This window comes from Hylobates moloch, unplaced genomic scaffold (genome assembly GCF_009828535.3).
Source record: "Hylobates moloch isolate HMO894 unplaced genomic scaffold, HMol_V3 SCAFFOLD_12, whole genome shotgun sequence".
NCBI lineage: Eukaryota > Metazoa > Chordata > Mammalia > Primates > Hylobatidae > Hylobates > Hylobates moloch.
Window position 1 is genome coordinate 39,787,198 of NW_026652287.1, and position 67,186 is coordinate 39,854,383.

Sequence of the window (67,186 nt, forward strand, 5' to 3'; positions counted from 1 at the left end):
AGACCTGGGTCTTCTCTACCTCACGCTGGCAGGGCATCACCTCATCTGCATCACCCTCAGACAGGGGCCTCCTCTCCCAACTGACAGGGGCCTCGGCCCACCCCTTAGACAGGGGCATCCTCCCTCCTCAGACAGAGGCCTCCTCCCCCCCCCGACAGAGGTTTCCTCCCTCCTCAGACAGGGACCTCCTCCCCCCTCAGACAGAGGTTTCCCCTCCTCAGACAGGGACCTCCTCCCCCCTCAGATAGAGGCCTCCTCCAGCCCCACCCGGCCAGACAGGGCATCCTCCCTCCTCAGACAGGAATCTCCTCCCCCATCAGATGCCCACCCCCCCCCCCCCCCGGTGGGACCTACTCCTGGCCAGGCCCAGGTGGCTGGCCCGCGCGTGCTGCCGCCGCAGCTCTGTGATGTAGTTGCAGCAGTCCAGGAAGACCTTCTTGCACGCCTCGCCCAGGGAGATGAAACGGGTCCGGCGCTGGCATGAGAATCTCATGGGGTTCTCCCGCATGCCGTCCTCGCAGCACTTGCGCAGCTCCTTGGGGTACTTGCCGACTGCGGGAGCACATTCCCCCAGGCCACACCCTCAGCCGGGGGCCGGCAGCAGGAGGGACGAGGGACAGACCCCAGGGAGGACTTCCCCGCCGCCAGGGCCTCCCCTCCTCCCTCCCTGGCTCCTACACGGCCAGGCTGGGGTCTCCTAGGGTGGGGCTCAGCGGCAGGAGTGGGTAGGAAAGGCTCCCACCTTTGTCCATTCTCTTCTCCGTGAGCTGCACGGAACGGCGTCGGCGGGCGGCTGGCTGCGGGCACTGAAGTTCTGCAGGGCAGGAGGACCGAGGAGAAGATGGATGAGGCACCTACTAGGTGTCCTCGGTTCACCCCTCACGATCGTGTGAGGTGGGGGTGTTCCTGCTCCCATTTGATGGAAGAGCAAACTGAGGCTCAGAGGGGAGGGATTTACTAGGTGGTGGTGGAGGCAGGGCTTGAACCCAGGACCCCGGATTCCAGAGCTCTGCTCCCAGCATCTGGGAGGTGGAGGTGCTGTCTGTCCCCATACCGGCCCCTGGTGGCGACCTCACCTGCCCTCTGGGCGGTCTGCTGGCCACTGCTGCTCGTGAAGGTCAGCCCTGCATCCGAGAAGACACCGGCGTAATCCTTCCCACTGCCTGGGGTGCAGCCGATGTCTGCCTTCTCCACCACGTCCCAGATCTGCGGGGGGCATAGGGGTGGCAGGACGCAGGGAGGCCAGGCTGACAATTGGGATCCCCCACATATGCACCTGTGTATCTCTTCCCAAATGACCCCACCCCGTCCCGCTCTCATCTCCCTCATTCCTGCTTCTGACCTTCCTCTCTCCCTTCCTTCCTTCCTTCCTTCCTTCCTTCCTTCCTTCCTTCCTTCCTCTCTCTCCTTCCTTCTCTCTCTTTCTCTCTCTCTCTTTTTTTCTTTCTTTCGAGATGGAGTCTTGCTCTGTCACCCAGGCTGGAGTGCAGTGGTGTGATCTCTGCTCACTGTAACCTCCAACTCCCAGGTTCAGGCGATTCTCCTGCCTCAGCCTCCCGAGTATCTGGGACTACAGGTGCAGGCCACCATGCCCGGCTAATTTTTGTATATTTAGTAGAGACGGGGTTTCACCATGTTGGCCAGGCTGGTCTCGAATTCCTGACCTGAAATGATTCGCCTGTCTTGGCCTCCCAAAGTGCTGGGATTATAGGAGTGAGCCACCATGCCTGGCCTTCTTTTTCTTTTCTTTCTTTCTGTCTTCTTTCTTTCCCTTCCTTCCTCTCCCTCCCTTCCTCCCTCCATTCCTCCTTTCCTCCTTCCTTTGCTCCCCCTTTCCTTCCCTCCTTCCTTCCTTCTTTCCTTCCTTCCTTCCTTCATTCTTCACTCCCTCCCTCCCTTCCTCTTTATCTCTTTTCATTTTCTTTCTCTGTTTCTCTCTCTCTTCTTTTTTTTTCTCCTTTCTTTCCATTCTTTTTTTTTTTTTTTTAAGTTGGGATTTTCCCGTCTCCCAGGCTGGAGTGCAGTGGTGCAAGCATAGCTCACTGCAGCCTCAAATTCCTGGGCTCAAGCAATCCTCGCACCTCTGCCTCCTAAGCAGATGGGACTACAGGCATGCGCCATCATGCCCAGCTATTTTAAAATTTTTCTGTAGAGACGGGGTCTTGCCATGTTGCCCAAGCTGATCTGGAACTCCTGGCCTCAAGTGATCCTCCCACCTTGACCTCCCAAAGTGCTGGGATTCCAGACGTGAGCCACCGCACCCGGCCTCCATTCCAAATCTTATCTCCATTCCCCCTCTGATTCCATCTGCATTCCCATCCTCACTCCTGATCCCAAGCCAACCCCACCTCCGTCTTCGTCCCTACTCCGGAAACCTTCCCCACTGGATGACCCTGGGTGTGCTGCCACCAGCCTCTCAAAGCCCCAGTTGAAAGTGTGCAATTCTCAGCCAGGTGCAGTGGCTCACGTATGTAATCCCAACACTTTGGGAGGTCGAGGCGGGTGGATCACAAGGTCAAGAGATCGAGACCATCCTGGCCAACATGGTGAAACCCCGTCTTCACTAAAAATACAAAAATTAGCCTGGCGTGGTGATGGGCGCCTGTAGTCCCGGCTACTAGGGAAGCTGAGGCAGGAGAATCGCTTGAACCTGGGAGGCAGAGGTTGCAGTGAGCCGAGATTGTGCCACTGCACTCCAGCCTGGTGACAGAGAGAGACTCTGTCTCAAAAACAAACAAACAAACAAACAGAAAAAAAGTCCAATTCTCATGACCATCCCCAATTGGAACCCATGTCCAACCTCATTCCCATCTTCGGCTTCAACCATCCCTGTGTCTGGTCTGCTCCGATCTCTGCTTTCAGCCACGCCCCCACTGCACTGCCCTCTCCAGTCCCACCCACCTCCCCCAGCCCCGCTCTCTGCCTCCGCCTCTTCTCAGCGGCCTTGGGACACTGGCCTTTACCTTACTCTGTGTCAGTTTGTTCTTCTTATTCAGCACGAACACGCCCTTGTCCACGGCCACCAGACCCACCCGGGCCCCGTGGTCACCCTCTATCTTCAGGGTCATCTGCTGCCCAGGTAAAGGCTGCCGGTCTTCTGACTGGCCGCTTTTTACCACCAGCTGTGGGGAGGGGCGGAGACGCAGAAAGAAGTCAGCCCTGGGAGAGAGGAGTGCCTGGGATGGAGGGGGTTCTGGACTACAGTGGAAAGACAGAAAGGTTGGGGGGAGCCTTGGGGGTGGGGAGGGGGAGACAGAGAGAAAGGGAGAGAGGGAGGGAGAGAGAGAGAAAGGGAGAGACAGGGAGAGAGAGAGAGAGAAAGGGAGAGACGGAGAGGGAGAGTGAGGGGGGAGACAGGGAGAGGGAAAGAGAGAGGGAGAGAAAGAGAGAGAGAAGGGGAGAGGGAGAGAGAGGGAAAGAGAGAGGGAGAGAGAGAGGGAAAGAGAGAAGGAGAGAGAAAGAGGGAGAGAGAAGGAGAGAGGGAGGGAGAGAAAGGGAGAGAGAGGGAGAAAGAGGGAAAGAGAGGGAAAGAGGGGGGAGAGAGAGGGAAAGGGAAAGAGACAGAGAGAGAGAAAAGGAGAGAGATAAAGAGAGAAAGAGAGAGCGAGTGAGGGAGAGAGAGGAAGAGAGAGGGAAAGAGAGAAGGAAAGAGAAATAAAGAGAGAGGGGAAGAGAGATAAAAAGAGAGACAGAGAGGAAGCAGAGAAAGGGAGAGGAAAGGAGAGAGAGAAAGGAGAGAGAAAAGGAGAAAGGGAGACAGAGAGAAAGAGGAGAGAGGGAGAGAGGGGGCGAGCGAGCCCAGGACACACCGAGCCCACGCAGGAGTCCTTGACGTCCACCCACACGGAGTCGGCCACCACCTCCCTCTGGCCGCTGGCGCCGATCAGCGTGTAGTACGCCACCAGGCGGAAGGAAGGGATGAAGTCGGTGGTGATGGACAGGGGCAGCACCACCAGCTCCTGGCCGGGCTCTCGCGCCTGGCGTCCCGCCTTCAACAGCTTGCCCTTGTTCATGATCTGGGGGGACAGGCTGGCATCAGGCTAGGGAGGGTGAGTGGGAGGGAACGCAGGGAGGGACCCGGGACGGGGGAAGGGGTCCCGGGGCTGCAGAAGAAGCAAGGAGGAGGCGGGGGCTGAGGTTTCCAGGTGGCCACGGACCAGGTAGGTGTAGTAGCGGATCTTGGCCTCATGGGCGCGGTCTATTCGCAGGAGGAAGTTGACATTGAGGGTCTCCCCGGGTCTGAGCTCTGTACGTGGCACTGAGAGATGCAGGTAATTGTTGGAGTTGCCCACGGTGCTGTAGGGCTGAGCCTGCATGGTCCTGGTAGCCTGCTCTGCCTCGGAGAGCTCCTGCTTCTTCGTGCGCACCTGGGTGGGGAAAGAGGGATGCATGCTGGTCGCCGCCCAAGAATACCCGCACTCGAATCCCTGAGACCTGGGAATTGGTGGCCTTTCTTGACAAAAGGGGCTTTGCAGATGGGATTAAGTTAGGGATCTGGAGATGGAATCATTATCCTGGATTATGTAGGTGGAGCTAATGTAATCATAAGGGTCTTTATTAAGCGGGGGCAGGGGAGAAAGGAGAGACAGAAACAGAGAGAAAAAGAGAGACACTGGAAGATGCTATGCTGCTGCCTTTAAAGGTGGAGGAAGGGGCCATGAACCAGGCCTTTAGGGCGCCCTCATGACACTGGAAAAAGCAAAGGAGCGAACTTTCCCCCAGAGCCAGGACTTCTGACCTCTCAAACTATAGACCCATAAATGTGTGTTGCTTTAGATCAGTAGGCTGTGGCCATTTTCATGGCAGCCACCGGAAATTCATGCATAGGCTGAGCACAGCAAGGGGTAAGTGGGGTACCCAGCCTGGGAGCTGCAGAGGGACTGCGAGGCCATCTGTAACCTCTGCAGCTGTCGTGAGACTTGCTTCCCTCCCAGTGAGGGGCAACAGAGCCACGTGCACAGAAGCCAGGAGAACTGAGAGCACCTCATAACAATGGGCCTGTCCCAAACACTACACAACCCTCCTTGTGAGATTCAGGCTCCTTCCCCCGTGGGAGTGGAAAGACCGTGCGTGGATGGAGCGCCTCTCCGTGTAAGTGGAAGGAGCAGGGCATGCAAGAGGAAGATTCCTGGTTCCTCAAACTGTGGACCCCTCTATGCAGACAGCAGGACCCCACTGTGCAGGACAGAACCTCCCTAGGCAAATGAGAATGTCCATGCAAATGGCAGGACCCCACTGTGCAGGAGAGAACCCCTCTATGCAGATGAGAATATCTCTATGCAAATGGAAAGATCCCACTGTGCAGGAGAGAACCCCTCTATGCAGATGAGAATATCTCTACACAAATGGAAAGATCCCACTGTGCAGGAGAGAACCCCTCTATGCAAATGAGAATATCTCTGTGCAAATGGCAGGATCCCACTGCGCAGGAGAGAACCTCTATACAGATGAGAATATCTCTATGCAAATGACAGGACCCCACTGCGCAGGAGAGAACCCCTCTATGCAGATGAGAATATCTCTATGCAAATGGCAGGACCCCACTGTGCCAACACCAGGACCCCTGTAGCGTCTTCCCAGTGATGCGATTCTGAGGCTGGGCCCAGACGCACCGTGATGCTCAAGGGCTTCTGGCTGGGGTGTGTGTTGATGCTGAGTTTGGCCACGCCGTCTCCCTGGGTTAGAGACTGCACAGCGTCCTCGCCCTGGACTGCCACAGGGACTCGGTAGGCTGGAGAGCCATCGGGGTTCGTCACGAACACCTGTGATGTGGGGTGCAGGTGGGGGAAGTTTAGGGGTGTGGCTGGTGATCTCGGAGGGAGGAGTGGGACCCCTTCCCACCCTGGGTCTCACCATGAGGTCAAAGGGCATTCCTGGTTTGAAGTACTTGGGTGTCTTGGTGAAGTGGATCTGGTAGGGAGAGGTCACGATAGGGATCCCACTGCGCTCCGCCTGCACCATGTCACTGCCTGAGGGGACCAGCTGTGAGTGTAGGCTCCTGGGCCACCCCTCAGGATTAGACCTCCTCCCTCAGAATGGACCCCACCATCAGACTAGGCCTTGTCCCTCAGAGTAGAGTCCACTTTCATACTGGCCCTGTGCCCCCCATCAGACTGGACTCCACCTTTATACTGGCCTTGCCTACTCCATCAGACTGGGCACAGGCTTCATACTGGGCCTGTGCCCCCCATCAGCCTGGAACCCACCTTTATACTGGCCCTGCCTCCCCCATCAGACTGGACCCATCTTTATACTGGCCCTGCCTCCCTCATCAGACTGGACACAGACTTCATACTGGGCCTGTGCCCCCATCAGCCCAGACCCCACCTTTATACTGGCCGGGCCTCCCCTATCAGACTGGACTCCACCTTCACACTCAGCCTGCCCTCTCAGACTGGGCCTACCCCATCAGACTGGACCCCACTTTCACTCTGAGCCTCCCTCCTTAGACTAGGCTTTCTCTTCTGACCTGGTCTCCCCTCTCAGACGGGCCCACCTGGTGGTCCTGAGCCTGACCTTCAGACTGGGCCTCACCTGAGTGCAAGATGACGGTGACAGACACGTACAAAGACTTCCCCACCAGGTCTTCCGCTCGGGGGTTCTGCACCCCGTCCAGCAGTACCTTCCGGCTCAGCACGGTGTCCCCCGAGCCATCCTCAATCTGGGAAGGGAGAGGAGGCCTCAGAGAGGGGAGCAGGCTCAGAGGAGGCGGGAACTGGGGCAGGGATCAAAGCGGCTTCTGTCTGTGGTACCGGAATGCGCTTGAGGGATTCAGGCAGGGAAATCCTCTGTTCGCCATCCTGGATCCCGAAGATGACAAAGGCAGTTCCCTCCACTTTCTTCCCGTAGAGGAACCTACGGGGCAGAGAGGGAGGGCTTCAGGTCCGTCCCTCCTGGAGAACGGGATCTCCCGCAGCTTCTCCTGCCTGTGCTGAAGACTGGAGCCCCCAACCCACTGCTGGCCTCTCACCTGGCCCCACCCCCGGCCCCCCACCTGACTCCACCCCCAGCCCCTCACCTTGCCCCACCCCCAGTCCCTCACCTGAGTCCACCCCCAGCCCCTCACCTGACTCCACCCCCAGCCCCTCACCTTACCCCACCTGCAGCCTCCCACCTGGTCCCACCCCCCAGTCCCCCACTTGGTCTTCACCTGGTCCCTCACCTGGCCCTTACCTGGCCCCACCCCCAGTCCCTCACCTGGCGGTGATGGTGACCTCCAGGCCCTTCTCGTTATAGATGTAGTAGAATTTCTCTGTAGGCTCCACTATGACCTCGAAACTGGGCAGCACTGGGGGAGAGACAGCGTTGCTGGGGCCGGCGCTGGGCCAGGCGTTCCGGGTGCTGCCTCCCCCCAGCCCCTCCTCCTCTTACCGTACTCCTTCACCTCAAACTCAGCGGAGAAGACCTGCTGTGGTGAATTTTCATAGTAGGCTCGGATCTTCCACTGGCCCATGCTGTGAGGAGGGCGGATGAGTGGTCTGCTCAGGCCTCGGAGCCCCCCGCTCCCTCTCCTGGGATAGGGGAGCCCTGAGCCCCCTCCTCAAGAACCCGACATACTTGACGAGTTCCGGAATGTCCCAAGACAAGGGCAAGATGCCAAACTGGTTCTGAGAAGACAAGGAGTCCTGCTTGACGGGGATGCCTTCCGGGTTCTGTGGGAGGCAGGACGGAAGGATACAGGATAAAGTGGCTCTTCAGAGGCTGGGCTTAGCCTCTCAGCTCTCCCTGACCTCTCTGTGTCTGGACATTCTTTGTGCACAGTGTCTACTGTGGTTAAGAACAGGGACCTGGGTGGGCACGGCGGCTCACGCCTGTCATCCCAGCACTCTGGGAGGCTGAGGCAGGCGGATCACCTGAGGTCAGGAGTTCAAGACCAGCCTGGCCAACATGGTGAAACTCTGTCTCTACTAAAAATACAAAAAGTAGCCAGGCATGGTGGTAGGCACCTGTAATCCCAGCTACTCAGGAGGCTGAGGCAGGAGAATCGCTTGAACCCAGGAGGTGGAGATTGCAGTGAGCCAAGATCACTTCACTGCACTCCAGCCTGGGAGACAGAGTGAGACTCTGTCTCAAAAAACAAACAAACAAACAAACAAAAAAAAACAAGGACCGGAGTCAGTCAACCTTAGGTTTGAATCCCTGCTGTGCCACTTACAAGCTGTGTGACCCTGGGCAAGTTACCTAACCTCTCTGTGCTCAATGTGCAAATCTAGAAACAGGAGATAATAATGGCACCTACTGTATTGGCTTGGGACATAGTTCGTATGAGTAGGGGCTCATTTTTTCAGTGTCTCTCTGAATACTAATAACTAGTAGTGTCATTTCATCTGCTGCCAACATTTAAACATCATGAGACATCACTGCACCACAGCACTCCAGCCTGGGTGAAAGAGCGAGACCCCATCTCAAAAAGTAATTTATTAGGGCGAGCGCAATGGCTCAAGCCTGTAATCCCAGCACTTTCAGAGGCAGAGGTGGGAAGGCTGCTCAAGGTCAAGGGTTCAAGACCAGCCTGGGAAACATAGGGAGACTCCATCTCCACAAAATATTTTTAAAATTAGCTGGACGTGGTGGTGCACGTCTGTGGTCCCAGCTACCCTGGAGGCTGAGACAGGAGGATCACATGGGCCCAGGAGGTCAATGCTGCAGTGAGCTGTGATTGTGCCACTGCACTCCAGCCTGGGCAACAGAAGAGATCCTGTCTCAAAAATAATAATAATGAATGAATGAATAAATAGTTTAAAAGAAATTGTAGAGAGGTAACAGGGATCAGGCAAGTGGCATGTCTGAAGTCCATGAGCTGGCTTTAGGAATTAAAACACATAAAAATCTGTTTTTCTTTTTTTCTTTTTTTTTGAGACAGAGTCTTGCTCTGTCACCCAAGCTGGAGTGCAGTGGCGAGATCTTGGCTCACTGCAGGCTCCGCCTCCCAGGTTCACACCATTCTCCTGCCTCAGCTTCCCGAGTAGCTGGGATTACAGGCGCCCGCCACCACGCCCAGCTAATTTTTTTTGTACTTTTAGTAGAGACGGGGTTTCACCGTGTTAGCCAGAATGGTCTCGATCTCCTAACCTCGTGATCTGCCTGCCTCGGCCTCCCAAAGTGCTGGGATTACAGGAGTGAGCCACCGCACCTGGCCAAAAGTCTGTTTTTCTAGCTTCTGTTGGAAACAAGGACATTTCTGTGGATAGTGTACTCTGGTTAGCAGGAGACATCTAATTGGAGCTGGGCAACTGTTGTGCCTTTAAAAGAGGTGTGTGGTCTCTGTTCCCCACAGACCACATCAATCCCTAAATCTAGATAATTTTTAAATTTTTTTTGTAGAGATGCAGTCTCCCTACCTTTCCCAGGCTAGTCTTGAACTCTTGGCCTCGAACAGTCTTCCCATCTCTGCCTCCCAAAGTGTTGGAATTACAGGCTTGAGCCATTGCATTTACCCCAATTATTTTTTGAGACACGGTCTCACTCTGCCACCCACACTGGAGTGCAGTGGTGGGATCATGGCTCACTGCAGCCTGGAATTCCTGGGCTCAAGTGATCCTCCTGCCTTAGCCTCCTGGGGTAGCTGCGACCACATGCATGCACCACCACACACAGCTGTTTTTTTGTTTTAACTTTTCTTTTTTGTAGAGACAAGGTCTGGCTATGTTACCCATGCTGGTCTCGGACTCTTGGGCTCAAGCGATCCTCCCGCCTTGGCCTCCCAAAGAGCTGGGATTACAAGTGTGAGCCACTGCACCTAGCCTTGTATGATTTCAATACATCCTCATGATAATTCTATGAGAACACTCTCCTTCCCCTTCTCTCCTCCCATCCGTCTCGCTTCTTCCGGTAAGTTTTTTATTCAGCCCAACTATATACCAGCATTGTGCTAAGTTCAGGTGACAAAACCCCTGAACAAACGTAACAATTCCTTCCTGGGTGGATTTAGGTTCAATAGAGGGTGAGGCGAGGGGAGAAGCAATTATCAAATGAATAAATCTCATTTGCAGGACGTGGCAGGAAGGAGGAGTGTGTGTGGGCGGGGAGGGGGGGCGCTCAGGGTGGGTATTTGCGACTTTATAGGTTACTCAGAGAGACTTCATTGTAAAATGGAGACATTGGTGACATTCGAGCAAAGACTTAGAGGAGGAGAGACGACGAGCTGTGTGGATATTTGGAAGAAGAGGGTTTTCTTGAGAAGAGGGCACGGCCTGTGCCAAGGCCCCAAGGCAGGACTGCACCTGGGTGTTGGAGGAACAGGGAGGAGGCCCGTGTGCCTGGAGCAGGGTGAGCAAGGGGGAGACAGGGAGGAGGGGAGGGCAGGGAAGGGACAGGGCAGGGTGTGCAGGGCCTTGTGGGCTGCAGGGAGGACTTGGGCTTTGACCCATAGGAAGGTGGGAGCCATGGAGGGCTGTAGGCAGAGGAGGGATGGGCCCTGACTCAGGTGCTCACAGGCGTCCTTTGGCTGCCGTCGGCAGAATAGATGACATAGAATTATCTGTCATGATCCCAATATTCAGATAAGGTAACTGAGGCTCAGGGAGGTCAAGTGATCAGGGGTTTAACTGAAAGCAGAATCCACAGACACCTGCACTGCTCCCTGGGGTCTCCCTGGATCTCCACCTTGTCTTCCGACCTGTGTGTGTGTGTGTGTGTGCCATATGGTGTATTGTGTGGTTGTGTGTTGGGTTGTGTGTTGTATGTGCTATGTTTGTGTGCATTGTGTTTTGTGGTTGTGTGTGGTGTGGTTGTGTTTGTTGTGTGTGTTGTGTTTTGTGTGTGTTGTGTGTGTGTGGTGTGTGATTGTGTGGTTATGTATGTTGTGTTGTGTGGTTGTGTGTTGTGTGTGGTGTGGTTATGTATGTTGTGTTGTGTGTGTTTTGTGTGTATTGCGTGGTTGTGTATGTTGTGTGTATTGTGTTGTGTGTGTTGTGTTGTGTGTTGCGTGTGGTGTGGTTATGCACGTTGTGTTGTGTGTATTGTGTTGTGTTGTGTGTGTTGTGTGGTCGTGTATGTTGTGTTTGTGTGTTGTGTGTTGCATTGTGTGTGTGCACGTGTCTGCATATCTCTTTGCCTCTGTGTGTGTGTGTTGTGTGCTGTGTGTGTGCGCATTGTGTGCTGTATGTGTGTGTTGTGTGGGTGTGTGTCTGCATATCTCTTTGCCTCTGTGCCTCTGCCACTGCACCTCTTCCGGTGTGTCTTTCTCTGTCTCTCTTGATCTCTTTGTCTCTCCTAAGCCTGTGACCCTGCTACCCCTGGGGCCCCCTCTGGCTGGTACCTCAATATTGACCACGACCGTCCGGCCCACGGGTAGCAGCTTGTGGTTGACGGTGAAGATCCGATAGAGAACTAGGGAGAGACAAGGAGGCCTGGTGAGACCCTGGCCCACCCACGCCGGTGCCCCGCCCTCTCCAGCCGCCCCCAGCCTCACCTGTGGAGCCGGGGGTGTAGATGGTCTTGTCTGTCTGGATGAAGAGGTACCCGCTCTGAAGGCTGACCAGCACCAGCTTCTCCACCACTTGGGCCCCAAAGGCGGCCTGCACGGTCACGAACTTGTTGTGCCCCTTTTCTGACTTGAACTCCTTGTTGGCTGGGATCTAGGCGTGGGCAGGGCATCGTCAGGAGTCTGTTCTAAGGTCCCGTACCCACGATCCAGCTTCTGGATCTTGGGCTGGGTCCTTCCTTGCCTGTCCATTATTCTTGGTCTCCCGGAGTGGCCATTTTGGGGAGGGAGGGACATGTGAAGGAGGTGCGAGGGGAGAGGGGGGACCAGGGAGGGGACTCGGAGGGAAGAGGTCACAAGGAGGAGAGAGCTTATAGGAGAAGGGGCTCAGAAGGGGCAGGGACTCAGAAAGGGGAGGGGCTGACATGGGAGGGGCTCAGAAAGGGGGAGGGACTCAGGTGAGGGAACTTAGAAAGTGATGGAGACTAAGAGGGGAGGAGTTCCGAAGAGGAGACTTCGAGGGGGAGGGGCTTGGAAAAGGAAGCAATTCAGTGGGAGGGACTTAGAGGGGGAGGAGACTCAGCAGGGGTGGAGTCTCAGAGAAGGGAGGGGCTTAGAAGGGGAGGAGACTCATAAGGGGTGGGGTCTCGAAGAGGAAGAGATTCAGAAGCGGTGGGGTCTCAGAAAAGGGAGGGGCTTATAAGGGGAGGAGACTCAGAAGGAGTGGAGTCTCAGAGAAGGGAGGGGCTTAGAAGGAGAGGCGACTCCGAAGGGGTGGAGTCTCAGGGAAGGGCAGGGCTTAGACGGGAAGGAGTCTCAAAAACGGTGGAGACTCAGGGAATGAAGGACTTAGAAGGGGAGGAGACAGAAGGGGAGGAGCTCAGAGAAGGGAGGGGCTTAGAAGAGAAGGAGCCTCAAAAGGAGTGGAGACTCAGGGAAAGGCAGGGCTTAGAAAGGGAGAAGACAGAAGGGGAGGGGCTCAGAAGGAGGGGGAGTGGGCGTGGCTGTGGGTGTCAGCAGGGTCCTGCGCCAGTCTGCACTCACCCTGATGGTGACGTTGCCCATGTGGCTGGTGGCAGGGGTCAGCACGGTCTTCTCACTGGACAGCACTAGTTTTTTGCCTGGGAAGTCGTGGACAGTGACAGTGACTGGAACATCCCCTTGCGCGTCATGGGCCTCCAGCACCACGGTCTCCTCGCTCTCCAGCCGCAAGATGTTGGGGGTGATGACAGAGTACCTGTCGGAGTGGGGCACGGGAGTGGGGCTGTCATTCCAGGGATGCGAGACGCCAGTCCTCACTGGAGTCAGCGCCTGGCAGGCTGTGTGCCCCAGCCCCTGGTCCTGGAGAGGATCCAGTGACTGCCGGCGCACTTGCCAATGCCAATATCTTCTCTGGGCACTGCCACCGTCTCAACCACATGGGCAGGACAGCAGCCACCATGACTCCCACTCTCAGCCAGCTGGGCCTGGCCTTTGAAAGCCTGGGCAATGAGGGGCCATGCATCCCACCAACCCCTGAACCTCTAAACCAGCGTCAGCAACTCCTCCAAGTCTCTGGACTTCCAGACCCACAATCACCTAAACCCACACATGCCCCAAACCCTAAACCTACCTCTCTAAACACTCAAACTCCCAGACACCCTAAACTCTACATACCCAAACCCACACACACCAAAACCTCTAAACCTCAAATCTTAGAGAACCCCAAACCCAGCCTAAACCTCCAACACCCCAGTCCTAATAAATACAATCAATTCCAAATGCCCCAACTATACATGAACCCGATGTAGCCAATCTTTAAACCCACACTGAAAATTGTAAGTCCCCAAGCTGCAAACTCCCAAATCTTGTAAAGTCCAAACCTCCGAGTCTCCAAATCACCCCAACCACATCATCACTGAACACCACGTACACCCTAAACCAACAGATGACCTCGATTCTAGAAACATCCCAAACTCCAATTCCACCATACCTGGATTCTACAAACACCCAACCCATAAACACCCAAACTCACAGGCAGCCCAAATTTATATAAACATTCCCAACCTGCTAACCTCTGAATCCACAAACACCCAACCCATAAACACCCAAACTCTCAGGCAGCCCAAATGTATATAAACTCCAATTCCACGATACCTGGATTCCACAAACACCCAACCACAAACGCCCAAACTCACAGGCAGCCCAAGTGTATATAAACATTCCCAACCTGCTAACCCCTGAATCCACAAACATCCAAATGCATCCTGAATTCTACAGGGACCTGGACCCCCAATGCCTGCTTCCACCCCAGAAGCAGCCCTGTTTGTGGGTAGAGTCATAACCACTCACATGGGACTCCCCAGAGCCAGGGGGAGGTGGGTTAGTAGCAGGAGCAGCAGGCTGGGACCTGAGGTGGGTCCCATGGTGCTGGGACAGTGCAGGGTCAGAGGGACAGAGGGACAGAGGGACAGAGGGAGAGGAAGGGGAGGAGTGAGCAGTGCCTGCTGGAGCTGGCTTTTTATCTGGCTCCTGCCTTTCCCCCACTCAGCCCCCCCTCCTCCCCATGGCCTCTCCCCTTTTGGGGCTGCCCCAGATTTCTCAATACCATTTCCTAAGTTTTTCAGTCCCTGGGGCCAACATGTCCGTGGGGTGAGTAACCTGAGGGCATGTTCCCCAGCAGCATGAATGTAGCTGCACCCTGCCCTGGACTCTCCCAGGGTCAGGGCCACCTGGTGAACACAGACCTTTCTCTGTTGGACCCACTTTGTAGTGGAAGAACACTAAGGTCTGGAGAACCCCCAACCGCAGGTGTCTTGGACCTCATCCCCAGTTCACTTTTGGCCATGCGTTTATCAGTCAAACCCTTCCTAGGAATCTCTGTAGGCTGGGAGTCGGAGTCCCACTTCCAGAGGCTTCCATCCTGAGGGAGAGGAAGTACAATGGGAGAGGAACAGAGCCCAGCACAGAAACTCCCAGTCTCATGAAATGTTTTCTAGCTCATGTGCAGGGCAGGAAAAAAAAAGAGAAGAAGGAGAAATGTTTTCCCCAGTGAAATAGAACTCTGCTTCTTGGAGAGTCAGGGAAAACTTCCTGTAGGAGGGGACATTTCAGATGGGCTTTGAGGTATGTGTAGGAGTTCACTATCCAAGTGAGTTTACTTTCCAAGGAAGCTCCCCTCACTTACCCTTGTCAGGATGCGTGAGTGACTTTGGTGGTGAAAAAAGTCATCACTGAGGAAAGTCCTCATTTCCAGAGCTTTTGTACCTGTCTTATGTCAACATCCTCTTAGGATATTAAATCGTATTGTGTGTGTGTGTGTGTGTGTGTGTGTGTGTATAATACATTCATATTGATTAACATCTAAAATGTACAAATGTGTGTAGAGGGAAAGGTAGTCTTCCTCCCATCCCTGTTGACAGCATATTCTTTTTGTGTTTTCCTTTTTAAAATTTTTTTTTCATTCTGTCACTCAGGCTAAATCGCAGCGGTGCAATCACAGCTCACTGCAGCCTCAACCTCCTGGGGTCAAGTGATCATCCCGTAGCAGCCTCACAAAGTGCTGGTGTGAACCACTGTGCCCTGTGGACAGCACATAGTACATACTATTCTTCCTGGTCTCTTCAGTTAAATCTTGGGTTTCGTTTTGTTTTGTTTTTTCATGAACAATATACCTCAGAGGCTATTTCACCTCAGTGCGCAAAGAACTTCCTCATTCTTACAGGTTACGGGCCTCTTGTTATATTGTGAGAAAGTAACCAGCCTGCTATTTTGGGGGGAATATTTTGTTTGTTTGGGTTTTTTTTTTTTTTTTTTTTAGAGTCTTGCTCTGTCACCCAGGCTGGAGGGCAGTGGTGCTATCTCAGCTCACTGCACACTCCACCTCCCGGGTTCAAACAATTCTCCTGCCTCAGCCTCCGGAATGGCTGAAATTATAGGTGAGCACCACCACATCTGGCAATTTTTGTATTTTTAGTGGACACAGGGTTTCACCACGTTGGCCAGGCTGGTCTCGAACTCCTGACTTCAAGTGATCCACCTACCTCGGCCTCCCAAAGTGTTGGAATTACAGGCGTGAGCCTCTGTGTCCAGCCACCAGCCTCTTATTGATGGACAGACTGACATCTGTGGCTTCACACCAGGCTCTCTGCAGTGAATAAGCTTGAACCTGCATTATTTTCTAGCTCTGAAACTAGCTGTGATCTTTGGGCAAGCTACTGATTACCGCCCTGAGCCTGTTTGTTCATGGAAAAGGAAACCCTTACCACCTACTTCACAGAGTTGTTGTTGCAATGAAAGGAAATACGTAGGGTCAATCTCTGAATGCATTGGTAATGTTGCTAGATATCACCAAATTCCCCTGCACAGAAGTTGTATTGATTTCCACACTTATGAGCTCTGCATGAAATGAACTGTCAGTTTCCTCCACTGCCTCATCACAAGGGCATGTTGATAAACTTGAAGATTTTTGCCAGCCTTATGGGTGAAAACTGGTACCCTGCTGTCATTTTTTTGTTTTGTTTTTTTTAAATGGAGTCTTGCGCTGTCACCCAGGGTGGAGTGCAGTGGCATTATCTCGGCTCACTGCAACCTCTGCCTCCCGGGTTCAAGTGATTCTCCTGCCTCAGCCTCCCAAAGAGCTGGGATCACAGGCACGCGCCACTACACCTGGCTAATTTTATTTTTATTTTTATTTTTATTTTTTATTTTTTGTATTTTTCGTAGAGAAAGGGTTTCACCATGTTGGCCAGGCTGGTCTCAAACTCCTGACCTCAGGTGATCCGCCCACCTCGGCCTCCCAGAGTGCTGGGATTACAGATGTGAGCCACCACACCCCGGCAGCTGGTGTCATTTTAACTGGCATTCCTCTGATGTTCTGCAGCATTGCTGTCCAGGCATAGGAGGTGGATGGTGAAGGCAGGAGAAGGGTCTGTGGGTGGGGCCCCCTTATCCCTGGAGAGGCCGTTTCTGAAACTCCACTGAAGGGGTTAATGGGGAGTTTTCTCTGATTTCCTGTAAACCACATTCTTTTCCGTGCCAGGGGTAGGGGGAGGCGTGGAGCATGAGAACAAATCTGGCGTCTGTCTGCAATGATTTCGACACACTCTTTGGAAGAGGAGGAGGAGGAGGAGGAGGAGAGAGAATGAAAACACCTGCTTGCTCTCCAGAATTGGGGTTCAGCTTTTGAAACTGCATCCCCTTGCCAGGTGCAGTGGCTCACGCCTGTAATCCCAGCACTTTGGGAGACTGAGGCAGGCAGATCACTTGAGGCCAGGAGTTGGAGACCAGCCTAGCCAACATGGTGAAACCTTGTCTTTACTAAAAATACAAAAATTAACTGGGTGTGGTGGCGCATGCCTGTAATCCCAGCTACTCGGGAGGCTGAGGCGGGAGGCTGAGGCAGGAGACTCGCTTGAACCCGGGAGGCAGAGGTTGCAGTGAGCTGAGATTGCACCACTGCACTCCAGCCTGGGTGACAGAGAGAGACCCTGTTGCCAAAAAAAATAAAAATAAAAAGAAAGGAAAGAAACTGGATCTCCCAATTGCCCCATTCCATCTTCTATCCCCCACTTCCTCCTCAAGCCACCCCATTTCCTGGTTTCATTCTAGACTCAAGCATTCGGCCCTGTGGTTTGACAACCTTGAGAAGGAATTCCTGTCTGGCCTCTGTCTAGCGGCAAGCCTGGGTTCCTCTTTTCTCTGAGCCTCGGTTAATCCAACTAAACAATGCGACTGAAGATAGTTCTGGTTGTTGTGACAATTAAAGAAAACAGGATGCCTAGAAGCCACCAGGCTCAGAGGGGCCAGGTGCGGTGGCTCACACCTGTCATCCCAACACTTTGGGAGGCTGAGGCTGGGGGATCACTGGAGGTCAGGGGTTCGAGACCAGCCTGGCCAACATGGTGAAACCCTGTTTCTACTAAAAAATACAAAAATTAGCTGGCTAGGCACGGTGGCTCACACCTGTCATCCCAGCACCTTGGAAGGCCGAGGTGGGCGGATCACCTGAGGTCAGGAGTTCAAGACCAGCCTGGCCAACATGGTGAAACCCCATCTCTACTAAAAATACAAAAATTAACCAGGCGTAGGTGGCGGGCACCTGTAATCCCAGCTACTGGGGAGGCCGAGGCAGGAGAATCACTTGAACCTGGGAGGCGGAGGTTGCAGTGAGCCGAGATCGTGCCACTGCACTCTAGCCTGGGCGACAAGAGGAGACTCTGTCTCAAAACAAAACAAAACAAAACAAACAACAACAACAAAAAATTAGCTGGGCATGGTGGCAGGTACCTATAATCCCAGCTACTCGGGAGGCTGAGGCAGGAGAATCACTTGAACCTGGAAAGGGTCTGGCCCTACACTGACCTCCAAGAAGTGACCAGAGGGGAGGGGCAGGATGAGAAGTGAGGGAGTTGGAGGCTGGGGCGGATGGTAGCCTGCTGGGAGGGAGGGAGGGAGGGAGATGAGACGGGGAATTCTTCAGAACCTCATGACTTTTTTCTGGGAGATGTGCATTGGTGTCCAGAGGTTTGGGAGGGGGATGGTACACAAAGATGAGCCAGCAGGGGAGGGAGAGAAGGAGGTCTGGGTGTGTGTTGAGGTACTTTCCATTTGCAGGCCCACCCAGCCCAGCATTCCCAGAATCAAGGAGGGAGAGTGCGGCCACCTGGGCTGACTATTCGTGGGTTATCTGGAAGCTACATATACTGAAAAAGTAGTTGTTATTTATCTGAAATTCAAATGTAACTGAGCGTCCTGTATTCTGTTTGGCAATCCTAGCTGGGGTGCAAGGGGAAAATGAGAAGGGGCCAGGGTGCGGTGGCTCGTGCTTGTAATCCCAGCACTTTCGGGAGGCCCAGGTGAGAGCATCGTTTGAGTTGAGGCCGAGGTGAGAGCATCGTTTGAGTCCAGGAGTTCGAGACCAGCCTGAGAAATACAGTGAGACTTCGTCTCTACAATTGAAAAAAAAAAAAAATTAGCAGAGCATGGTGGCGTGCCTGCAGTCCCAGCTCCTCAGGAGGCTAATGCAGGAGGAGTTAGAGGCTGCACTGAGTTATGACTGCACCACTGCCCCCCAGCCTGGATGACAGAGCAAGACAAAGGAGAAAGAAAGAAAATGAGAGGAAGGAAGTGGGAATGATTTCTGGGTGGGGGACCCAGGTGCTCCCAGCTCACACCTGCCTGAGTTCACTCACTGTCCCCTATATCCCATCCCTCCCCCTCCCCAACAAAGGGGCAGCCAGGCCTGGGAGCAGCTGGGAAACCCCCTATCCCATCGTCTAATTCCAGGTTGAGGTGCCTGCTTTCCTAGAATTTTTCTCCAGGACCCACAGCCAGGCCATCCCCTTCTCCCACCCTATTACTGATTAATTCAAGTTAACCTTGACCTGACTGAATCAATCTATCTGCCTGGCAACAATGGCTCTTTCCCTCCTCTCCCTCTGGTACACTCAGCAGAAACAAGCTGGGGCCCTGTAGACTCCCGCCCTGGGAAAATGGAGAGCAGTGGGTTTTGATTCCAGCTCTGCAGGGCCCTTGGGAAGGTCCAACCCCTCCTCCCAGCTTCGGTTCCTAATCTGTCAACTGGAGATCCACAGCCTAGAGCCTCCTTTCTAGTCTTGGAGTGGAAGTCCCAAGCGGCACCCAGGAAACAATCCTTAGCCTAGCGCCCTGTGCATACTGAGCGCTCAGTACACTTGAACTGTATTTTTTGTTTTTGTTTTTGTTTTTTGAGACAGAGTCTCGCTGTTGTCGGCCCGGGCTGGAGTGCAATGGCACGATCTTGGCTCACTGCAACCTCCGCCGCCTGGGTTCCAGCAATTCTCCTGCCTCAGCCTCCCAAGCAGCTGAGATTACAGGTGCCTGCCACCGCACCCGGCTAATTTTTATATTTTTAGTAGAGACAGGGTTTCACCATGCTGGCCAGGCTGATCTCGAACTCCTGATGAACTGTATTTTTATTTTTGCTAACACCCATGTCTTCTATCCCAGCCTTGCTTGGGTGACGGCCCCACCAGGCTTCCACGCTGGACTCCTCCCTTCCTCTCATTCGCAGAATTCACCTGCTGGCCAAGCCCCTGCCTGGAGTCTCCCAGCTTATCCTCCCTCTCCACACCTGTGATCTCTGCCCTCACCTCTGCCCCAGCCTCCTCCCTACCACCCCATTTATTCTGCAGCAGCTGGGGACTCTTTACTTTTATTTATTTAATTTTTTTTTTAAATTTTATTTATTTATTTATTCGTGAGACAGAGTCTCGCTTTGTCACCCAGGCTGGAGTGCAATGGTGTGATCTCGGCTCACTGCAACCTCCGCCTCCCGGGTTCAAACAATTCTACTGCCTCAGCCTCCCGAGTAGCTGGGATTACAGGCGCCAGCCACCACACCTGGCTAATTTTTTGTATTTTTAGTAGAGATGGGGTTTCACCATGTTGGCCAGGCTGGTCTTGAACTCCTGACCTCAAATGATCTGCCCACCTGGGCCTTCCAAAGTGCTGGGATTACAGGTGTGAGCCACCGTGCCTGGCCTTATTTTATTCTTTTAAAAGCAGGGTCTGGCCCTGTCGCCCAGGCTGGAGTATAGTGGTGCAATCATAGCCCACTCTGGCCTCAAACTCCTGGGCTCAAGCAATCCTCCTGCCTCAGCCTCCTGAGTAGCTGGGACAAGGTACACGTCACCATGCCTGGCTTGGGGACTCCTTCCTTTCTAAAATCCACCTTTGGGCCGGGTGTGGTGGCTCATGCCTATAATCCCAGCACTTTGGGAGGCCGAGATGGGTGGATCACTTGTGGCCAGGATTTTGAGACCAGCCTGGCCAACAGGGTGAAACCCCGTCTCTACTAAAAATATAAAATTAGCCGGGTGTGGTGGCACATGACTGTAATCCCAGCTACTCGGGAGGCTGAGGCGGGAGAATCACTTGAACCCAGGAGGTGGAGGTTGCAGTGAGCCGAGATTGCACTATTGCACTTCAGCCTGGGCAACAGGGCGAGACTGTCTCAAATAACAACAACAAAACCCCTGCCTTTGTATTCCTTTGACCGATCATGATGTATAACACAGGAATGCACACTTATGCTCACAAACGCCTATGAGATGCAGGTGGCGGCAACTTATCTATTTCATGTATTTTAACCCTTGTTTACGCCACACGCCGTAGGTGCTATCATTGCCCCATTTTACAGATGAAGAAACAGAGGCTTTGGCTGCTTGCCCGAGATCCTGTGGCTGGTAAGTGCCAGAATCTGAACTCAGCTGGGCCCTATAGAGTACGTGCTCTTAAACTGCATGAGTTCTTAACTGCTGCAGCAAAAGATGACTGCAAACTCGGTGCGTTAAAACAACATATTTATTATCTTACAGTTCTGGAGATCAGATGTCTAAAATCAAGGTGTCAACAGGACTGTGTTCCCTTCTGGAGGAAGCAGATGAACCCATTTCCTCGCCTTTTTCAGTGTCTAGGAGGCGCCTGCATTCCTTGGCTTGTGGCCCCTTTCTTGGAATCACTGCAGTCTCTGCCTTTGTCACTGCATCTCCTTCTCTAACTCTGACCCTCCCACCTCTCTCTTATAAAGACCCCTGTGACGATATTGGGCATATCCAGATAATCCAAGATAATCTCCCCCATTTTAAGAGCCTTAATCCCACGCACAAAGTCCCTTTTGCCATGTGACAGAACATATCATATCCACAGGTCTTGAGGATTCGGATGTGCATACCTTTTTTTTTTTTTTTTTTTTGAGACAAGTCTCTCGCTCTGTCACCGAGGCTGGAATGCAGCGGTGCGATCTCAGTTTACTACAACCTCCACCTCCCGGGTTCAAGTGATTCTCCTGCCTCAGCCTCCCGAGTAGCTGGAATTACAGGTTCCCACCACCACGCCCAGCTAATTTTTGTATTTTTAGTAGAGACGGGGTTTTGCCAGGTTGGCCAGGCTGGTCTCGAACTCCTGACAAGTGATCCGTCTGCCTCGGCCTCCCAAAGTGCTGGGATGACAGGTGTGAGCCACCACGCCGGCTGGATGTGCCCATCTTTGAGGGGACCATGACTCAGCCGACTGCAGCATGCACATGCAGTCTCTCTGGCCATGCTCCTCCCTGCTTTAAATTCCTCTATGGCTCCTGTGGACCCCTGGATGAAGCCCCATATGCCTGCCTGTCCTTAGGCCTCTGCCAGCTTCTCTCACCCTCCTCCTGCCCCCTCCAGCCTTGCGGGCCATCCCAGCCTTCCCCGCCATGTTCATGTAACTTCCCCAGTCTGCAATGCCTCCCACTTCCTTCTTTGTCTGACTGGGCTATTTATTCATCTGGGCCCCAGCTATATTTGTTTCTGCTTACAGGAAGCCTTCACCCAGCCCTGTTCCCTGCCGCTGTCCCATGCTTGTGGTCTCCAGCGAGGAAGGCTTCTCCGAGCTCCAAAAGGCAATCTGAGTGCTCTAGTTGAAGGGCAGGTGGGTGGGGGGTGGAGACCCATCTTGGGAACCTGCCCTTAAGTGTGCACACAAGCAGATCTCCAATTCCTCAGTCGCCTCTCAAGATTCAGGGCTCGTTCCCTAGAAGTCAGGTTGAGGCTGTGCAGCTGGGTGCTGTGCCAAGCCACTGACACCTGCTATTGTATGTGATACTCAACAAACTTAGGAGGCCCCATGTTATATGCAAGGAAACAGAGACAGTAAGCCAGTGATCCAGGGTCACACAGCAAATGGCAACAGGCTGAGAGATTTGGTCCCAGGGAGTCTAGCTATGGAGCAGCAATGCATATAGTCAGTGTCTGGCTATGAGCTGAGTCTCCCACTCACTCATTAGCTGTGTGACCTCAAGGAGGTTTCTTACCCTCTCTGTGCCTCACAGGCTTTTTAAGAAATTAAAATCCACAGAAGCCTTAATATACAGTGTGGTGTAGCAATGGTTAGCTTCTATTATTATTATTTGTTTTTGAGATGGAGTCTTGCTCTGTTGCCCAGGCTGGAGTGCAATGGTACAATCTCTGCTCACTGCAACCTCTGCCTCCCTGGCTCAAGCAATTCTCCCATTTCAGACTCCTGAGTAGCTGGGATTACAGGCACCTGCCACCACACCGAGCAAATTTTTGCATTTTTAGTAGAGACAGGGTTTCACCATGTTGACCAGGCTGGTTTCAAACTCTTGATCTCAAAAGACCCGTCCGCCTTGGCCTCCCAAAGTGCTGGGATTACAAGCGTGAACCACCACGCCCAGCCTATTCTTTCTTTTCCTCTGTAGCCTGAGCCACTTGGGGGCCTTCAAATCCCCGCTGCCCCCTCGCCCCCAGTTTTCATGCTTACGGTTCCCTCATCTGGGAATGAGTTCTTCTACCATGTTTCTACTGACCTGTCCTGGCCCCCAAGGCTGGGTCAGAGCCCTGCGCAGTTCCCGTCACGGTGCTGACGACCCAGTGATGGTACTGCCAGGTGACATGTCCCTCTGCCTGACCCCCACCCTGGGCACTGGGAGCTCCTTGAGGGCTGTGACCAGGTGGGTCTTGGTGACCGCTCCGTCCCAGAGCCTGGCTTTGGGCCCTGCATGCAGCGGTTGCTGAACATTTATTGAATATGCAAAGACACGGACCCTGTGTCCGCCCCCCGCCCCACACAGCGAAAACAGGTTTCTACATTGTAAACACAACCTCCGTGTACACCCCAACCCCCAAAAAGGCAAGACACCGGCGTAGCCAAACAGATTGGTCATTATTGTACACATAGCTGGAAGGCAGCGGTGGTCCCAGGGTGAGGACAGGGCTGCCCAATACTTGGGGGAGGAAGGGGCTCTTCTTCCAAATGGGCTTGTCCGGGAACTGGGGTCCCGGGGAGCTGGGCGCCTGGTCCACATGGACCCCCTCCACCTCCCCACATACGCTGTGGAAGAAGGGCAGGAGTGAGAAATGCTGGGGGAGGAGGACCCTTTGGTCTGAGATGTGGAGGTGATCATAACAGTTCCCGCCCGCTGGCTGTTTTGTTGACTTTGGAGAGGCCTTCCCGGAACCCAGAGTCCGTCATTCTGGGGGCAGACAGCAAGGAGGCGTCCAGCGTTGCAGGGCAGCAGGCCCCACCCACTCTACCCGGAACCACTCAGGCCCCGCCCCCCCAACCACAGCAGCCCTGGCCTTGCCCACTCTACCCCAGACTCACCCAGGCCGCACCCACCTCACTCCCACGGCAGCGCTGGCCCTACCCTTCTACCGCAACCACCTAGGCCCCGCCCCCAGCAGCCCTGGCCCCACCCACTCTACCCGTAACCACTCAGGCCCCGCCCACCTTACGCCCACAGCAGCCCAGGCCCCACCCGTTCTACCCGAACTACCTAGGCCCCGCCCACCCCCGCCCCCAGAGCAGCCCTGGGTGTCTCCCTAGCAGCCCTAACCCCACCCCTAGCTCAGCCTGGCCTTAGGTACTCCACAGCTGCCCTGGCTGCCCCCCATCTCCCCTCCATCCCTCCTCAACAGCAGGCTCTGTCCTAACACTGCCCCCAGGGCTGCTACAGTCCCTCCCCCCTGCCCACCCTGCCCTTAGAGCTGCCCACCCCCTACTCCATCCCCAGAGCCGCCGGCCCTGCCCATGGTGCCCGGCTCACATTTGCTCCATCTGAACATCCTCCTCGTCCTCCTGGGACAGCTGCAGGTACGGGTTGTTCCCTGTGGGCTGGAACTTGTAGCCCGTGAGCACGAAGAAGGCCAGGGTGGAGCCCTCCACCAAGAGCTGGGGAACAGGGCAGAGTGGAGGCGTCAGGCGCACCCCCACCCCCACTGTGACCGCCCTCCCGTCCCACCTGGGCCTCGGGCTCACCTGGTACAGCCACTGCCACTGAAAGGGCACAGCCACCTGCAGCAGGATGGCGATGATGCGGGTGAAGTAGACGTAGCAGATGACCTGCAGGGGTGCGAGCAGGCGTGGGGCCAGGACTGTAGGAGCATGGGCAGGCATGTGGCTGGACTGCAGGACTGCGGGCTGGGGAGCCTGGATGGGGGCCTTGGGATGGGGCAGCAGCTGAGGGGCTGGGGTGGGTGTGCAGCAGGCCAGTAATCCCCCCCAAACTCGCTGTGAGCGAGGCGGACTCCTACCATGACATAGTAATGCCGGAACAGCTTCAGCTTGGCCAGGTTCACCGCCACTGAGGGTGGGCACAGAGAGGGTGGTCAGGGGAGACTGAGGGTGGGAGGAAGGGGAGGGGGCTGGGGGCTGGGAGAGGTGACAAACAGAACATCTGAGGGAGTGTCCAAGGAGCAGAAAGTCTGGAGGGGACATTAGGTGGGGCAGAAAGGCCGAAGGGGGAGATCAGAGAGGAGGGAAGGGCCACCCAACAGGCAGAGAGGCCAGATAGAGGCATTCGGGGGAAAGAGAGGCCAGACTGGGGCGTGCAGGGAGGCAGAGGCCTGGGGGCTGGGCAGAGAGGCCAGGAGGGGCATCTAAGGGGCAGAAAGAAGGGCCCGGGGCAGGAAGGGGGCCATGAGCAGAGGACCCGCAGGCGCAGGGCCTCACCCTTCCCGTCTGTGCCAGACGCGTCCTGGAGATGCCGGATGGACCTGGGACAAGTGGAGGACACGGGGTGCGGTCAGCGCGGACATCGCCCACGTGCACAGGGCAGAGCCTTAGCCTGGGGGCAGGGTCCTCACCAGACTACGGGGAACAGGATGGCGCCGCAGCAGATGAGGTCCACCAGGAACAAAATCTCCTTCCACAGCACATAGTCGCTGGCGCCCTCCTCGCGGGACTCGATGACGATGTAGGCCACGTTGGCCAGGACCTGCGCAGGCGGCGGGGGTGGGTGGGCACTGCCTGGCACGCTCCCCTCTGCCCCCACCGCCCTGTGCAGCCCTCCCCGCCCTGCTCCGGAGGCTGCTCCATACGCACCTGCATGGGGATCACGATCCCAAAGACCCTCTTCTCCTTATCCGACAGGACGTACTTGATGAAGGCCCAGCCTGAGCCGATCAGAGCGATGGTGATGAAGAGGAGGGCGCCCTTCAGCCTGAAGGAGCAGGGGAGGGCGTGATGATGAGGTGGGGGGCCCACCCTCCCCTGCCCGCCTCCCCCCAGCTGCCCAGCAGAGTGGGGAACACTCACAGGTGTGCGATGTAGTACATGACGGCAAGGCCTTCGATGGGGTGGCCCTGGCTGTTGATGAAGTAGTAGTTGATCTGGGGGTGGACGGACAGACGGACAGTGAGGCGCACAGAGGGGTGGGAGGCTGGTGGTGGTGGTGGGGGGATTAGGAACACGGACCGTCACCATCAGATGGGTGGTCAGAAAGTTGAATAATGAGGACGGTGGGTGGGACTCAAAACTGGTAATTGGGGCTGAAAAAATGGAGGGAAGTCACAGTTGGAGGGGTGAATGGTTGGACAATCAATGAGACGGACAGTCACAGCTGAACCAAGGGACAGTGGTGGACAGAGCTGCCCAGCAGGACTGGCGGACAGAGGGGACGGGCGGCTGGCCACACTGGTAAAATGGGTGGACACGTGGATAGCTGGCGGATGGCCCTCCCACAAGCCCAGGGTCTGCAGAGATTTGGGGGATGGCCCGGATGGTCTCTTCCTTTCAGCCCACCCCCCGCTGCTCCCCGGTCCAAGACTCTCACGCTGTGGAAGAGGAGAGAGATGCTCTTGGTGAAGGCCAAGGCCGCCATGAGCCAGTGGATCTTGAAGACGCTGTACCTGGTGGGAGGGTCACGGAGAGATGGGGGGGAGGGGCATCAGCAGGGCATAGGGATGGGGGTCTGGTGAAGGGACGTGGGGGACACCCAGGGGCAGGGGCATTACGTGTTCCTGCAGAGGATGGACACCCAGAAGATGCCGGCGGCCAGGAAGCAGGCGGACATGACCATGTAGAGCTTGAAAAGGGGCATCTCCGCCGCCGACAGGAAGCCATCGGGGTTCTTCTCCCGGATCATCACCTGCGGAGGGGGCAGTGGTGGGCGGCGGTGGCAGGGGCACAGCCTGACCGCTGGCCTGGGAGAGCAGCGAGTGGGGGTCTCCAGCTCTCTCACTTTCTACTGGGCCACTCATCCACTCTGAGCCTCAGTTGGCCCCATCTCTCAAATGGGTGTAACAGCTCCTACTTCGCACCTGGGAGGGCTGGGAGAAGCTAAGCGGGGCGAGGCGCTCCAGGCCCGCAGTGGCCTGCAGGGGGCGCTCCCTGGCCCTGCTGCCCTCTCCTCTGCTCACCGTGATGTCGAATGGATGCTCCTTTCCTGGTACTGAATTGTTGCAGTTGTGGAAGTTCAGGCTGTACTGGCCTTCTTCCGCCTGAGAGCCGATCACCACGTGGAACTGGGCGGAGGGGGAGAGGAGGGCTCAGCCTAGGGGACCCGTGTTCTGGGGCGACAATCAGCTTGGGGGTCCCGTGGTCTGGGGCGACGGTAGGGCTGCAGGAGGGCTCAGCTTGCGGGTCCTGTGCTCTGGGGTGATGGTAGGGCCACAGGAAGGCTCAGCTTGGGGTCCCGTGCTCTGGGATGACGGTAGGGCCACAGGAAGGCTCAGCTTGGGGGTCCCGTGCTCTGGGGTGACGGTAGGGCCACAGGAAGGCTCAGCTTGGGGTCCCGTGCTCTGGGGTGACGGTAGGGCCACAGGAAGGCTCAGCTTGGGGTCCCGTGCTCTGGGGTGACGGTAGGGCCGCAGGCGCTGCAAACACTCACACTGAAGTTGTAGGAGTTGTTGAGGTGGCTCAGGCCCAACACGAGGTCCTTGTCCTTCCCGCTAGGACCCTGAAGGGACAGAGCCCCTCCATCAGCTGGTTCTGGGTCCCCGCAGGGCCCTGGGGTGTGCGTCTTCCCTCCTGCCCTGCCTCCCTGAAACCTGAATCACTGCGGGTGTTGACTTGGGCTTGCTGGCTGCAGAGGCCCCTCCTGTAAGAGACCGGGCAGTGATTTTAAGAGCTAGATGGATAGAGGGGCAGTGGGAAAATGGGATGGAGGGTGCAAAGGGCAGACCTGCCCATCCACCCCCGTCTGCACAGCCAGCCTGACTCACCGCCATCCACCTTGCGGGGGACTGTGGCCTGTGGCTTCGGGAGCCCTGGTTCCGAGGGTGCTTCCGGGAGGAGCCCGGGAAAGATAAACAACGTCTTCTGCTCTCCATACTTCCGCACCTGGACCCTGGGGTGAGGTTGGGGTGGGGCATGAGGCTGGGGTTCTGAACCTGGCTCAGGTACTCGCAAAGGACTCAGTGGCCTCTGGGACCCTCTGCGTGTCCTCCCTGAGGGGCGGGGTCCAGCTGAGTCAGTTATCACTGAGTTTCAGCCTTTGGTTCCCACCGGTCAAGGCGGCTGCCGCCTTCCTGTGCTGCCTGCATCAGCAATTATTTGTCATTTCCCATGACATTAATCTACTCTTTTTCTCTTTTCTTTAGAGACAGGGTCTTGCTCTGTCGCCCAAGCTGGAGTGCTGTGGTGCCATCACAGCTCACTGCAGCCTCGAATTCCTGGGATCAGGCAATCCTCCCACCTCAGCCTCCGGATTAGATGGGACCACAGGCGCACACCACCACACTTGGCTAATTTTTAAATTTTCTATAGAGACAGGGGTCTCCCTATGTTACCCAGGCTGGTCTCGAACTCTTGGCTTCAAGTGATCCTCCTGGCTCAGCCAGCCTCCCAAAGCACTGGAATTAATGGCATGAGCCACCGTGGCCAGCCCTACTTTATTATTATTATTATTATTTTGAGACAGGCTCTTGATCTGTCGTCCAGGCTGGAGTGCAGCAGTGCAAACTTGGCTAACTGCAACCTCCACCTCCCCAGCTCAGGAGATCCTCTCACCTCAGCTTCCAGAGTAGCTGGGACTACAGGTGTGCACCACCACGCCTGGCTAATTCCTGTACATTTTTTGTTTTTTTAGTAAAGAAAAGGTTTTGCCATGTTGCCCAGGCTGGTCTACAATTCCTGAGCCCAAGCAATCCGTTTGCCTCAGCCTCCCAAAGTACTGGAATTACAGGCACAAGCCACTGCCTGGCCCTAAGTATATTATTCAAAAAGAAAACATTTTATCTACAGAAAAGCAACATGGTTTTGTCACTCTGGCCCCAGAATCCCAATTCCTGGGACTCAGTTTTCTTGTCTGAAGAGCCGAGATGATCACAGGATAAGGAATGGATGAGTTAATGTGTTAAAGCTCCGGGACACCGGAAGCACTCAATATGTGTGAACAATTGTTATTCATTCTCACAACAACCCTCTGTATCCGGGTCTTCTGCCCTGAGACACCAACACCCGCTGAGTCCCTCTCTCCTTCCTTCTAACAATCAGAAGACTTGAAGGCAAAACTAAAAAGTAAGTGGCTTTCTCTCTCTGCTTCTCATCCCACCCGATCAGCCCAGGTGCCTGTGGGCATCACACCAGGGAAACGCAGATGAAGGATCTGAGCGACCCCCGGTCCCCAACTCACTGCAGATCCTTCGTGTTGATGAGAAACAGGACCAGGAAACTGCTACTGTTTTTCTGGAGAGGGCAGTCCTGGAAATCCCGGGTCTGAGGGGTGGGCAGGAGGCAGTCTTGGTTACTCCTCTCCTGGTCCAGCTCCACCCTGTCTCCCTCCCTGTCCACCCACGGGATCTTCCGGCTCCTGCCTCTGACAAAGAACAGGGGCCCTTGGGTTACAGGTGCAGAGGACAGACCCTACCCCCTCCCTCCAGCCCCTTCTCCCGTCTTCCCCATTCCCTCCACTCACTGAATAGGAGTGAATTCTGCCAGATCGAACCCGGCTGAGACTGAACCCCACCTGGTGGGTGGGAAAAAAAAAGGGGGGAGGGTGTGAGGGACAGTAGAGACCTCCCAGCTATCCCTTTCAGTAGCAATAGAAACCTCACCTCACATTTACTGAACACCTAACATGTGCTAGATCCCACACCCTCTCTCTTTTTCTTTTTTACAGTTGGGGTGGTGGGTGGACCTCATTCTGTTTCTCAAGCTGGAATACAGTGGCAGGATCATAGCTCACTACAGCCTCGAACTCCCGGGTTCAAACGATCCTCTCACCTCAGCCTCCCGACTGGCTGGGACTACAGGCACACCTCACCACGCCCGGCTAATTTTAAAAACTTTTTGTAGAGACGGGGGTTCTCACTACGTTGCCCAGGCTGGTCTTGAACTCCTGGCCTCAGGCAATCCTCCCACCTTGGCCTCCCAAAGTGCTAGGACTACAAAGCCTGAGCCACCGCGCCCCGCCTGTCCCCCAAGTCTTAAGAAAAGTGCCTAGCACATCCTGTGTAAGACATCATTACTCCCAGTTACAGATGACGAAACAGGCTCAGAGAGATCACGGGACTTGTACAAGATCACATGGGTAGCGGCAGAGCTGGGAACCCAGAACCGGGGGATTGCACCATGTTCTCCTCCAGCAAACTCCTCAAGGTCCCTCACCAGCAGAGACTTCTCTTCTGCCTCCCGGAGGCCCAGCCGCAGGAGGCTCAACTCCACCTCCAGGGAGCCATTGGTGTAGAAACCGAAGCTGTTCAGTTGGATGTCTGCTCGCTTCTCCCCCTGCCGGAGACCAAGGAGGCACAGGCAGTTCAGACCTCTTTCCGCCTGCCCAGCCCCAGGGGTCTGGCACGAGGACCTCCAGAAGGGCCTCCTGGTACCCCTCTATTTAGGACAGGCCCAGAGGATGACAAGAGAAAGTTGAGAGACTTCCTCCCTGCAGGGAAAGGGTGGCCCTGCATTCTGCGACCTCTGTTCTGACAGCCCAGGAATAGAGATCCTGGGGCACCTGGAAGTCTCCCCGTTGGGGTGGGCACCACCCGGAGAACAGTTATTCACCTCGGCGTGCCTGGCCTTCACCTCCCCGAAGAACTTTTAGATTCCAGTTGAGCTCCCAGCAACATTTCAACGGAACCCCCCAAATCCCATTACGTGCCCAGAGGACCCCACTCTATAGCCCCCCAGGACCCCGCTGTGCGGCTCCAGGGTCTCTAGCGCCCCAAAAGTGATTCCAATAATTTAAAGGACTAAGACCCAGTGTGGGGAGGGGGGTGTAGGGCCCAAGAGATGGAGCCCCGCCCCCGAAGGGAGGGGGCCGACCCCAGCGAGGCTGGCCCGGCAACTCCATCCGGAGGACCGAAGGGGATCCCGGGACTAGACCACTCCGGGCCCGGAAACGGGGGGCGCCGGACCACTCCACCGCGTCGGGGGCGGGGGAGGGCGGACGAGACCACTCCAAGCCAGGGGGGCTTCTCCGAGACAAAGTTGCGCCCGCGACCCCAGACCCTCGCGCGGCGGGCCTCACCGTCAGCGCCAGCCGGTGGATGCGCCCGGAGCAGCCACCCAACAGCAGCAGCAGAAGTAGCCGCTGCCCCCACTCCGCGGGGCTCCCGCGGCCGAGCCCCCTCCTCTCGCTCACTGCCATCTCTGGAGCCACCGCCTCCCCGACTCCGCCTCTGGCGCCCAAGCCCGCCCACCGATGAGCCAATCGCAGCACGGCGGGGCCCGGCGCTTCGGGATTTCCAGTCCGCCAACCATCAGCAATTGCCTCTCCGCAAGCCCGCCTGCTTACGTCACCCGATGGACAGCACCGGTTCCGAATGGGAGTGCCGATAACGCTTAACCGCCGGGCTCACTCTTACCAATCGCTATAAAGATTGTCCGGATGTGATTTAATGAGCAGTTTATCTAACCAATTGTCATGGATCTGATATCCGGCCCTTGAAGCGGAATTTCTCCACCCACTCTTAACGGTCCGGAACTACATTACCCAGAGTGCAGCGGCCGCAGACAAGGTCCACAAAGCATTAAATAAACTACATTTCCCAGTATCCCCAAGGACGGACTTCCTCTTCTTGCCCCAGGGATGTGGCTCCCAGCCAGAGCTCAGGCTTTTGGTAAACACACGCATCTGTTCAGGCCTGACCTGTTTTCCTAATCTTCCTGGTCCACAGAGAGGCCTAAAGCTGGCCTCAGGTTAAAGTTTGACCCTAGGATGACCTATGACCCCAGGCTGAGACCCCAGCCTTAGGCTAAGCCTTTTATTCCAGAGTGAGGCAATTGGAGCCCCACCCCCAGATTCCAGGCTAGACCGGACTCCAGGCTGAACTCTGACCCCAGGTGAACTCCCTCTCTCCAAGTTGAGTCCTAACTTCATCTTGAAACTCTGACACCCCCTCGTCCCCCACACCACACACTGAGGCTTAATCTCTGGTTTAGGCCACCGATCTGGACTAGCCCTGACTCCAGATTGGACCTGACCCCTTACCGGGTTGCTAATCCTTCTGGTTAAGCCTCTGGCCTCAGTTTGAGACCCTATCCCCACGGTGGTGCTGACCTGGGCTGAACCCCAATTCCAGTTTGAGTCTCTGAGCAGAGGTGAACTCAACTTTGCTAGGCTGAGCCCCCATTTGAGACGAGCCACTGAACTCACTGGGTTCAGCCAACTGCAATCAGACATTTTCTAGCTCAGAAGCCACCGGCAGGTGGGGCCAGGTCTCAGCAGAGACATCAGTCCCAGTGTGGGCTCCCAAAGCTCTCCTCCTGGGCTCAGCCGTATCTCTCTGTTCTGGGAGCCTGGGTGCTCTGTGTAAGGGGAACGTATCCCCAAGGGCCCCCCTGCAAGACGCCCCGCCTTGTCTGAGGCTGCAGAGAAAGCGCCAAAGGCCGGAGAGAATGGGAGTGGGAATCCCCAGTGCCTCCTCTCCTCTTTCATCCCAGCACCTCAAAGGGATTTACAAGGTGTGAACAGACTTTTATGGGAGAGGTGACAGACTTCCCTTCTCCAGGGCCCAGATGGCCCAGATGTCTGGGGGAGGGGCGGAGTCGGAATCTCAGGGGCAGTACTGAGAATGAAACCAGGTTAAACTGGAAAATGGGCAGATGCAGGCGCGAACTGGAAGGCAGCTGGGGAAGGGCCTGGGCCTGGCGCCCCAAGGACAGCCTGTCCTCAGTTTCCCAGCGGAGACTCTGGGGGAGGGAAGGCAGGATGCGGTGCGGGAGCTAATGGACCCGGCCTTGGCGGAGGCGCGTCCTGGGTTGGATCGAAGCCCTCTCATCCGCCCTGTGGCCGGAGGGACCAGACCATTAGTGGGACGAACCTAGATGCCTGGAGCCGGGCCGGCTCGCAAGAACGGGGTGACCTCAGGTTGCCCCTGAAATGGGGTTGAGGAAGGACTTCTTGAGTTTGGGGTTTTAGTGTCTTGGCCCTTTAAGGAATAATTGCGGGGAAAGGGGAAAAGGAGCTAGGAAGAACCGTTTGGAGCGGTTAAGGAAGATGAGAGGACGAGAGGGACCCCGGGGATTTGGAAAAAATGGGTGCGGGTTTTTTAAGGGGTCGGTCCAGCGGAGTCGAGTGGCAACGTTGCTTTAAAAGGGGGCGGAGCGTCCGTTCGACCCCGCCCCCGAAGCGCAGGGCTAGGGCTCCGCGCGGGTGGGGGCGTGGCAGAGCGTGCAGGGGGGCGTGGAAGAGTCTGGGGTGGGCGGGGCCGGGCGGGGGCCAGGCGCACCGCCCTCGGCTGAGTCTCCCCGGGGAGGGCGGCGGGCGGCGGGCGGCGGGGACCGGGTGCGGTGGTGGCTGCGGCGGCGGCGGCGGCGGGAGCAGCATGGATTGGGGCACTGAGCTGTGGGTAAGTCCAATCGGCCCGCCTCTAAGTTCCCCTTTGCTGGGGTCCAGGCACCCCCATTTTGTCCCCAATGTATCTTAGAGGGGGCTCCGCGCCTTTCCTTTCCACCGACCTCTGGGTCCCCGCCCTCCACCCTCCGCCCTCTCTCGAAGTTTATCTGGGAGTTTCAGCACGCTCAGGGGCGAAGGGCGACTTTGCCGGACCGGCGTGGGGAAACTGAGGCACAGGGTTGAGAATGAGGCGGGCAGAAGGAATCCTGGGGCCAGGCCGGGGCGGCTGAGAGAGGTCACCTATTTTGGGCGCCCTGGCCGGGCAGGCGGCTTATCTTACGGCCCCTGGGTCCCTGCCCGTCGTCCGCCTGTCCGGCTGGGGGGGGGGAGGGGACCCTCTAGTCACCCTCATCCCCACCCACGTGGGACCTAGAAGTCCTGACTGCCCTTTCCCTCGCCTTTAATCAACACCTAGGGGCTGGGGACGCTCATGGAGGGGAAGGGGGATGCTAAGCTCGGCCTGACCCCCCTCCCTGGCTTCCCCCTGCTCACCCCAGGCCCAGGGCGCGACCGCCCCCTGGTCGCTTATAACCTCAGCCCTGGAAGCCCCAGAAATTTCCCCCATCCTAGCCGGACCTCTGACCCCTCCCCTTCCTGGGGGCGGTGGAATCCCTGAGTTCTTCGTGCAGCGGGGGTAACTAGACTGCCACCCCCTCCTCCACCTCTGCGATTTCTTTTGGATGTGTAGTGGGGTCAGTGGGGTAAATTGAGTCACCCATTGGGGGATCCCTGGAAGCAGGGAGATTCAGGGAACCTGGTGCCTGCCCCCTGGCCACTCAGGGGCCCCCAATCTGCCAGGAACCCTGCCCCTCTGGCCTTGACTCACGCCGGGCCGGCTGGATTTTCCGGAATCCGGGGGGATTAGGGGAGCCCGAGCTGGGGGAGTGGCCCTGTCCCCTTCCACACCCCTCTTGGCGGTCCTATGTCGGAGACCTCCATCTCCCGGCCGGGGTGGCTGGGGCCTGGGCGCTGTTCTCCAGCCCTTCCCGGGAAGGGGAGGGGGTTCCCGCCAGTTTCCTGCCTCCCCCCGCGCCACGCCGGGGCGGCGCCGGGAAGCCACTCCTTCTAGGAACGCAGAGCCTTGGCGCTCCCTGGGAGTCTGGTCGGCGGGCTGTGGGGTCCCAAAATCGCGACCCCAGCCTCTCCCCTCCTCCCCCACCATGTCCCATGTCAGGATCAGTTCGAGGTGCTCGAGCGCCACACGCAGTGGGGGCTGGACCTGTTGGACAGATATGTAAAGTTCGTGAAAGAACGCACCGAAGTGGAACAGGCTTACGCCAAACAACTGCGGTGAGACCCTGGGGTGGACGCTACGGAGGACGCGCCTAGGGCGACGGGGAGCGGTGGGAGGGCTGCGGGCTCAGCCCTCCTACCTCTGTCTCCCCTTAGGAGCCTGGTGAAAAAATATCTGCCCAAGAGACCTGCCAAGGATGATCCTGAGTCCAAGTAAGGTTGGAGAGGGGCTGCAGGGCTAGATTTGTGGGGGAAGGCGGTGCGTGGGTCTCACTTCCCCTCCCTCAGCTGGGACACCCCACCGCTCCTCTCACTTCCCCCTCTAGAGGTGAGAGCATGGATGCAAGATGCAGGATTGTCTGGCTTGGAATCCTGAGTCCACTGCTATGTAGATGAATTGCCTTGGGCTTGTGACTCAGGTTTTCTGCCACTATTTTCCTTAACTTAAATACAGGGGCCCCAGCAGTTACAAAACCGGTAACTTTGGGCAGATGACTTAAAGTTTTGCGCCTCTGTTTTCCTCATCTGTGAAATGGAATGATGACGATTCCTCCAGCTTTGTAGGGCTTTCATGAACATGAGCTGAGTTAATGTCTTAAAACAGCGTGCAGTCCATATTAAACGCTGTAAGGAGCATTTGACTTTGAGTCCCCAATTCCAAAATCCAAAAAAGCCCTGCAAATCAAGTTGTTTTGGTCACTTGTTTGGAGGCCATGTCTGACCTGAACTAACTTTTTGTTAATTGTAGTTTTTTTTTGTTTTTTTTTTTTGACAGAGTTTCACTCTGTCGCCCAGGCGCACCATCTCAGCTCACTGCAACCTCCGCCTCCCGGGTTCAAGCGATTCTCCTGCCTCAGCCTCCCTAGTAGCTGGGATTACAGGCACCTGCCACCATGCCCAGCTAATTTTTATATTTAATAGAGACAGGGTTTCACCATGTTAGCCAGGCTGGTAATTGTAGTTTTGACTTTTATCCTACTTAGTGTTACAATGTTAACACCTCTCATTGTAAAATAAAAAAAAAAAGGGTTGGGCGCGGTGGCTCACACCTGTAATCCCAGCACCTTGGGAGGGCGGGCAGGTGGATCACTTGAGGTCAGGAGTTCGAGAGCAGCCTGGCCAACGTGGTGAAACCTTGTCTCTTCTAAAAATACAAAAATTAGCCAGGCGTTGTGGTGCGCGCCTGTAATCCCAGCTACTCAGGAGGCTAAGGCATGAGAATCGCTTGAACCCGGGAGGCGGAGGTTGCAGTGAGCCAAGATCGCACCACTGCACTCCAGCCTGGGTGACAGAGGGAGACTCTGTCTCCAAAAAAAAAAAAAAAAAAAGATATGGTGTTTGATTACAAAATGATGTCCCCAACCCCACTGAGATGATGCATAAAAGATGGTATAAGCCTTGTATACCATCTTTAAAAACTGGAAAATTCTGTGTTCCAATATACATTCGAGGTCCTGTGTGGTGGCTCACACCTGTACTCCCAGCACTTTGGGAGGGCCAGGCAGGAAGATGCAGAGCTCGGGGGGATTGGAGTTTGAGACCTCATCTGGGAAAAAAAAAACATAGCCAGGTGTGGTGGCGTGTGCCTGTGGTCCCACCTATTTGGGAGCCTGAGGTGGGAGGATCACTTGAGCCCAGGAGTTTGAGGCTGCAGTGAGACGCGATCATGCCGCTGCGCTGCAGCCTAGGTGACAGCAAGACCCTGTCTCAGAAAAAAAAACAACAACATTCTACTCAAGGGTTGGGGTTAAGGAATATGGACCAGAATTTGTCATCGCTTCAAGGATGAAATTCTTGTGGCTTAACCCTTTTCCACCTGGAGGTGTGTCCTGGGGCGTCAGCCTGCTCGGGGGCGGGGGGAGGGGGCCTGACCCCCTGTTCCCTGATTCTCATCCGACCCCAGATTCAGCCAGCAACAGTCCTTCGTACAGATTCTCCAAGAGGTGAATGACTTTGCAGGCCAGCGGGAGCTGGTGGCCGAGAACCTCAGTGTCCGTGTATGTCTTGAGCTGACCAAGTACTCACAAGAGATGAAACAGGAGAGGAAAATGGTGAGGACCCCCCGATTCAGGTTTTGCAAAGGGTTCCTGCTGGAACCCTGGCGAGCCTTATCACTCTTCTTTCTGTAGCACTTCCAAGAAGGGCGGCGGGCCCAGCAGCAGCTGGAAAACGGCTTCAAACAGCTGGAGAATGTGAGTTTGCAGAGGTGGCAGTGACTGTGGCCCGGAGGCACTGGGGCAGGGTTGCAGATCCCGGAGTCAGGGAGCTGCCCTCTTTGTCAGACCTGGACCTTCCCTCCGCCATAGGCTTCCAGTACGCCCTTGTCCCCTACTTACTGGATGACATCCAAATAATCCCCGAAACCTTGGTTTCCCACCCTGCTGTCTTCGGGATGGTGGCTCCCTCACTCCGGTTCTGTCCCCTACACAGAGTAAGCGCAAATTTGAGCGGGACTGCCGGGAGGCAGAGAAGGCAGCCCAGACTGCTGAACGGCTAGACCAGGATATCAACGCCACCAAGGCTGATGTGGAGAAGGTGTGTGTGGCGGGGGGTGGGGTCTGGGACAAGCTTTGGGGGGTCCGAGTGGGACGTGACCAGAACCTGGCAGTACCTTCCACCTCTGCATTCCTCAGGCCAAGCAGCAAGCCCACCTTCGGAGTCATATGGCCGAAGAAAGCAAAAACGAATATGCGGCTCAACTGCAGCGCTTCAACCGAGACCAAGCCCACTTCTATTTTTCACAGATGCCCCAGATATTCGATGTGAGTACTCCCAGTTCTCAGACCTACCTTCCTGAAAGCCTCTAAATGTTAGCCAACTCCTACTCATTCATCAGAACCCCAGCTGTAATGTCCCAGTCCCTAGATTGAAAGGGAATCAGAAACCTATAGTTACAGTGAGCTGTGCTTTTAGTCAGCTGTTCTTCCTGCTGGGCATGCCTTTTACTTGTTTGTTTATTTACTTCTATAGAGAGATGGGGCCTGGCTCTGTCACCCAGGCAGGAGTGCAGTGGGTAATCACAGCTCACTGCAGCCTGGAACCCCTGTGCTCAAGTGACCTTTCTTTCCTTTTGAAATTCCTACTTATTCTTCTAAGCTCCACCTCTAACAACCCCTCTGAAAGGTCTCAAATTTCCCCTCTCCTGTTTCAATCTAGTGCTCCACTCTCTGTCCCATCCCTGGTCCTGGGAGTATCAGGGCCGGTTCTGCTTTTTCTTCAAATCCCTGCTCCCTTGTCTCCTCCTTTGAGAAGCCTTTGCTGACCCCCTAGGCAGGCGTCCCCCTCTGAGATGCCCCTGGCCCTGTGTCTCTTCCCCAACCACACTGGGCTGGAGTCTCTCTTCCCGACTCCGTCTTCCCCTCCAGACTAGCTTGGGGCTGGGGCCAGCGTGGAGCGCGATCATATTTGCAGAGTGAATCACTGTGCTTCTAGTCTCTCTGTTAGCACCCCTGAGCCACCCTTGTCCCCGTCCTTACAGAAGCTCCAAGACATGGATGAACGCAGGGCCACCCGCCTGGGTGCCGGGTATGGGCTCCTGTCAGAGGCCGAGCTGGAGGTGGTGCCCATCATAGCCAAGTGCTTGGAGGGCATGAAGGTGGCTGCAAATGCTGTGGATCCCAAGAACGTGGGTGCCTGGTCTGGATCCACTGGGCTATGGGAAGGGCAGAGGGAGGTCTCCATAGGCTAGGCACCTGACTACTCATCCACTGTCCCCCTCCCCCAGGACTCCCAAGTCCTTATAGAGCTGCACAAGTCAGGTTTTGCCCGCCCGGGCGACGTGGAATTCGAGGACTTCAGCCAGCCCATGAACCGTGCACCCTCGGACAGCAGTCTGGGCACCCCCTCGGATGGACGGCCTGAACTCCGAGGCCCGGGCCGCAGCCGCACCAAGCGCTGGCCTTTTGGCAAGAAAAACAAGGTGGGGGCCGGGACCCTTGGGATGGTGGGGGAGAAGGACAGTGAGGTGGGGACAGTGGGGCCCCTATTGAGTCAGCCCCAGCCGCCTGAAGGCCGAGTCCCGGGCAGGAATTTTCCTCTTGGCTGCCAGCCCGGGCTGGAGGGAAGGAAGGCGGGCGGGCCGATTGGCCTGGGAGTCCCCCGAGGCGAAGGCGGGGGCAGGGTGGGGAGGTCTGTGGCGTTTGTCTGCTGCTTCTCGGGATGCTGGGAGAAAACCTGCTGGTGGAATTCGGGGCTGGCCTGAGGGCTGGTGACACCATCCCTGGGGACTCCCCGAGTTTCTCTCTCCATCCTGCTGATGGGACTCTGGGAGCCACCCTGCACGTCCTGTTTTCTTGGGGTTTTGGATTTTAATATACCTTAGCACCCTTGGTTTATACCTTTGATTTATACTTTGGGTCCCGCTTGACTTACACTCTCATACCTCTCCTTGACTTATACCTGTGATCCCCGAGCTTAAACCTCTGATGCCCCTAACCCCTCTCATTTTCCTGCCTTCCACTCCTTCTCAGCTTGTGGTTTTATTTTTGTTTATTTATTTTTGTCCTCTGTGGCCTCATATGTGTCTGAGACCTTGATTCCTGCATGCGTCTTCTAGACTGTCAGCCCAGAAAGCTAAGTGGACAGAGAGACATGGGCCTCCCTGCCTCCTGGACCCATGCTTGCTCCCGGACATAACATTCCAGAGACCTAGGAGATACCGGGGGAGTGAGAGTTCTGGCTTTCGGGCTTACAGTTCAACATCCTCCCCGCCACCTTCCAGATTTTTTTGTGTCGCTCCTGCATGCGTTTTCTCTGTGTGGTTGTGCATCTTGAGTTGTGGTTTTCTTACCGTTTTTTTCTTTCTCCATTTTGTTTTTCCTTTTTTCTTTTTTGCGTCCATCCGTCCATCCGTGCATCCGTGCGTCCATCCCTCCGTCCATTCGTCCTCATTCTCTACATCCTCCTATGCCCCCCACCCCTTCAACCTATCCCCCTCCCCGGCCCCCGCCGGTAGCCTCGCCCCCCACCCCTCTCCCCCCTGGGGGGCCCCGTACCCTCGGCATTGCCTAACGGACCCCCGTCCCCCCGCTCCGGCCGTGACCCCTTGGCCATACTGAGCGAGATCAGTAAGTCGGTCAAACCGAGGCTAGCATCCTTCCGCAGCCTTCGAGGCAGCCGTGGGGTAAGTGAGGCCTCGGGGCAGGAGGAGGTGGTGGCCCTAGCCTGCCCAGCGGCGGGTGGCGGGACCCTGGGCTCGCTTCCTGCCGCTGGCTGGGCCCCGCTTCCCTGGTTGCCCAACCCAGACCTGCTTTGCTCTGTGCATGGCCTCGCTGCCAAGAACCATGGCTGGGGAAGGGAGTGAAATATCTCAGAAGGGTGCAGAGTCTGGCAGCCTAGACTCCTTGATCCCAAATTCAGCCCTCTACCCACCTTGCAGACAGTGGTGACCGAGGATTTTAGCCACTTGCCCCCAGAGCAGCAGCGAAAGCGGCTTCAACAGCAGTTGGAAGAACGCAGTCGTGAACTTCAGAAGGAGGTTGACCAGAGGTAAGGTGGTGGGGTAGGGGAGGACGGTCAAGGAACATGATAAAATAGTAAATGAATTTCCTTTATTTATTATTTTATTTGATTTGATTATATTTTATTTTGTGACAGGGTCTTACTCTGTTGCCCAGGCTGGAGTGCAGTGCAGTGATCTTAGCTCACTGCAATCTCCACATCCCAGGTTCAAGCGATTCTTGTGCCTCAGCCTGCCAATTAGCTAGGACCACAGGCATGCACCAGCTAATTTTTGTATTTTTAGTAGAGGCAGGGTTTCCCCATATTGGCCAGGCTGTCTTGAACTCCTGGCCTCAGTTGATCTGCCTGCCTCAGCCTCCCATAGTGCTGGGGTTATAGGCATGAGCCACTGCCCTGGTCTGTAAATGAATGACATTTAAATGGTGCTCAAAGATCTCCCCAATAATCCCAAGGCCCCGGCGGTTTTACAGGTGATTCCTACCACACTTAGACAGTTACTACTTCTTGGCCAGGTGCAGTGGCTCATGCCTGCAATCCTAGCATTTTGGGAGGTTGAGGCAGGAGGATCATCTGAGCCTAGCAGTTTGAGACCTGCCTGGGCAACAGAGTGAGACCCCATTTCTAGCAAAAATAAAAAAATTAGCTGGGTGTGGTGGTTTGTGTCTGTAGTCCCAGCCACTTGGGAGGCTGAGGTGGGAGGACAGTAAACCTGGGAAATTGAGACTGCAGTGAGCTGTGACTGCACCACTTGCACTTCAGCCTGGGTGTCAGAGTGAGACCCTGTCTCAAAAAGAAAAGAAGAAACAGTTACTTCTTGTCTTATACAAGTCATTCCAGCAAACAGAAAAAGAGTGAAAGCTGTCAACCTCTTTAGGCTGAAGAATCCAGATTCCCAAATCAGTGGCCAAGAATTCAATAAGATAAAATTGAGGGCTCATTTTACCTTATTTATGATCATAGAGGCAAAATCCTAGCCAAGCAAATCCAGTGTTTAAAAAATAATACATCACTTTGGGAGGCCAAGGCGGGCAGGTCATGTGAGGTCAGGAGTTCGAGACCAGCCTAACCAACATGGTGAAACCCCATCTCTACTAAAAATACAAAAACTAGCTGGGCATTGTGGCACGCACCTGTAATTCCAGCTACTCAAGAGGCTGAGGCAGGAGAATCGCTTGAACCTGGGAGGCGGAGGTTGCAGTGAGTCAAGATTGCACCATTGCACTCCAGCCTGGGCAACACGCGAGTCTCTACCTCAAACAATAATAATAATAATAATAATAATGATAATAATAATAATAATAATAATAATAATAATAATAATACATTAGCTGAGCGCAGTGGCTCATGCCTATAAGCCCAGCACTTTGGGAGGCTGGGTAGAAGGATCACTTGAGCCTAGGAGTTCAAGGCCAGCCTGGGCAACATAGCAAAACCCCATCTCGAAGAAGAAGAAAGAAAGAAAGAAGAAAGAAGGAGAAGGAGAAGGACAAGGAGAAGGAGAAGAAGAAGAAGAAAGAAGAAGAAAAACCCAAATAAATTTTTTTAAAAACTAAAAAAAAAAAAAAAAAAAAAAATCCACCATTGGTTAGGTTTTATCCCAATAATGCAAAGATAGTTCAATATCAAAAAATATATCAATCTAGTTCACCATGTTAATTGGCTAAAAGAAAAAAAAGCAGCATATGGTTATCCGTTTAACAGCTCAAACACTTAAAATATTGACAATAAAAAAATCTGCCAGATTAAAAAAAAAAATCTTTACTCTTTCCAAGCAACAAAATCCTCTTCCCAGTCCTGTTACATAATAGGAATGATGTTTGCCACTTGCAAACAGGCAGCCAAATTATATTTTGCCATTTGCATGTAACCTCTTGGACAGAATGGCTTTTATTGGTGTAAAGTTCCATTCAGAACTCTCTAGTTCCTGGGTTTCTATGGTGGAGGGGTTAAGGGTGCATGTTCTAGAGTCACGACAAACTGGACTTGATTTCCAGCTTCATCTCAGGTCTTGGGCAGCTTGTTTCACCTTTTAATTCCTCAGTTTCTTCATCTGTAAAGTGGATCAGGTATTAGAACTGGAATGAAGTTGGCCAGGTGCAGTGGTTTACACCTGTAATCCAAGCACTTTGGGAGGCCGAGGCAGGCAGATGGCTTGAGGCCAGGAGTTTGAGACCAGCTTGGCCAACGTATGGAAATCCTGTCCTTACTAAAAATATAAAAATTAGCCAGGCATGGTGACGTGTGTCTGTAGTCCCAGCTACTCCGGAGGCTGAGGCACGAGAATCACTTGATCCCAGGAGGCACAGGTTGCTGTGAGCCGAGATTGCGCCACTGCATTCCAGCCTGAGTGACAGAGTGAGACAGTGTCTCAAAAAAAGATAAAAAATAACTGGAAGGAAGTTGAGCTCAGATATGGTCTTTTCCAAAGGTCCATTATAGTCGTGACTACCTGTACATGTAGATATAGAGGAGACAGGGATGAGAAACTAATGATAATGATAACAGTATTTATTAGTCACTTACTGCATTCTAGGCACTATTCTAAGCAGTGTACATGGATTTATTCGAATTTTCAAGTTTTCCTGAGAGATTGTATGCAGACTTAAGATCCTGTCTTGTTTAGTGTTATATTTATCTTTATTTATTTTTTCCCCAGCCCGCCCCCCCCCCCTTTTTTTATTTTTTAAAAATTGTTTTGATTTTTTACTAGAGACAAGGTCTCACACTGTTGCCCAGGCTGGTCTTGAACTCCTGGCCTCAAGTGATCCTTCCACCTCAGCCTCCCAAAGTAATACTGGGATTACAGATGTGAGCCACCACGGCCAGCCCAGTGTTATATTTCTGATGCTTGGAATAGGATCTGTATGCAGTAGGTACTCAATATGTATATGAGTAATAGTGAGGACTTACTAGGTATCAGGCATTGTATTAATCCTCACAGTGACCCACATGAGATATTAGGATCATTATCTCCCTTTCCAAAATAAGCAAACAGCATTGGGGGTTCAATGATTTAAGCCAAGCTCACACAACTAGGAAATATTCAAACTGAGATTCGAGCCCAGGCAGTCGGGCACTAGTATTTGCATCCTTAACCATTGTCCTGCCTTGCTGTTTGCTCCCTGATGCAAAACCCCTGTGTTTTGCTTGTTAAATCACATGGAGCCTGGTGCTGTGGCTCATGCCTCTAATCCCAGCATTTTGGGAGGCTGAGGCAGGAGGATCCCTTGAACTCAGAAGTTTGAGACCAGCCTGGGCAACATAGCCAGACCCCATCTCTACTAAAAATTTTTGAAAAATCAGGCGAGTGTGATGATGCAGGTCTATAGTCCCAATTACTCAGGAGGCTGAGGCAGGAGTATCGCTTGAGCCTGGAAGGTCAAGGTTGCAGTGAGCCATGATTGCACCACTGCACACCAGCCTGGGTAAAGAGTCAGATCGAGACCCTGACTCACAAAACAAAACAACAGCAACAAAAAAACTCACACGGAACTATGTTTTCCTGTCTACCTGTCTCCCTTGTCATAGGGAAGCCCTAAAGAAAATGAAGGATGTCTATGAGAAGACACCCCAGATGGGGGACCCCGCCAGCTTGGAGCCCCAGATCACTGAAACCCTGAGCAACATTGAACGGCTGAAATTGGAAGTGCAGAAGTATGAGGTCAGGAAAGACCCTGGGGAGGGGCGGGAGCCAGCGGGTCTGGCTGAGTCACTGCTGGGTGGGGTGGGGGGGTCGGGGACAGGGGAAGTGTTCGGAGCGGGGGGTCTCCAGCTGTTTTCCATCACAGCCTTGGCTGTGCGTGGGTGATCTCAGGGAATCTCTGGGTCCAGAGTGGGCTGACCCCGGAGCTCTGCCCTGGAACGATTTTCCTGTCCCCTCCTCCCAGGCGTGGCTGGCAGAAGCTGAAAGTCGAGTCCTTAGCAACCGGGGAGACAGCCTAAGCCGGCACGCCCGGCCTCCCGACCCCCCCGCTAGCGCCCCGCCAGACAGCAGCAGCAACAGCGCATCACAGGACACCAAGGAGAGGTGAGGGATGATGCCAGAGTGGGTCTGTTCCCAGTGTCCCAGGAGGGCCTGTCTTTATCTGCCGAATTCTCCCCAAACAGCTCTGAAGAGCCTCCCTCAGAAGAGAGCCAGGACACCCCCATTTACACGGAGTTTGATGAGGATTTTGAGGAGGAACCCACATCCCCCATAGGTCACTGCGTGGCCATCTACCACTTTGAAGGTGAGAATGGCCAGAGTGGGCTTGGTGGGGGATGGGCGGCAGTGTCTCTGGCTAGGTTCAGTTTAAATTCGCCTAAAGCAGGGCTGGGCGGGTGGCTCAGGCTTGTAATCCCAGCACTTTGGGAGGCTGAGGCAGACAGATCATTTGAGGTCAAGAATTCCAGACCAGCCTGGCGAACACGGTGAAACCCCATCTCTACTGAAAATACAAAAATTAGCCAGGTGTGATGGCGCACGCCTATGATCCCAGCTACTCGGCAGGCTGAGGCAGGAGAATCCCTTGAACCTGGGAGGCGGAGGTTGCAGGGATCCGAGATCGCGCCATTGCACGCCAGCCTGGGCGACAGAGCGAGACCCTGTCTCAAAAATAATAAATTTGCCTAAAGCAGATCTGGGCCCACCCCCACCCCCATCACAGGGTCCAGCGAGGGCACCATCTCTATGGCCGAGGGTGAAGACCTCAGTCTTATGGAAGAAGACAAAGGGGACGGCTGGACCCGGGTCAGGCGGAAAGAGGGAGGCGAGGGCTACGTGCCCACCTCCTACCTCCGAGTCACGCTCAATTGAACCCTGCCAGAGATGGGAAGAGGGGGGCTGTCGGCTGCTGCTTCTGGGCCACGGGGGGCCCCAGGACCTATGCACTTTATTTCTGACCCCGTGACTTCGGCTGAGACCTGTGTAACCTGCTGCCCCCTCCACCCCCAACCCAATCCCACCTGTCACTCTGGACGGACCCGCTGTGCCTTCTACCATTGTTCCACCATTGATGTACATACTCACGTTTTACATCTTTTCTTCCTGCCGCTCGGCTCCGGCCATTTTGTTTTATACAAAAATGGAAAAAAAAAAAAAAGAAATTATATAAAGTTCCTGGAGTCGGTGTCTTATTAGAGGATTTAAATACTGGGACTGGAAGTACCTAACGCCACGTTTCTTACAGGCCACACAGGGAATGAGGAAGGGGAGGTGATCTTGGGCACACCTTGAGTCAACCCTGCCCCTTTCTGGAAGTTGGCCTATGCCATTGTCAGTGGGTGTCTGCTTGTGACTCAGGTCTGGAGAAGGATACCAAGTTTTTTTTTCTTTTTGAGACAGTCTCACCCAGTTGCCCAGGCTGGAGTGCAGTGCTGTGCATGATCTCAGTTCACTGCAGACTCCATCTCCCAAGTTCAAGCAATTCTACCTCAGCCTCCCAAGTGGCTGGGATTACAGGCACACACCATCATGCCCAGCTAATTTTTTGTAGAGACAGGGTTTTGCCATGTTGGCCAGGCTGGTCTCGAACTCCTGACCTCAAGTGATCCATCTGCCTCGGCCTCCTAAAGTGCTGGGATTATGGGCGTGAGCCACCGCACCTGGCCAGGACACCAAGTTTCATCCCTTCTGAATGCACTGCAGCTTCTGAGAATGGGTAGCACTTATTGAAGACCTACTGTGTGCCAGGCATTCTCCACCTGCCGTCTCATTCCCGGCCACAATTCTTAGAAAGTACACAGCCTCAACTTTTACATTTTTAAAAAGTTTTTTATTTTTCAGTTTTTGTAGAGATGAGGTCTCACCATGTTGCCCTGGCTGGTCTTGAACTCCTGGCCTCAAGCCTTCCTTCCGCCTCGGCCTCCCAAAGTGCTGAGATTATGGGCCTGAGCTGCTGCACGGCTATGATTTTGTTAAAGGCAGACACAGAGAGGTGAAGTCATCTGCTAGAAATCACAGCTTTTAAGAGGTGGAGTCACATTCGAACTCTGGCCTCTGATGCCAGATCTGCAGGTCACATGTTCACCATGACCCAGGTGACCCTGACTGCGCTCCCCACCTCTTCTGTGAGGCACAGGGCAGGATTCCACCTGAGGTGTGAAGAGCCTGGGACGACTTCTTTGGTCTCTTCTGGGGTTCGCAAAAACCTGGGGGTCCCGGGTGTGAAGAAGGGTGTCTGCGCTCTCAGCGGTCAGGCTCCAGGCGCTGCGACAGGACGCCGAGGACGCGCTGGAACTTCTCAAAGCGTTCAGCGCGCGGAGCTCCCGCGCCCCGGCTACCCCAGAGCAGCCTCCGCACGAAGCCGGTGGTCAGGGCCTCCCTCAGCTCCGGGTTAGGCCGGAATCCTGGAAGCAAGGTCAGGTGGGCTGGGGGCTGGGCCCAGGCGCCCGCCTTGCCCCTCCCAACCTCCCCGCACCTTCCTTTCCCCAGAGGACTTTGACCCAACAGGGGCCCGGGAGGGACCTGCCCCAGCTGAGGGATGACTAGGCGGGCTCAGAGGGGAGGGGGCTTCCAGCTCTCTGCAGGAATGGGGGTGGGGTGCCTGAGGGGCTCTACTGCTGTGCAAGGGGGCGGCCTGTTCCAGGTGCCAGATCCTGGGGGTCCCGCCTTAGGGGCTGTAGCTGGACGTGGGGCTGCCCCGAGGACGGGATCCCAGGTTGTCGGGGAAGGTGGGGGATCTTGCCGGGTGGGCCGCCCTAGGATAAGAGGGAGGAGTCGTTTTGGAGGGAGCAGGGCGTTCTTGGGGATCGAGATCCCTGGGGGGCGGGATCGTCTTAGGTGGGAAGGGGGAGTGGGGACCCGCGGAGGTGGCTCTGGGGGCAGGGCGGCCCGTTTTGAGGTGGAAGGCCCTGTTCCTATCAAGACCGCTGGATGCAGCGTTTGCTTGGGGTGAGAACCTTCCTGGAGTGGAGCCGTCCCAGTTTGGGTGGGGCTCCGGGAGGCGTGGCGAGAGGCTCCCCTCCTGGGACAGGCTGGGTTTGGGGGATCCGGTTAGAACTTGCAGGGTCCTCTGAAGTCTGCAGTCCAGCGCAGAGGGAACGCTCACCTCGCAGGCGCTGGGCTGCCACCTTGCGGAATTTGGGTGCGTCCCGGGCCATGTGACGAGCCCCGTGCAGGGTGCGCAACAACCGCTCACAGCTCTCGTCCAGCGGCCCCGCGACTTCCTCGCCCTCCAGCAGGCGCACCATGGGTGCCACGTGCGGCAGCGCCACCTCGCCGGGGTCGCAAGGTCCTGCGGAGGTGGAGGGTCTGATCAGGGTTTGGGGCTGTAGATGGGGCATAGGGCGGAGGTGGAACCTAGGACAAATGCAGGGGCGGGGCTTAGGACTGAGCGACAGCGGGGTCTGTGGAAAGGGGCCAGGACCAGACGCCCCGTATGGAGGGCGGGGGTCTATGGCGAAGGGGCGTGGCCTAGGGAAAGGGGCTGGGACAAAGGCTGGTGGGGGCGTGGCCTAGGAACAAGTCTCGTGTGGAGGGCGGGGCCTAGGGAAAGGGCCAGGACCAACGCTCATGTGGAGGGCGGGGCCTATGGTGAAGGGACCCGGCCTAGAACAGATGCAGGGACTGGGCATAGGACTAGATTGAGTCCTGTTAAATTTGGTCTGGGCCCCCAGGGGATGCCAAGCCCCAGACCTTCACTCACCAGCGCCCTCGTCCAGAGCCCGCATCAGCGGCTTTAGCTCCTGCTCAAAGGCCAGCGCAGCCTCCGTGTGGCTCCTTCGGAGCTGGCGCCACGTGTGCTCCAACCGGGACACCTGAGAGAAGAGACCTGTGCATGCCTCCTTTCCAGTCTTCCCAGTCACCCGCACTCCAGCTTCCTCCAGTCCCTGCTCCCAACGAACCTGGGGCATGAGCAGGGCGCCCATGACCGCAGCCAGCCCAGGCAGGTCCCCCGCCGCCCCTGGCCGCAGCGCCAGCGCCAGCTCTACCAGGCCCCTCAGTGCGGCTGCGCGCTCCTCCAGCGGCCCCGAGCAGCCCAGCACCGCCAGCGCCCCGGCCAGCGCCAGTGTCTCATGCCTGCAGAGGCGGAGGGCAAGGGTCTGGGGGAAGTGGGGAGGTTTGTAATGCAGGGGTGAGGGGGGACAGGAGGTGGCATTGCCCCATCTCCCTTCTTCCCTGGGGAGCCATGAGTGGGGAGCTGTTTGGAGACCTTGGGAAGTCGGGGGAATTGGCCTCCCCCAACCAAGATTCCAAGCTGCTGGCTCACCTCTCCAGCAGTTCCAACCTCAAGCGGTGTCCATGGGGAAGAGTGAGCAGCTCCAGGCCAGATGAGACTCCCATGTTGCCCCGCTGATCCCTGGTCACTCCCAGGAGGCCTGTGGCCTGCAGAAGGGAATGGGAAAGTCAGGTGAAAAGTGATTATGTAGGTATGTTTGGGTCTTGCCCTGGGCCTGGGGAGGAGCATCCCAGAAGGTGACCCACCTGGCAGTCTACCAATAGCAGGTGAAGGGCGGTGCTCCCAGGATGGTGCTCCAGGAACAGGCCACGGAGAGTATTCAGGACTTGGGGTTCCAGGGGCCGATTCTGGGGGCCCAGCAGGCAGGAGGGGGCATCAGGGGGGCAGAAAGAGATCTCAGCCTGTGGTCTTGTAAAACATCTATTCTCTTCCTCCTCATCCTCCTCGGCCTCCCACCATGGGGCCTCTGGCTCTGGGCAGCTTTGCCTCGGGGATGTTCCCTGGATACTGGGCACTCGGGGCACCAGCTCGCAGTACGTTGGGGGACGTTCAGAGGCATCAGGCAGTTCGAAGGAGGGTGTCCGGGGGGGCTTTGTTGGTGCCTTGGCTTGAAGCTGCCCATCGGAGGCCCTGAGACTGTCGGCAACAGTTCCTAGGGGAGTGGGGGCCTTCAGCAACACGGGATCACTGCCCGTTCGGGGCAAGGCAGATACGGGCATGGTGGAGGCTCCTAGAGGTCATACAAGAGGGGTCAATGGGAATACACAGAGAAGACTGCTGAATGGGCGGGGGTGAGAGCTTCATCGGCTACCACCCACCTGATTTATCCACTCATTCCAATAATGGGGTATAACAACCTATCCGGGTGCAGTTTTGAATTTCAACCACCTTGACAGTAGAAATGCTACATGCTTACACATGGTTAGAAAACTTTGGCGTCTCTATAGTTCTGTAAATTATTTTTTAAATATTTTATTTTATTTTATGGAGATGGGATCTCACTGTGTTGCCCAGGCTGGTCTGGAATTCCTAGTCTCAAGCAATCCTCCCTCCTCGTCCTCCCAAGGTGCTGGGATCACAGGCATGAGCCACCTTGCCTGACCCTATGAATTCTGAATACTACATTTTAAATTTGAATTCTTTGTTTTTGCCCCTCTGACTGAAAGATGGTAAGCAGTGACCCAAAGAAATTAAAAATTTTTTTAAAAAAAGGATGAGCGTGGTGGCTGATGCCTGTAATCTCAGCATTTTGGGAGGCCAAGGTGAGAGGATTGCTTGAGGCCAGGGATTCCAGACCAGCCTGGGCAACATAGCAAGATCTTGTCTCTACAAAAAGTTAGAAAATTAGCTGGGCATGGTGGCATGCACCTGTGGTCCCAGCTACTTGGGAGGCAGAGGTGGGAGGATCACTTGAGCCAGAGGCTGCAGTGAGGTATGACTGCACCACTGCACTCCAGCTTGGATGACAGGGTGAGACCCTGTCTCGAAAAAAAAAAAAAAAGATATCTATCTATCTACAATTAAGTATAGATATATCTCTCTATATCATATCTATAGAGATAGATATCTATATATTATATAAATATATAATATATATTAAAATTAAGTATATGTTAAATAAAATTAACATTAAATGTATAATGTTGCCCTATATACTATATATAATTACATTTATATATGATAGATATTTTACTTTTTTGTGATAATATATATTATATCTCTCCATAGATATATCTATATAAAATATATATAATTAATATAGCTATCTATAGAGAGACAAAGTATAAAAAATTCACAAAGCTATGTATGGTATGACACTCAGATAAGTGTCAAAGAAACCAAGCTTATTAAACTTTTTCTTTTTTTTTTATTTCCTCTAAAAAAAAAAAATAAAACAAGATACACATGCAGAATGTGGAGGTTGAGTATCCGTGTGCCATGGTGGTTTGCTGCACCTACTGACCCCTCCTCTAAGTTCCCTCCCCTCACCCTAAACTTTCAAATGATGTCCTTTGTAAGTTGGTGGCATGTTGACCTCCTGGACTATTAGTACTTAAAACTGTACTAAGACTTTTGGGAGACTGTATTTACCAGGCCTTTGAATAGGCTCTTTTCTAGGAACTTGAAATCATCCAACAGTGCCTGGCTCACTCTGAGTTAAGGTCCAAAGTGCTCACAGTAGCTGAAAAATCCTCACAATCTGAGCCCCAGCGTCTCCCTCTCTGACTCTCCCCTCATTCCCTCTGCTTCAGCTACACTCATCTGTCCCTCCTTCCCTCCCTCCCTCCCTCCCTTCCTTCCTTTCTTTTGTTTCTTGATGAAGTCTCACTCTGTCACCAGGCTGGAGTGCAGTGGCGCCATCTCGGCTTATTGCAACCTCTGCCTCCTGGGTTCAAGTGATTCTCCTGCTTCAGCCTCCCGTGTAGCTGGGACCACAGGCACCACCGCACCCAGCTAATTTTTGTATTTTTAGTAGAGACGGGGTTTCACCATGTTGGCCAGGATGGTCTTGATCTCTTGACCTCGTGATCCGCCTGCTTCGGCCTCCCAAAGTGCTGGGATTACAGGCTTGAGCCACTGCACCCAGCCCTTCCTTTTCTTCTTCTTCTTCTTTTTTTTTTAATTTGAGACAGGGTCTCACTCTGTGGCCCAGGCTGGAGTGCAATGGTGCGATCATGGCTCACTGCAGCCTTGACTTGCTGGGTTCAAGGAGTCCTCCTGCTTCAACCTCCCAAGTGGCTAAGACCACAGGCATGCAACACCACACCCAGCTGCCCACTCATTTTTTGGTTGAATGAACAGCTTAAATTCTTATTCTGACCCAAGAGCCTTTGCACTGCCTCTTCTTCCTGCCTGCTTATCCCCCAGTTATCCACCTTGTTACCTCCCTCATTTCCTTCAATTTTATTTTATTTTTTTCTGCAACGGGGCCTTTCCTGAATACTATTTAAAATTGCTTGCCCAGGTACAATGGCTCACGCCTGTAATCCCACCACTTTGGGAGGTCGAGGTGGGTGGATCACCTGAGGTCAGGAGTTCGAGACCAGCCTGGCCAATGTCGTGAAACCCCATCTGTACTAAAAATACAAAATTAGCAGGGTGTGATGCACGTGCCTGTAATCCCAGCTACTCAGGAGGCTGAGGCAGGAAAATCGCTTGAACCCAGAAGGTGGAGGTTGCAGTGAGCCAATATCACGCCATTGCACTCCATCCTGGGCAACAAGAGCACAACTCTATCTCAAAAATAAATAATTAAAAATAAAATAAAATTGCAATATACATCTCCATCTTTATAGTCCCTATCTCCCTTACTCTGTTTTTTTTTTTTTTGTTTTTTTGTTTTGTTTTTGTTTTTTGTTTTTTTTTTGTTTTTTTGAGACAGAGTCTCACTCTGTCGCCCAGGCTGGAATGCGGTGGTGCAATCTTGGCTTACTGCAACCTCCACCTCCTGGGTTCAAGCAATTCTCCTGCCTCAGCGTCCGAAGTAGCTGGGATTACAGGCATAAGCCACCACACCTGGCTAATTTTTGTTTTTTGTTTTTTTCTTCAGTAGAGATGGGTTTTCACCATGTTGGCCAGGCTGGTCTCGAACTCCTGACCTCAAGTGATCCACCCACCTGGGCCTCCCAAAGTGCTAGGATTACAGACCCGAGCCACCTCACCCTTCCCTTACTGGTTTTTTTTGTTTTGAGACAGAGTCTTACTCTGTTGTCCAGGTTGGAGTGCAGTGGTGCGATTTTGGCTCACTGCAACCTCCGCCTCCTGGGTTCAAGCAATTCTCATGCCTCAGCCTCCCGAGTAGCTGGGATTACAGGCATGTGCCACCACGCCCGGCTAATTTTTGGTAGAGACGGGGTTTCACCATGTTGGCCAGGCTGGTCTTGAACTCCTGACTTCAGGTGATCCACCCACCTCGGCCTCCCAAAGTGCTGGGATTACAGGCCTGAGCCACTGTGCCTGGCCTTGCCTTACTGTGTTTTAATTTTCATCTTGAAGCAAACAAAATTGCCTTATTTTTGTGGTTCATGGTTTGTTGTCCTCCCATAGACTGTTGGCTCCCATCGGGCAGGGATCTTTGTCTCTTTCTGGTTCGTTGATGTATCCTAGCACTCTGTGCAGGGCCTGGGATGCAGGGAGGGCTCATGTTGAATGGGGTTGGGAGAAGGATGGGAAAAAAGGGGCATGAGGGGGCATTCAGTTGAGTCCTCCTTTAGGTAAGACCGTCAGACTCAACTGCTTTGAGGAACTTACCCTGGATGGGGAGGAGCCACTCAGGAAAAAATTTGGGGAATGCGAATGTTCCCATCACTGGTGGAAATGTAAAGTGCAAAGGCCCTGAGGCGGGAATAAAAGCCTGAGGGTTCGAACAACTGCAAGGAGGGCTGTGTGACCAGCATGAGGAGGGTATGTAGCAGAAGTTGTTAGCAAGGTAAGCTGTGGTCAGAACAGGTACAGCTCCTTGGAATAATTGTAAACACACTTTTTTTTTTTTTTTTTTGAGATGGAGTTTTGTTCTGTCATCCAGTCTGGAGTGCAGTGGTGCCATCTCGGCTCCCTGCAACCTCCGCCTCCCGGGTTCAAGCGATTCTCCTGCTGCAGCCTCCAGAGTAGCTGGGATTACAGGTGCGTGCCACCACGCTCAGCTAATTTTGCGTTTTTAGTGGAGATGGGGTTTCACCATGTTGGCCAGGCTGGTCTCGAATTCCTGACCTCAAGTGATCCACCGGCCTTGGCCTCCCAACGTGCTGGGATTACAGGCATGAGCCACCGCGCTCAGCCTTGTAAACACACATTTTAAGCACCCACAAAGTGCCTGCGTGTTTTAAGTCATCGTGATTGTCATCATTTTCTAAAGCAAGAAATTGAGTCTCCAAGAGGTTCTTGCACCTGACCAAGCTCTCTTAGGTGGTGAGTGGCAGAGCCAATCCCTGAGCCACAGGCCATTCTGGCAGACACTCACCCATCCCAGTGGGGTCTTCTCTTGACCGCCCCATATGTGCCAAATCTGCAGGCTGACTGTTGCTCCACTTCCTTGCCCTGGGGGACAGAAGTGGGAGAGACCTGTAGTCCCCACCTAAGCAGTGTCCTCCACCAATATCTGGAAAACCCTGTGTCCAGTTACTTTGTACCAGTAAGTCTCAACCAACCAAGGTGACCTATGTCCAGGGGACTCTTAGCAACGTGTGGAGACATCTTTAGTTGTCACGACTAGTAGTATCTAGTTGGATGGAACTCAGGAATGCTGCTCAGCATCCTAAGATGCACAGGATATCTCCACCTCCTCCCCCACAACTAAGAATGTTCGGGCCTCAAAAGTCAACCAAGGCCGCGTGCGGTGGCTCACACCTGTAATCCCAGCACTATGGGAGGCCGAGGCGGATGGATCACTTGAGGTCAGGAGTTTGAGACCAGCCTGGCCAACATGGTGAAACCCTGTCTCTACTAAAAATACAAAAATTAGCCAGGCATGGTGGTGCACCCTTGTAATCCCAGCTACTCGGGAAGCTGAGACAGGAGAATCGCTTGAACCCGGGAGGCGGAGGTTGCAGTGAGCTGAGATTGTGCCATTGCACTCCAGCCTGGACAACAGAGTGAGACTTCCACTCAAGAAAAAAATAGACATAAAAAAGTAAAAAAATTAGCTGGGCATGGTGGTGCACTCCTGTAATCCCAGCTACTCTGGAGGCTGAGGCAGGAGAATTGCTTGAACCTGAGATGTGGAGGTTGCAGTGAGCTGAGATCATGCCACTGCACTCCAGCCTGGGCAACAGAGTGAGACTCAGTCAAAAAAAAAAAAAAAAAAAAAGTCAACCATTGAGTTGGAAAACCCTGGGAGTGTTGGGTGTTCTCAAGGAGGCAGGGAGACTGTGAGTACCTGAGAGGCTGTATCCGAGCTGGGCCATCCATCAGGGTGTCCTCGCTAAAGCTGCGTCGCAGAGGCCCCTGCCAAGTCACAGGCCTGGAGACCACAGCCCCTGTGGCCTGGGACAGTGGGCGCCTGCCTGTCATATAACTGTGAACCAGAGCGGGTATGCTGGGGAATTGCTCATCCTCCAGTTGAAAGAGGGCTGCAGGTCGGCCTGGCCGGGGACGCAGGGCCACACGGAGCACCTCAAAATGGAGGGCTGAGCCCCGCCAGCGGCAGGAGATCACGGGGTGGCCCCCACGGGACCCAGAGGCACGAACCAGGAAGTCGCCATCTTGCTGAAGAAGAGCTTCAGCCTTCTGTGGATGGAGGTCAGGGGGCAGGGGAATTAGGAATGAGTCCAGAGCAGTGGTTAATGGTGGCTCCCTCAACCATTGCCCCTACTGCCCAAGAACAGCTCCCCCAGTGAAACTTCTGTGGCAGGGAAAGACTGGGAACGTTCACACTAAGTTCTGTCCCCCTTTCTCCTGGCACCTAAGTAGACTACATTTCCCAGGCTCCCTTGCAGCTAGGGTTGTCATGTGATGAGAACTGGCCAATGGGATGTGGGGTAGAAGGGCTATGGGAAATATCCAGACACGGCCCATAAAACCCTGCTGCACAATCTTATAGGTTGTGTCCCCTATCTGTCAGCTGATATCCCCCAAAGCCCAGAGGGATGACAGAGCTACAAGATGCACTTGGCTCCCGATTGATTTATGGAGCTTTGCATCTCCACTTCTCAACCACCTTGGACTATGACATTAACATGTTGACTGTGTTTAGCTGGTGATATCTTGGGAATGTTAGTTACAGCCACTAGCTGATGCTGACCAATGCAACATCTAATTTGGTAAATGCACTGGGCTTGTTACGCAAATGTGGCTTCAAGAGAAGCCATTAGCTGGATGCTTCCAGATTGGGGCCCCCTCTTTTATAAACATTTGCAAGCAGTCTTATGCCAGCTGTGGTGGCTGGTGTCAAAATAGGGTAGGAAGTGTGGGGCACAGTGGCTCACACCTGTAATCCCAGCACTTTGGGAGGCTGAGGTAGACCGATCACTTGAGATCAGGAGTTTGAGACCAGCCTGGGCAACATGGCAAAACCCTGTCTCTACCAAAAAATATAAAAATTAGCTGGGCGTGGTGATGTGCACCTGTCATTCCAGCTACTCAGGAGGCTGAGGTGGGAGAATCGCTTGAACCCAGGAGGCAGAGGTTGCAGTGAGCCGAGATGGAGCCATCACACTCCAGCATGGGTGACAGAGTGAGATCATGTCTCAAAAAAAAAAGGCTTGGGGAGGTAGGTAGAAGGGCCAGGACCCCAGAGAGAGGCAAAGTAGAGCTGAACGTGGGGTCTGGGGGCCGAATAATAGATGTAGCAGACACGTGTGTGCAGCCCTTACTGTATGTCAAGCACTGCTTTGAATGTAAAGGGTATTAACTCCTGTAATTCCTGTAACAGGGGTGGTAGGTATTATTATACCTTTTTTTTTTTTTTTTTTTTTTGTTCTTTGAGATGGAGTTTCACTCTTGTTGCCCAGGCTGGAGTGCAATGGCACGATCTCGGCTCACTGCAACCTCCGCCTCCCAGGTTCAAGTGATTCTCCTGTCTCAGCCTCCCAAGTAGCTGGGATTACAGGTGCGTGCCACCATTCCCGGGTAATTTTTTGTATTTTTAGTAGAGATGGGGTTTCATCATATAGGTCAGGCTGGTCTCGAACTCCTGACCTCAGGTGACCTAACCACCTCGGCCTCCCAAAGTGCTGGGATTACAGGCATGAGTCACCGTGCTCGGTCCATTTTTTTCTTTCGGCCTTTTTTTTTTTTTTTTGAGTCAAGGTCTCTCTCGATGGTCCAGGCTGAGTGCAGTGGAGCAATCATGGCTCACTCACAGCCTTGACCTCCTGGGCTTAAGCAATCCTCCCATCTCAGCCTCCTGAGTAGTTGGGACAACAGGTACATGCCACCCATGCCTGGCTAATTTTTGCTTTTTCTTTTTTTTTTTTTTTGTAGAGACAGAGTTCTGCTATGTTGCCCAGACTGGTTTGGAACTCCTGGCCTCAAGTGATCCTCTTGCCTCAGCCTCCCCAAGTGCTGGGATTACAGGCATGAGCCAACATGCTTGGCTTGCTATCCCTATGTTAAAGATGGGGAGACTGAGGCCCAGAGAGGTCAAATATCCTGCCGAAGGTCACACACAATATAAGTTGTAGGGTTTGGATTCGAACCTAGGGTGTCTGGGTCTAGATTATGGGATTTTAACTATTAAGCTCTACTGCCTCTCATGATTTCATGAGATGCTCAGGGTCCCAGAATTTTTTGGGGTGACAACTGAGTTTCAGATGGAGGTGGGAGCCTCAGATTTGTTTGTTTGTTTATTTATTTATGTTTTTGACAGAGTCTCGCTCTGTTACCCAGTCTGGAGTGCAGTGGCACAATTTTGGCTCACTACAAACTCTGCCTCCCGGGTTCAAGAGATTCTCCTGCCTCAGCCTCCCAAGTAGCTAGGACTACAGGCGCATACCACCACATCCAGCTAATTTTTGTATTTTTAGTAGAGATGGGGTTTCACCATGTAGGCCAGGCTGGTCTTGAACTCCTGACTTCAAGTGATCCGCCCGCCTCAGCCTCTCAAACTGTTGGGATTACAGGCGTGAGCCACTGTGCCTGGCTTGGGAGCCTCACATTTAGAGGGAAATACCAGGAGGTAGATGGAGTTCAGAGGGAGAGACGGCCAGAGCCAAGAGTAGTTTGGGGGCATTAGGACTCTCCTTAAGCTCCATCACCAATCTCATCATCCCAAAGAAAGTGATAATTTAAATATAGTGACAGTCCCCAGCCAGCCAACCTTCAAGACAGTCCCCAGCCCTCTGCCACCTGTCCCAATAGACCTTGGCACTAAGTCCCTCATTCAGGGACCCAGGAGTCCTCAGCAAGGGTGGGAGAGGCTCCCCACCAGACGGTGCTGAGGGCCTGCTGTGGGTGGTACCTGGCGGGACAGGAGGCCGTGGTACCAGGGTTGGCCAGCAAGGTCTTCTCCATCCTGTGGCACCTGCATGGAGCTCTTGGGGACAGAAGGTGCCAGGGCTGAGCTCTGCACTTTCAACAGGCCTCAGTCTTCCACATCTGTAAAATGGGAATAATTAGCCCTTCTTCTTGAGTGTCTGGGTCAGCTCCTTCCATCCCCTTCTTAATTTTGGAGACAGCTCCGTCAAATCTTTTTTTTTTTTTTTTTTTTTGAGACAGTCTCATTCTATCACCCAGGCTGGAGTGCAATGGTGCAATCTTGGCTCACTGCAACCTCTGCCTCCCAGGTTCAAGCGATTCTCCTGCCTCAGCCTCCCAAGTAGCTCGGATTACAGGCATGCACCACCACACCCAGCTAATTTTTTTTTTTTTTTTTTTTTGTATTTTTAGTAGAGATGGGGTTTCATCATATTAGTCAGGCTGGTCTTGAACTCCTGACCTCAGGTGATCCACCTGCCTCAGCCTCCCAAAGTGCTGGGATTACAGGCATAAGCCACTGCACTCAGACTTTTTTTTTTTTACATGTAAAGAGAGAGGTCTCATGTGTTGCCCAGGCTGGAGTGCAGTGCTATTCACAGGTATGATCATAGCACACTTTAGCCTTGAATTCCTGGGCTCAAGGAATCCTCTAGCCTCAGCCTCCCAAGTAGTTGGGATTACAGATGTCACCATCATGCCTGTTCCAAATATAATGCAATTGAAGAAAAAAAAAATGACTGAAGATAACATCATGCCACCCCATCTTGCAGAAATGTAATTAATGAATTCACTGGACCCCTATTTATTCAGCACCTTATGGGGTCCCAGGCTCTGTTCTAGGCCCTGGAGACATAGCATTGAACAAAACAGATGGAAATCTCTGTCCTTGGAAGCTGACATTCTACTGGGGAGCAGCACCTCCGAAAAGAACTAGATGATGGCGTACATGAGTGAGTGCTAGACAAACTAAACCATGGATGGGATATAATGAAAGTACAGGTGCTGGGGTGAACACTCTTTTTTTTTTTTTTTTTTTTTTGAGACAGGGTCTTGCTTTATTACCCAGGCTGGAGTGCAGTGGTGCAATCACAGCTCATGGCAGCCTTGACCTCCTGGGCCTCAAGTGATCCTCCCACCTCATCCTTCTGAGTAGCTGGGACTATAAGCATGGGCCACTGTACCCAGCTAATTTTTTTTTTTTTTTTTTTGAGACCGAGTCTCACTCTGTTGTCCAGGCTGGAGTGCAGTGGCATGATCTCAGTTCATTGCAACTTCCACCTCCTGGGTTCAAGCAATTCTCGTGCCTCAGCCTCCTGAGTAGCTGGGGCTACAGGTGTGTGTCACCACGCCCGGCTAATTTTTCAAATATTTTTAATAGAGATGGGGTTTCTCCATGTTGGCCAGGCTGGTCTTGAACACCTGACCTCAGGTGATCCACCCGCTTCAGCCTCCCAAAGCACTGGGATTACCAGCATGAGCCACTGCGTCTGGCCGTGCCTGGCTAATTTTTAAATATATATATGTAGAGATTGGGTCTTGCCATGTTGCCCAGGCTGGGTGAACATTTTTGATCATGTGGCCTGGGAAGGTCTCATTGAGTAAAGTCTGGAAGGAATTCTGGGGAGTGTGCCAGGTGACTCTCTGGGTGAAAAAACATCCCAGTCAGGGGGAATTTAACTTACAAACATCCATGGCTTCTCGGCAACCTATGCGCACACTCAGAGGTTCTCTGGATAGGTGCAAGTCTAACCCCTATTTTTTGCTTTAGAAGCAACGCTGGGGGCCAGGCACAGTGGTTCACTCTTGTAATCCTAGCACTTTGGGAGGCAGAGGCAGGTGGATCATCTGAGGTCAGGAGTTTGAGACCAGCCTGGTCAACATAGTGAAACCCCGTCTCTACTAAATATACAAAAATTCGCCAGGCATGGTGGCGTGGGCCTGTAGTCCCAGCTACTCAGGAGGCTGAGGCGAGAGAATCGCTTGAACCCGGGAGGCAGACCCTGCAGTAAGCCAAGATCACACCACTGCACTCCAGCCTGGGTGACGGAGCAAGACTCCGTCTCAAAAAAAAAAAAAAAAAAAAAAAAAGAATGTAACCCCAGGGTTAAGATTTTTAAAAGGTCACATTTCGTAGCAATGTCAGCAAACAGCAATGTTGCCTTTGCAGATCCTTCTATTTCGGAGCCCATACATTTGGTTATCATGATGATCGAATTTAGATCTCAGACATTTTGGTAGTTTCCTGATAATCTCACAGGCCTCAGGGCCAGTGTGTCTCAGGTGTCTGGTTGGGGAGATTTCTCTGGATGGTCCAGAAGAAGATAATCTGCTTCTTACTCTCCTGCAACCTCTCCCCGCAGCCCTGCAAAGTCTTCTGGTAGGGTCTGCAGAGAAATTCCTGCCTCCTGAGTCAGCAGGAAGTTCCCAGACCAGCCCTAGGTGGCTTTAGGGGAGGAGCGCTGGGCAGGGAGCCAGCTGCCAGTGCCGCATACCTGAAGCCCGGTGTGTCTTTGGAATGCCTGTGCGCTTCCTGTTTGTCACCTGGACCAGGGCTAGCCTCGGTCTCAGAGTCTCCCAACCCCAAGTTCTTGTCTTGTGTCTCCCTTAGTGAGAGTGAAGTTGAGTAAATAGCAAGGTTCTGGTTAGTTTGGGGACACAGGGTGGCCATAGGTCAGCCAAAGGCCAACTAAGTCATCCTCCTGCCTCTGAGTCCTTTGGGATCATTTATGTGGGCACGGAAGAGAAGGGGGCAGAATCAGGAATCAGACCAAGCATAGGGAGAGGAGAGAGGGGATTATTCATGTTCCAGTTGGATCATAAACATGTGTCCACGTGTGGGGAGGACGTGGAAGGTGGGAACCACGAGTACAGGCAACACAAACACAGATGTATGCAGGACTCGCTTTTGACATTGGACGAACGTTGCTGGAGCACTTGCTGTGCACCGGGCTCTGTTCTAGGACCTAGAGATACAGTGACTAAGGAGACTAAAGCCCGGCACCGCCCTGCCCTCCAGAGCTTGCAGTAGACTGGGCAAGACAGACTGCAAACAAGCACAAGATGAATGGAGAAGACAGACCATTTCTAAGAGTTATCAATGAAAGTGACAAGCCGGGGAGATGTGATAGAGGAGGCTGGACAGGACAGCCTCTCCTATAAAGTGACATTGGAACTGAGACCTCAGTACAGAAGGAGGCAGTTAGGCAAAGATTTGGAGGAGTCGCCCGGATGAGGGGTACAGTAAGGGCAAAGGCCTGGAGCTGAGATGGACTTGATTTTTATATTTTACATCATCAAGGCGGCTGGTGTAGCCGGAATACGATGAGCAAGGAGTAGATAGGAGGGAAACGAGGTTAGAGAGATCAGGAGGAGAGACCAGGCAGAAACTGGTGGACTTTGAATTTTAATCTCTATGGCCCAAGGGTTTTAAGTGAAGGAGGGGCCCGATCTGATTCGCCGTTTAAAAGGATCACTCAGGCAGAAATGGAAACAATGGCTTTCTGTGCTGCACAGGAAATACACTTAGAGAGGCACGCCCAGGTAAGCCCGGGCACACCGACACGCGTAACGCACAGCGACCCACTCATTCGCGAGGCGACCTCTTCTACCCCAGATCCTCCCTGCGAGCCGGTGGCCCCACCTGGAAAGAGAGGACTCCCCATCCCAATAATCCCGGTTCTGGATCTGCCCCGGGGCTCCACTCACCTGGGCAGGACCCGCGGGGCTCCCACGAGGCTGGGTCCAGGCGGAAGCTGAGGCTCTGCGGCTCCGGGCTGCTGTCACCCCCGCCCTCCACCTTGCCACCGCCCCAGACTTCCCAGACCACACCTAGTGGGAACCCAGCCCAGTTACCTGACCACGCCTCCTGCAGACCCCGCCCCCTGCGGGCCCCGCCTCAAACTAACTTCCCAGGCCCTTGCTCCGCCCCCTTAAAACAATTTTTTGCTACTAGCCACGCCCCCTTTTGCATCGCATCGCTTTCTCCATAGACCCTGCCTACTAGGGGAGCACCGCGCATCCTTTCCTGCCAATGGCCCTCCCCCTTGCACATAGCCACGCCCATCGCCGAGTGACTACGCCCACCCGCAACCACCTCCTTCTTAGCCCCGTTCCTTAGGGAAATAGAACAAATTTCATCCCAACGTTCCCGCCCCTTAGAACCTTGCCCCTCCCTTCCACCCGGGCGGCCCCAGGCACCCAGGGCCCTTTGGTACCAGGGCGGGGTGGGGTGGGGTGTCTCTCTCCCCTCCCCGCCAAGGCTCCGGGTCAGGGCAGGGCAACTCCCTCGGGCTGTTACGCCAGGCTGGGGTAGCTGCGGCAGCTGTGACGTAAGGAGGGGTGCGCTTCCTCCAGACCGCCCTCCCGGATTTTCCGGAAAGAAGCCCCATTTGGTGGCGGGTTTTGTGGAGAGACGTCCGGGAAAACGCGACAGCTTCCGTCAGTGACAGCACGCTGGAGCGGGGCGGGACTTTGGGGGAGGTGGAAGGCAAATCATTCAGGTGGTTTCCCAGGTGGGAGGAAGGGTGGGGAGGACTTCCATCGTGATGCCTGGAGACGAACAAGAGAAAAGGTGACAGGGACCTAGAGCAAGAGAGAGGACGCTTTGGCCACGTTTATTCATGAGTTCCTCATATTAACATCAGTCTTGTCTCGTAGAGACAGGGTCTTGCTATATTGCCCAGGCCAGAGCGCAGCGGCGTGATCATAGCTCACTGTAGCCTCAACCTCCTGGGCTCAAGCTATCCTCCCGCTTCAGCCTTCCAAGCAGCTGAGCCTAAAGGTGCACACCACCACGCCCAGCTGATTTTATTTTATTTTTTGTAGAGATGGGGTCTTACTATGCTGCCTAGGCTCTGTAACTCCTGGGCTCATGCGATCTTCCTGCCTTGGCCTCCCAGAGCGCTGAGATTACAAGCATGAGCCACTGTGCTTGGCCCCAGTAACCACAGTCTTAAAAGCAGTAGCAGCAGCTAACATTTATTGAGCACTTACTGTACACAAGGGCTGTTCTGTCAACTTGCCTTTATTTTATTTTATTTTATTTTCATTTCATTATTTCATTTTATTTATTTATTTTTTTTTTTATTTTTTGAGATGGAGTTTCACTCTCGTTGCCCAGACCGGAGTGCAGTGCCAGCAGTCTCAGCTCACTGCAACCTCCACCTCCCGGGTTTAAGCAATTCTCCTGCTGCAGACTCCCAAGTAGCTGGGATTACAGGCTAATTTTTGTATTTTTAGTAGAGACGGGGTTTCACCATGTTGGCCAGACTGGTCTCAAACTCCTGACCTCATGTGATCCACCTGCCTCGGCCTCCCAAAGTGCTGGGGTTACAGGCATGAGGCCTCTATTTTAATTTTCAAACAGACCACCCTGTAAGGACGGTAGGTAGTATTTTCATCACTTCCATTTTCCAGATGGAGAAACTGAGGCACAGGGCAACTAAACCATTTGCCCAAGTTAACCTGGCTTGTAAGTGGTAGAGGAGAAATTCGAACCCGCAGCTCTGGAGCTTTATCCTGTCTGCCTCCCTTTCAATCTTCACAGGCCCACTTTCCCCAAGATGCTGCTTTGTGGTGAAAGTTACTCACCTACCATTTTACAGATGAGGAAATTGAGGCCTAGAGGGCCAAGGATGCTTGGAGATGAAAAGTTTTGATGCCTGTAGGTTGCAAAGCAGGGAATTTCCAGACTGGGCTCCCCCCACCGGCCCTGGCAGATGTGAAAGAGACTCCCGGGTCAAGAGGGGAAGGAAGTTTCTTCCTTATCCCCCACCAGTCTAGTATTGGTACAGTCAGAGGGTAGGGGCCTGTCCAGGGAAGGGGTCTAGCGCCTCCTCGTGGTTATAATAATTTAAAAAGGGGGCCTAGCACTTTGGGAGGCCGAGGTGGGCAGATCACCTGAGGTCAGGAGTTCCAGACCAGCCTGACCAACATAGTGAAACCCTGTCTCTACTAAATACAAAATTAGCTGGGTGTGGTGGCATGCACCTGTAATCCCAGCTACTGGGGAGGCTGAGGAAGGAGAATCACTTAAACCTGGGAGGCGGAGGTTGCTGTGAGCAGATCAGCTGGGTGTGGTGGCATGCACCTGTAATCCCAGCTACTAGGGAGGCTGAGGAAGGAGAAGCACTTGAACCTGGGAGGCAGAGGTTGCTGTGAGCAGAGATTGCACCATTGCACTCTAGCCTGGGCAACCAGAGTGAAACTCTGTCTCCTAGGAATAATAATAATAATAATGATAATTTAAAAAGAAACTCCATGACGAGGGCCACGTGTTAGGTGGAGGGGGAGGGCCCTGCTTACACTCTACTGGGGTGGAAGCTAGGGGTGGGGGCAGAGAGACCTAATCTCATGAAGATGATTTCAGCTAATGATAAGGTAATGGCTGGGAAGCCAGTAAATGTTTGTTGAATGAGTTAATGAAAGACACTATTGGGTCTGGCATGGTGGCTCATGCCTGTAATCCCAGCACTTTGGGAGGCTGAGGCAGGTGGATCACTTGAGGCCAGGAGTTTGAGACCAGCCTGGGCAACATGGCGAAACCCTGTCTCTACTGAAAATACAAAAATTTAGCCGCGCATGGTGACACCTATAATCCCAGCTACTCGGGAGGCTGAGGCAGGAGAATCGCTTGAACCTGGGAAGCGGAGGTTGCAATGAGCGCCACTGCACTCCAGCCTGGTCAACAGAGCAAGACAAAAAAAAAAAAAGACACTATTGCAGTCTATAAGGAGAGGAATGATGGTGGCTTGAATTTGGGTGGTGGCTATGGACATGGGGATAAAGGGATGGATTTGGGATAAATGTCAGGTGCAGTCAATAGAGCTTTCAATTATTTATTCATTCAACAGGTATTTATGGGGCATGCATACGTGCCAGGTGCTGCATAAGGGAGGGTCAGTAGTGAACCAAAGAGACACAAATTCCTGAATAGACAATAAAGAAACAAGGATGACCGGGCACCATGGGCCACATCTGTCCAAGGTGGGAGGATTGCTTGAGCCCAGGAGTTCAAGACTAGCCTGGGCAACATAGTAAGAGCCCCTCTCTGCAAAGAAATTTAAAATTAGCCAGGCACGGTGGCACAAGCCTGTAGTTCCAGCTACTTGGGGGGCTGAGGCGGGAGGATCACTTGAGCCCAGGAGCTTGAGGCTGCAGTAAGCTATGATCATGCTGCTGAGCTCCAGCCTGGGTGACAGAAGAAAGAGACTGGGCACAGTGACTCAAGCCCGTAATCCCAGCACTTTGGAAGACCAAGGCGGGCAGATCGCTTGAGGTCACGAGTTTGAGACTAGCCTGGCCAACATGCTGAAACCCTGTCTCTGTGAAAATACAAAAATTACCTGGGCATGGTGGCAGGCGCCAGTAATCCCAGCTGCCTGGGAGGCTGAGGTGGGGGAGAACCTGGGAGGCGGAGCTTGCAGTGAGCCTAGATCATGCCACTGCACCCCAGCCTGGGGGACAGAATGAGACCCTGTCAAACAAACAAAACAAAACAAACAAACAAAAAAAGCCAGGCGCGATGGCTCATGCCTGTAATTCCAGCACTTTGAGAGGCTGAGGCGGGTGGATCACCTGAGGTCAGGAGTTCGAGACCAGCCTGACCAACATGGAGAAACTCCGTCTCTACTAAAAATACAAAATTAGCTGGGCGTGGTGATGCATGCCTGTAATCTCAGCTGCTTGGGAAGCTGAGACAGGAGAATTGCTTGAACCCAGGAGCAGAGGTTGTGGTGAACTGATCACACCACTGCACTCTAGCCTGGGCAATGAGAGTGAAACTCCATCTCAAAAGAAGAAAGAAAAAAGAAAGAAAGAAACAAAGAGAGAAAGAGAAAAAGGAAAGAAAGAAGAAAGAAAAAGAGAGAAAGAAAGAGAGAGAAAGAAAGGAAGGAAGGAAGGAAGGCAGGCAGGAAGGAAGGAAGCAAGGAAGGAATGAAGGGAGGGAGAGAAAGGAAGGAAGGAAAAAAATAACTATAAAAAAATCAGATTTGTTGGACGAAGATCAGAGCTTAACCTAGGGAGGTGGGTGGGGCTGATGGAATGTGGAAAAGGCTGTGATTTGAAATCAGGGGGTTTAGGAAGACCTCATGAGAAGGTAGCATTTGAGCAAAGACCTGTAGGGGTGAGGGAGCTAGCCATGAAGTTGCTTAAGGTGGAGGACACAGCCCGTGCAAAGGCCCTGGGGCAAGGCTGTATGTTCCTGGCATGTTGGAGGAAGAGTGAAGAGGCCTATGTGGCTGGAGCACAGTGAAGAGGCGGAGAGAGGGAGGGGGGAGGGCAGGGAGGGAACTGGGCAATTCAAGCAGGGTTTTGTGGGCCTTGGGGAGGACTTGGGCTTGTCCCTGGAGGAAAGTGGGAGCCATAGAGAGTTGTGGGCAGAAGAGGGGTGTGCCCTGACTCAGATGCTCACAGGCAACCTCTGGTGGTGGCTGCAGGGAGGACAGACTGTGGGGGATGGGGGCTGGAGCCAGGAGACCAGCTGAGTGATGATGGGGCTGGACCAGACAGAGGAGGGGGTGAGAAGTGGGTGAATTCTGGGTATATTTCAGAGTGTCACTGCCACTGTCTGCATATGGAGGAAGCTCACCCATCTCATAGTCTAGCTGGCCTGACTTCCCCAGCCCCCCAACTCCCCGTGCCCAGGCCTGTGTCGAGTGGGCGGAAGAAAGAGATGTCAGATTCTGCATGGAAGGCGTGGGGTGGGGCTGGGCTGCAGGTGCTCCCCCAGCTCCCCGCCGCCCCATGGCTCCTCCTCCTCCACCCCCTCTCAGGGCGACAGTTACAGGCAAAGAAGAGGAAGTGGTAGCACTAGCTGTCGCTCCACAGGCGAGCAGGGCAGGCGTGCGGGCCGGTGGGTGGTGGAGGCCGCGAGGGTGCACGGCTGGCCCTGGGCAGGCGGCAGCCATGGAGCTGTGGCGCCAATGCACTCACTGGCTCATCCAGTGCCGGGTGCTGCCGCCCAGCCACCGCGTGACCTGGGATGGGGCTCAGGTGTGTGAACTGGCCCAGGCCCTCCGGGATGGTGTCCTTCTGTGTCAGCTGCTTAACAACCTGCTACCCCATGCCATCAACCTGCGTGAGGTCAACCTGCGCCCCCAGATGTCCCAGGTGAGCCCTCCACGGGCAGGTGTGCTGAGGGTTGGAGACGGGGGTCCTCCCAGGGGCTGACAGTCGAGGGGTTGACGTGCTCCACCTCTGGGCCTGCAAAGGAGAGGGAATATGCTTACAGGTCCAGGGCTGGCCCAGGGGGTGGTCACAATCTGAGATTCTGGGGTGGCCTCCCCAACCTTAACAGGCCCCCTGTGTGGGTTCACGGGCCCTGAGTTGGCCCGCATCTGGGCTGAGAACTGGCAAACTAGGGGTTAACTCTCTTAAGCCCCAGGCTGCCTCTACTGTGGTTCATGCCCCCAAATGGGACCAACCAGAGGTCTCGGGGGAGCTCCCCAGAACCCCCAGGGTGGCCATTGGGTTACCTGAGGCTTTGGACTCCTTTGACCCCCAGAGTCTGGATGTGGGGGAGGAGCCTCCGCCAACATCTTCCCCCACATGTGTCTCCTCCTCCCGGGCCCTGGGCCCCTTCCTTCCCCTTACATCTTCCTTCCCCTTGGCTTCCTGCCTGGGCCTGGGGCAGCATGGGGCAGGTGGGGGGCTGCAGCCCCTGGGATCTGAGCTTCCTCCCTGTATCCATCTCAGAGGAGATAGTAAGGCAGGGCCCAGTCCTGGGCTCAGAGAGTGGGTCCTGAGGTCTTGGTGCTTGGAAGAGCTGCATGTTCTCGGCAGGGATTTCTGCAGGGGCCCAGGCTGGAGGGGTGGTGGCAGATTTGACTGTGGCTGTATGAGGCTGGCTCAGGAAATATATTCAAATCCCTATTTGAATGTGGTTGGGTGGGCGTGTGATGTGGCTGCATTATGTTTCTGTAGCATCTTGTCTGGTTCCCCAGGGCTGCTGGGTGGGAACGGGGGACAGGGCAGGGCTGGTGGAGTCTCATCTCCTCTGGGATGAAAGGAGATACAGCCCTATCCTGGGGCCTGGGGGACACAGTCCTGCCTTGAGGTCTGAGGGGACAGCTCCCATCTGGTCCTCAGGCTGGCCCTGCAGATGAGGAGCTGGGAGGATAAGTTAATGGAGATGGGCCCATGGGGGTTCCTAGGGGGTGGTTTTCAGGGGCAGAGCCATTGGTGGAAGAGATCCATGGCCCTTTACTCCTTCTATGTATTTTATTTTATTTAACTTTATTTTTTTTGAGATGAAGTCTCGCTCTGTCGCCCAGGCTGGAGTGCAGTGGCGTGATCTCGGCTCACTGCAAGCTCCACCTCCCAGGTTCACGCCATTCTCTTCCTCAGCCTCCCGAGTAGCTGGGACTACAAGTGCCCGCCACCATGCCCAGCTATTTTTTTTTTTTGTATTTTTAGTAG

General features: G+C 54.1%; 5 protein-coding genes across 9 annotated transcripts in view; 2 read left to right on the forward strand and 3 right to left on the reverse strand.

Annotated features, from left to right (window-relative positions):
- Positions 1–13,899, reverse strand: part of C3 (complement C3) — a 42,366-nt gene extending 28,467 nt beyond the window's left edge. Inside the window, exons 1-17 of the mRNA XM_032169439.2 lie at positions 13,757–13,899; positions 12,470–12,662; positions 11,414–11,579; positions 11,261–11,331; positions 7,558–7,652; positions 7,372–7,454; positions 7,198–7,288; positions 6,753–6,855; positions 6,535–6,661; positions 5,854–5,969; positions 5,613–5,762; positions 4,158–4,367; positions 3,810–4,016; positions 2,964–3,122; positions 1,077–1,206; positions 743–814; positions 355–552 (exon numbers count right to left, since the gene is read on the reverse strand). Coding sequence (XP_032025330.1) covers positions 355–552; positions 743–814; positions 1,077–1,206; positions 2,964–3,122; positions 3,810–4,016; positions 4,158–4,367; positions 5,613–5,762; positions 5,854–5,969; positions 6,535–6,661; positions 6,753–6,855; positions 7,198–7,288; positions 7,372–7,454; positions 7,558–7,652; positions 11,261–11,331; positions 11,414–11,579; positions 12,470–12,662; positions 13,757–13,830 — 2,245 coding nt within the window. The 5' untranslated portion in view covers positions 13,831–13,899. The remainder of the gene's footprint in view (positions 1–354; positions 553–742; positions 815–1,076; positions 1,207–2,963; positions 3,123–3,809; positions 4,017–4,157; positions 4,368–5,612; positions 5,763–5,853; positions 5,970–6,534; positions 6,662–6,752; positions 6,856–7,197; positions 7,289–7,371; positions 7,455–7,557; positions 7,653–11,260; positions 11,332–11,413; positions 11,580–12,469; positions 12,663–13,756) is intronic.
- A 9,054-nt stretch (positions 13,900–22,953) lies between these two features.
- GPR108 (G protein-coupled receptor 108) lies at positions 22,954–30,901 on the reverse strand. 3 transcript variants are annotated; one of them, XM_032169440.2, is made up of 18 exons: positions 30,633–30,901; positions 29,771–29,890; positions 29,079–29,129; positions 28,797–28,879; positions 27,385–27,509; positions 27,211–27,260; positions 27,051–27,119; positions 26,581–26,685; positions 26,176–26,309; positions 25,995–26,070; positions 25,478–25,551; positions 25,265–25,382; positions 25,027–25,157; positions 24,893–24,936; positions 24,475–24,524; positions 24,200–24,283; positions 23,988–24,112; positions 22,954–23,414 (listed from the first exon to the last, which is right to left on the reverse strand). In XM_032169440.2, the coding sequence occupies exons 1-18, from the start codon at positions 30,750–30,752 to the stop codon at positions 23,342–23,344; spliced, it is 1,632 nt and encodes a 543-aa protein (XP_032025331.1). In that variant the 5' UTR covers positions 30,753–30,901; the 3' UTR covers positions 22,954–23,341. The 3 variants fall into 3 exon arrangements, with proteins under 3 accessions (XP_032025331.1, XP_032025336.1, XP_058281369.1); XM_032169445.2 differs by lacking the exon at positions 30,633–30,901 and adding an exon at positions 30,167–30,420; XM_058425386.1 differs by lacking the exons at positions 27,211–27,260; positions 29,771–29,890; positions 30,633–30,901 and having other exon boundaries at positions 23,104–23,414; positions 29,079–29,122.
- A 1,086-nt stretch (positions 30,902–31,987) lies between these two features.
- TRIP10 (thyroid hormone receptor interactor 10) lies at positions 31,988–44,810 on the forward strand. Of its 3 annotated transcripts, XM_032169447.2 has the most exons (15): positions 32,872–32,955; positions 34,177–34,292; positions 34,392–34,448; positions 36,139–36,286; positions 36,365–36,427; positions 36,666–36,770; positions 36,869–36,997; positions 37,714–37,860; positions 37,960–38,154; positions 39,190–39,357; positions 39,613–39,722; positions 43,224–43,356; positions 43,583–43,722; positions 43,803–43,924; positions 44,342–44,784. In XM_032169447.2, exons 1-15 carry the CDS (start codon positions 32,932–32,934, stop codon positions 44,488–44,490), a joined length of 1,806 nt encoding a protein of 601 aa, XP_032025338.1. In that variant the 5' UTR covers positions 32,872–32,931; the 3' UTR covers positions 44,491–44,784. The 3 variants fall into 3 exon arrangements, with proteins under 3 accessions (XP_058281368.1, XP_032025337.1, XP_032025338.1); XM_058425385.1 differs by lacking the exons at positions 32,872–32,955; positions 39,190–39,357 and adding an exon at positions 31,988–32,068 and having other exon boundaries at positions 44,342–44,783; XM_032169446.2 differs by lacking the exon at positions 39,190–39,357 and having other exon boundaries at positions 32,847–32,955; positions 44,342–44,810.
- Positions 44,811–45,481: 671 nt separating this feature from the next.
- On the reverse strand, positions 45,482–60,537 carry SH2D3A (SH2 domain containing 3A). The gene is made up of 10 exons (XM_032169448.2): positions 60,473–60,537; positions 56,751–56,887; positions 53,730–54,079; positions 52,815–52,891; positions 48,100–48,584; positions 47,885–48,000; positions 47,520–47,694; positions 47,321–47,432; positions 46,724–46,909; positions 45,482–46,022 (listed from the first exon to the last, which is right to left on the reverse strand). Exons 2-10 carry the CDS (start codon positions 56,817–56,819, stop codon positions 45,862–45,864), a joined length of 1,731 nt encoding a protein of 576 aa, XP_032025339.1. The 5' UTR covers positions 56,820–56,887; positions 60,473–60,537; the 3' UTR covers positions 45,482–45,861.
- Positions 60,538–65,574: 5,037 nt separating this feature from the next.
- Positions 65,575–67,186, forward strand: part of VAV1 (vav guanine nucleotide exchange factor 1) — an 88,868-nt gene continuing 87,256 nt past the window's right edge. Inside the window, exon 1 of the mRNA XM_032169450.2 lies at positions 65,575–65,878. Coding sequence (XP_032025341.1) covers positions 65,675–65,878 — 204 coding nt within the window. The 5' untranslated portion in view covers positions 65,575–65,674. The remainder of the gene's footprint in view (positions 65,879–67,186) is intronic.

Coding starts and splice junctions, on each gene's coding strand:
- GPR108 (XM_032169440.2), bottom strand. CDS start 30,752: ATGGCAGTGAGCGAGAGGAGGGGGCTCGGCCGCGGGAGCCCCGCGGAG. Junction 26,686..27,050: donor ACAACTCCTACAACTTCAGT/GTGAGTGTTTGC, acceptor CCCTCCGCCCAG/TTCCACGTGGTGATCGGCTC. Junction 24,284..24,474: donor TCCGGCATTACTATGTCATG/GTAGGAGTCCGC, acceptor GCACCCCTGCAG/GTCATCTGCTACGTCTACTT.
- TRIP10 (XM_032169447.2), top strand. CDS start 32,932: ATGGATTGGGGCACTGAGCTGTGG. Junction 34,449..36,138: donor AAGGATGATCCTGAGTCCAA/GTAAGGTTGGAG, acceptor ATCCGACCCCAG/ATTCAGCCAGCAACAGTCCT. Junction 43,723..43,802: donor TCACAGGACACCAAGGAGAG/GTGAGGGATGAT, acceptor CTCCCCAAACAG/CTCTGAAGAGCCTCCCTCAG.
- SH2D3A (XM_032169448.2), bottom strand. CDS start 56,819: ATGCAGGTGCCACAGGATGGAGAAGACCTTGCTGGCCAACCCTGGTAC. Junction 54,080..56,750: donor ACGGCCTCCTGTCCCGCCAG/GTACCACCCACA, acceptor CTCCATCCACAG/AAGGCTGAAGCTCTTCTTCA. Junction 47,433..47,519: donor GCGCCCTGCTCATGCCCCAG/GTTCGTTGGGAG, acceptor CTCTTCTCTCAG/GTGTCCCGGTTGGAGCACAC.